The following is a 72089-nucleotide window of genomic DNA, read 5'->3' on the forward strand; positions in this document are numbered from 1 at the left end:
CTGTTTTTGAAAATCTATTACAGTATTCCGAGAAAATGATAGTTGCCAGTCCTGAAACTGCAGTGAAGTAATCTGAGTCTACTCTGCAAAATCAATTAAAATCGAGAGAAATCTCCATTAAGTTAATAGAGTTGTGCTAATATAAAACTGGGATAAGTGGAATAAGAATAAGGCACTCGTATTTTACACCAATGTAACAGAAACAGTACTCGTGTCACAGGGTCAGATAATTCGGATGTATTAGAACTAAAATTGTAAATAAGAATCTCAACATTCATTAAACATTTAAAAAATAGATTTCTAGACCTTCTCCTTGCGAAGGGAGTTTTGAAAGGGTAGATTGATATACTCTCATGCAAAATAGTTTACAGAGTTCTGCACATCTATGGAATGCTAAATCAGTGTTAGCTATACAGGTTTCATGTAGGCCCATTTCCTGACCAGTTTACACCAGTCACTTAATTTGTCACCAGCATGATTCCAAGGAATCTTATACACATTGAACAGATGTGTAAACTAAGAGTTCTGAATTCAGCTAAAAGGAGTCTGTAATAAGGGAATGCAACTGTTTGCAATTCATTGTCATCGAGTTGGTGACAAATTAAGTGCTTGGTTAGAGTGCCAAAAAAGGTAGAAAAAGCAGAAAAAGCAACTGAAAGGAAGGTGCTGTCCTTCTTGTCATTTACAAGTATTGCATCATACCCAAAGTACCAGGGCAAATTGTATGCTGGTGTATTTCATGCCTACTTGGTATGGCAGTCTGTCCCCCCTCTAGTGCTAGCTAGACCAGCTAGCAATTGCTGATGAGTCTGCTACAGCCTTAGATAAGAGAAGTTTATCTTTTAACTCAGGCAGTAAAGAGTCATGCTTTATGCTCAAAAGCTCACACAGGTTGTGTCAGGGTCTCATAAGCACCCACAACTGTAGACTTCAGTGCATATTGCAACTGTTTACATCAGGACTGAATATTGACCCCCCCCCCCAACACAGTATTTTGTACACCTAATAAATACCATCTTCCTCCATTCTATGTAAAACATAGTCAGGTGTGCTGGGAACTACAACAATAATTTGTCCGTGCAGTGTGAAAGGATGGCTTGATGAGAGTTCTGCTATATGGACAAAACAGGCCTGAACAATTACACCAAAATTGTTTTTGCTACTGACCACATATTATCTGCTAATGCAACCCATTTTTCTCTATCCTTATCAACGCACTTTGCATAAGATCATTCTAAATCATTTATGGAGGGTTAGTAAGACCATTTTGTGGGAAGGACCCCAAACTCATTTAACTAATTTTCATGTGTTCCCTAGATCTACCCCGAGCTTGTTGCAAAAATGGGACCTTTACTATCTGTGGGTATGTCTACACTACCCCCCTAGTTCGAACTAGGGGGGTAATGTATGCATACCGAACTTGCTAATGAAGCCCGGGATTTGAATTTCCCGGGCTTCATTAGCATAAAGCCGGCTCCGCCATTTTTAAAAGCCGGCTTGTTCGAACCCCATGCCGCGCGGCTACACGCGGCACGGGCTAGATAGTTCGAACTATGTAGCCATTCTGATCTATTTGTACACCTCGTTCCACGAGGCGTACAGATAGTTCGGAATAATTACTCTGGGTTCGCGCCGCCTTTCCCCTGCTGCGTTCCACCCCCTCTCCCTTGGTGCCTCCGTGCCCTTTATACTGGCTTCCCTGCGGTGGTTCTCCTCACCCCCGCACTTCCGGGTTCTCGCCCCGGTGCTCTCCGTGGCGCCCGTGACGTCATCAGTGCGCCCAGGCGCTTGGTGATGATGTGCTCCATCCCCATCTCTGGGAGTTCCCGGGGCCGTGAGGGAAGCGAGTGGAGGGGAAGCACGGAAGGCGAAGGGACGACAGGAGCGGAGGGTAACTACGCCGGGCGGTAACCGGCGGCGGAGTAGACCAGACCCAGGGGGGCCGTGAACTCTGAGAGCAGGCGTGTTTGGGGTCTATGCCTCCCTGCTACCACTGAGAGTCGCACTCTTGGTGTTAGGGCCCTGGGTCGGGGTTCGGAGAGAGGGTGGGCCCGGATCCCCCATTCCGTCCAGGAGGCCCAGAATTTAGTGGCACCCCGCATTGCCCAGAGGGGCCTGCGAAAGTGGGGCGCACGGACCAGACGCCTCGTGACAGTAACCCAAAAAATCTATATTTATAACTTATTCACTTTCACATTAAAGGGACTGCAATTTATGAGGTAAATTGAAAAATATTTCTGTGAATATGTTTGTAATAAATCATAATATAAAGTAAGCACTGTACATTTTGTATTCTGTGTTGCAATTGTAATCAATATTAAAAATATAAAAAAATAAAAATAAATCACATGGTATTCTATTGGTATAAATGCAATTAACCATGATTCATTTTGAGTTAACTCTGTAAGTTAACTGTGATTAATTGACAGCTGTAGTTTCAACGCAACACTGAAAACTAAGACATTTGCAGTTCAGTCATAGCTTTAATCCAAATTTGAAAAAGAAAAGGTCTTCAAATCCTTTTCTTAGTGAAGGAAAATAGTTCAAATCATTTTGGTTCCTGTCACTCTTCTGTTTGATCAGAACTCAGAGTTAGTTAAGTTTTTCCCAGTATATTGTATCTTTAAAAATATCTCCTGTAATTTCTGAAGTTCAGTGAAACAATATTTCTGCAGCTGAGTAAATACTTCTCCCTCAGGAAGCTTGACTGTTTTCCTCCAGACATATATCACACTTATGCAAATTAACAGAACAGCTTAGATATGCATTCTCCATCCTTTCCAGACAACAATCAGATCCTCTAAACCAACTCATCCACTTTTACTGTACACAGGGGGATCTGATTCTCCACTCTCTTACGCTGGTAATACACCTGTGTAATTCCATTGAAGTGAATAGAGCATAAAAACAATGAATCAGAATGCAGAAATGAGACCATGGCTGGTTGAAGCAAATACGACACCTGCTGCAAAGCCAGATGCAAATTCCAAAATTCAGTATTCAACTTTCCTCATTCCCATTCTATATAGTCTGTTGTATGTCTGTCACCTGTGGGGTTCAGTCACCTCTGGGGAATGGGTATGGCTCATCTGTTTTGAATGTGTAAAAGAGTTAGGGGAAGTAAGAGGATTTCCTATTGAAATGAAGCATCTGGGGAGCCTCTGATTTATCTCATACAGGACTGTGATAAAAAGGGAACATTGTTATTTCCTCATAATTTGTTCTAGTACTCACATTATCACTAGTGAGTTCTTGGGACAACTCATAGCTCCCCCTCATGTGACATTAGGAGCTCTCTGCAGTTGAGAGCTTGGCAGCATTTGCTTTGATCCTACCTGTGTCACCACTTGTAGTTATTTAAAAGTGGCCCCCAAAGAGCTCCTAAGGGCAATAGTTACCATCTTGTTTTTCATGCAACAAAGGGGAACTGAAGAAAATGAAACGCTACATTCTACCTTTGTTGAGAGTCCTTCATTACAAAGTATAAATTATTTCCATAGCCCCACTAATATTTCCTTTGATATTGTTATATAAATATTGTTTGATATTCATTCATGCCTTATGACGGCTTTATGCTTGCAGAATGTTTGCTATTTTTCTGTTTAATTTTGAATAGATGTTAATTTTATTTACTGTTTGCTCCATATTGTGTGTTACATGGACATCTGAAGAAGTGGGTTGTGCCCACGAAAGCTCATGATACCATCTAACATGTTTTGTTAGTCTTTAAGGTGCTACTAGACTATTCGTTTTTTTTAGTTTTTCCTGTTACAGACTAACTTGGCTACCCCTCTGAAGCTTATAGATATTGAAGTTAAACCCTAAAAGACAGCACTTCTCTTTTCTTGCATCTGGACCTCTCATGTTCTTCTCTTGTTAGTGGAACTCCTCTAATGGTTAACATATGAAATAATTCTAAATCCTGCTGTCCAATGAATACTAGTATGGGAATCTTTGTATGATTGTTAAACCTGCACCAGTCCTCCCAGCCTATATTAGGAACATGGATTTCAAGCATGCCTTGCCAAGTTATACAGGCTATTGTAATTCTGTGGTCCATACGTTCAACGTAAAAATTGACAAAGACGATCTTTGATTTATATCTAGAATGTAGGATCTGACTAATTTTGAGAGGGTGAATGGGGGATGGGATGCTTCTCAAGGGGCACTCTGGGTTGTGAGGCATCTCATTGCCAGCTGTCTTTAGTATGAGGAAACCTTATCTGGGACTGCTTGAGGTCAGCTTTCTCACTAGCAACACAAGCAGTCTTCGTTTAGCCTATACACTGTCCATCTGTAGATCAGTGACCAGACCAGCCACCTGGAGTGTCCAGCTCCTGTTCCACTGGATATTCACAAATATTACAGATCTGCTTTCCTTATATGTAGCAATTTGCTATTTTTTGTTCCAGTTCAACTCATTGTGCTTAGATTTGATGATAGTAAAAATAAGTAAAAGTTTATGTATCAGAGAACAGAAATTCAAGAAGAAAAATGTAGAATTGAGGGAAACAAGTGGTTAAATACAAAATGAAAATTCATGACATACTGTCTAGAGTCCAAAGCGAGGGGCAATAATCTTCATAGGGGGGCCGTGTCATGAATTTTGGTACATGGTCAGAGGCCACGTTCGGGCTCCTCAGAATGGGCAGGGCCTCGGGCCAAACGGGTAAGGCTGGAGGCTAAGAGAGAGAGAAAGAGAATGTATAAGTATGTAAGAGAGACACTCTGTGTGTGTGACAGACTCTGTGACATGGAGTGTGTGTGGCACAGAGACTAGAAGAATATGTGGGGCAGCGTATGTGTGAGATAGTGAGTGTGTGTATGTGGGTGTGTGGCAATGCTGGGTAAGTTTCTGAGAGAAACCAAGTACTGTTTCTTTAAGAAGGGGAAAGCAGTCCTGCTATATTGTTGCCTTTCTCCCCCCACTCAGCAGATATAGGTTATGGGGTGAAGTGTGTGTGTATGTGTGTGTGTGTGAGAGAGAGAGCTGGAGATAGACAGCGAGAGCATGAGAACTGAAATCTTACAAACAATGCACTGTCTTTTAAAACAGGCACTTCTCTGAGTCGCTTAGCATCCAGATTGGAACAGTTCTGCTGTGTGTCTCGCTCTCCCAGCCCCCTACACTGCAGAGATGGGGGAAAAGGGCAGGGAGACACCCTGACTTAAGCACTTATCTCTCCCCTCCCCTCTGCAAAGTTAGCAGGAGAATCCTGGGAGCAGCTCAGCTTTAGGACAGAGCAAGGTAGAGGGAGGGGTAGCTGAACATATGCTACTGTCTTTAAGTATGCACACTCTGCTAATCTGCTGGGCGGGCTTGAGAGAAATGCTTGGTGGGCCTGATCTGGCCCCCCCAGGCCTGGGTTTATCCCCCCTGTCTAAAATTAAGTACAGAGCATCCCTGCTATGAGTCACCCTGGTGTACATCTGTTCCATACTAAAATCATTGAATCTTCTAGGACCTGATGTGTAATAAGTCCTCCAATTCCGCGCTCTTAAGTCATGCAGAAAAACACCAATTTGTGAAAATGAAAGTCATCTGCGGGGAAAAATGTCCCTACTTTAAGTTGTTTCTCTATAAGTCCAAGTTTTTTGGAATGTATCTTGGACTTACAGTGAGGACAGCCTGTAACAGGACATATTCCTGTCTCATAAAAGATTGCTCACCCAAAGTGTCACTATCAGGATTGAACAGCCAAACTTGCTGTGATCCTCAGTTCATAGGAGAAGCCACAGATCTGTTTCTGCAGTTAGCACACATATTACAGCAACTGTTGGCCGTACGACTGCTAAGCAACAGTGATAGTAATGTAAACAGGGATCATGTATTTTTATCATCCTCAGGAAGTCTAGTCAAAATCCTGATTCTTATCTCTAATAGTGGCTTAGAACAGTCACATATAAGCTTTTGTTGGCTGCTACTGTAATATGGGTGTTAATTTTTCTAGTGTAGCTGCACAATTAAGCCTAGAGACTGAACGGAAGCATGAACAGCAGGCCTCCTCACTCTGTAGCAGACATGGGGATGAGCAGAAGCCATCCAGCAGTACTCTTTAGCTGGAATGCACTGCTGATGCTTGAACGAAAACTTTTTTTGCTGCTCAGAGCTCATGAAGTGCATAAACCTCTTTAGCCAGAAGCTTCTAGTCTGGCTTCTACTGAAATTTTAAGCTACTTTCTAGCCAACTAATTTCCTAGACCAGTTGATGTTTGCAAACTTAGAGTCTGTTGCAAACTCCATCAGGGCATAGTAGAGCTCAATGATCTTTTGACGTTTTTATCTTCATTGACCTAGGCGAATTTGCTGGAGGATATTAAATGCTCAAATATGCCTTTGGTGAAATTTAAAACCTCTGCGGGACCTTTAGAGTTTAATCAGTCAAATGGGATGTTTTAATTTTACTATTCAGATATTTTTGGTGATTTTATTCATTTTCTAATTTAATTCAATGAAATTCTCAATTTTTTTCAAAACTAGGATGAGGAAGGAAACCAAGAAGTTATATCCAATTTGACATAGTGTTCAATAATGTCCAAATACATGTGCACATAAATAATCGCAATGAATCCCTTTGCAGGTTGAGCACAGGGCTACTCATGTGCATAACCATTACTTGTGCATGGAAGTATTTGAAGGATTGATGCCTAAATATGTGTCTCTCTCTTTAACTGTATATGATATTCTAGATGATTTACCTGGCATTGCTCGGGTCCTTACGTCAAATAAGTTTTGTTTTTCTTCATTTAAATCATTGTTCTGGGGTGATCACGGCTGGGGATGAGGGGCTCAGTATGCAGGCAGCCCTAGGGAGAGAGGACAACTCCAACCCTCCCTCAGTGCAGTAGCTTGAGGTCAGGTGAGAACCACCTGTCCCTGGATGCTCCAGTTGCAGGGGCACAGCTGGGAGAGAGGAGCATGTCCCTCGGCTCAAGGACAGACAGACAGGCAAGCAAGCTGACATACAAACTCTCTGAAATATATACTATATAGCTGTCCTTTTTTCCACCCCTGCCCCCTCCTGACCCAGTGAGGTTATAGCTATCCCAGTTTCCCATCTCTGGCCCCTCACTGCTGCCCTGTGGTCATTTTATAGTATGACTCCCTCCTACTGGACTCTTCACTTTCACAAAATGGAGGAGGGGATTTGGACTTGTTAATTTACCGGACATTCCAGTGAAAAGAGAGAAGAAAGTCACAGATGATAGCAAAGTTTGACTGAAAACTGGGGTGGAATTAAGAGTAAGATTATGTTGCACAGAGAAGTCCAGAGTCACTATTCATTCAGATTTCACCACTGGCTTCCAAATGGACACAAAACTGGGCATTTTTCATAGTATGTTTTGAAAATTTAAAAGTGCTGGCCAAAAGGCATTTTGGCCACAGTTCTATCTGGTGTACATTGTTGATAGTATAAAGGTGGAGTGAGGCATGAAAAAAATCACAAAAACAGCAAATTTAATGTAGTAAAGGGAAGTCCAAAATATCTTGGCAGTAACCAGTTTGTCATTTATTACCACAGATTTCTTTGCCAGCTTTTCAGATAAACTGGACAAGAATCAAATCAGTTTTAGGAAAACCCTGCTGTACCCTTTGGTTGGGCTGAACGTTTGCAGTTTGTTGAAATGTTTAATCCATATCAAGTCTACATCATGCTGTTACTCTTTGGCAGGTTTGGGTGGCTGGTGAATAGAACTTTCATGGCATCTTTCCCTAGCGCAGTTACCGAATATTAATTCCATGGATTCTTTATGAGCCACATGAAGCTGTCATCTATCTAGTGTAAAGATGCAAAATTTCTTTCTCTCCTGTAAAACATGATTGATTAAATTATTACACAGCTAGAATGCCATCTACATAGTATTAAATGTGCACCATTCAAGAAAAACAGAAGGAAATCTCTTTTTCCGCTAGAGGCAATCTTCTCTGATTCTAATATCTCCGTAGCCACATTTAACTTAATTCTAAAACCTGCTTGCCAGAAATAGTTCAAGAAATGTCTTATGCTACTTCCCTTGCTCAACACTGTCACAATGACATACTGGTCAATACATGACAGCTTTACTATTTTATAGGGTGAAGAGCAAGGGGCCATAAAACATGGTTTTTGTAATATTTTTGCAAAGCTTCTCTTTTTTTTTTGTAGCTTACTTATTTTCAGATATGTCATTAGGATATGCAAATATGAATTAAATGGCCTTAATGTAGTTTTATATTTTCATCACAGTGGGTAGAATGGTTACTAATTCTTTATGCATTGAAATGAGACCATACGTACCTAGGATTCCCTACAGTGAGAAATATAATAGGTTTCTTTTTAATGTTAGAGAAACTTGTACATCAGTTTTCACTCTCAAAAGTAACAATGATTTATCAAGCAAATAGCACAGTAAACTGTATTATTGATTCAGTGTCACATACCGTGAATATGCAGCAAAACTTTAAATAAACAACCTTTCCCTGTTCTATTATTTCCTGCTTCTGAAGTACAGTCATGAACCAATGTATTCAGATTTGCTTTAAAAACAGATGCTTTACTTCTGAGGAGATAATGTAAATCATTGTTTTTTTTAATTGATGCATTATGATAGAGGCAGTTTGTCCTGATGGAATTTGAGTCAGGACTCTTTCTTTCTATACTTGACCCAGGGTGTGTCTATACTACAGGGTTTTGTCAACACAAGTGGACTTTTGTCGACAAAACTATACCTGCGTCTACGCTACCGCTGAGTTCTGTCAACATAACATTGACAGAACTCAGCAGTTTTGTTGACATGGGTAAACCTCATTTTACGAGGCATAACGCCTTTGTCAACAGAGTTCTGTCGACAAAAAGGGCAGTCTGGACACGGGGCTTTCTTTTGTCAACAGAAAAATACTTCCAAGGAAACCTCCTGCTGGACAGTCCTTCTTCAGGAAAAACCTCTTCTTGTTTCTGTCTGTAGCCATGTTTTAAAGGCACAGACATCCCTGGCAGGCATTGTGATAGGAAGCTGGCCACAGAGGAAGCCTGTCAGCACAGAGCTCTCCCAGCTTCACCTGCACATGGCCGTGTGTGCAGCTCCAGCGCCACGAGGCCCCCCAAGGGCCTTCGAGGGAGCCAGCCCTGGTGCCCACAGCTGAGAAAAAGAGAGCCCCAGCCCGGTCAGGGCTAGAGGTCATGACACTGCTCGAACTGTGGGGGGAGGAGGAAGCGGTCCAGGCCCTGCACATCTGGTGCAGGAACGCCAACATCTACGGCCGCATGGCTCGGGCTGGCCGATAAAGGGCACCACCCAAGGGCACTGTAACAAGTCCAGGCGAAAGTGAAAGAGCTTCGGCAGGGATATGTGAAGGCCCGAGAGCAGAGCTCAGCATCAGGTGCAGCCCCGGCACACTGAGCCTATTATAATGAACTGGACTGCATCCTGGGAGGCCAGGAACCTATGTCTGCACCGGTGCTCGTTCAGACAGGGTTGCACACACTGGTGCAGCAGAGCTGGCAGGAGGTCCCCAGGGAAGATGTGGAGGAGAAGGAGGAGGAGCAGATGGGGGACACCCTGACCCTGACTTTGCAGCCTGTCCCGGAGACCCAGGAAGCCTCGCAGGCATCCTCCGACGCTGGTGAAGGAACATCAGGTGAGTGCAGTCAGGGTCACAGACACAGAACAGGGGAGGTGGGAGCAGAGAGGATGCAGAGTAATGTTCACATCTTGGTCCTCTTGGTCCTCCATGTGCAAGCAGGCGGGCAGGTGGTAGGTATGTGGGTGGGGGCCATGGGAGACCCAAGGTGCTGCAGGCCCCTGTCCTACTGTGGCTGCACACTGATCTGGCCTGGACAGCCGCGGTGGAGGGGTGGAGGATGTAGGGGGTGGAGGTGGACATTGTCCTAGCCACAACGGGGCCCCTGTGCAGCCGAGGTGGCTGGCAGGGCCAGACGTGGCCTACCAATAACAACATTCCCATCCCTTGTTGTAAGGACTTGTGTGTGAATTGTTAACACTGATCGGTTCTCCCTCTTCTCCTCCACAGCCGGACCTGCTGCTGCTGACTGCCAAGCGACACCTGTGCCACCACCCAGCCGGTCCCACAGCACCCGCAGGCTTTGGAGGGCCTATAATGGCCTCTTGCAGAGGCATGTGGAGGTGATGGAGAACATTGAGGGGACCATGGCCAAAATGCAGGAGACCACGGCTGAAAGAGCCAGGGAGGAGGCTCGCTGGTATACTCGCCTGCTTGAGGACTTCCTTCCGCAGTGGAGCGCAGTGTGCGCCACTGTCCGGGAGGCCCTGGGTGTGCCCTCTCTCCTGCCCATCCAGCTCCAGTCCCCTCTGATCCCCCTTCCTCTCCTTCAGCCCCTGCCACCCCTCCAGCCCTGCCTCCACCCTGCTAGAGCAGAGTCATCTTCAGCCCCAACTCGAGCCCGAGGATGGCAGGGTCCACAGACAAGAGGTGGCAAAGCCTTGTGGCCCAGGCGATACCGCCATTACCCTTAAGTTGTCTGCCCTCCCTCCCTCTAGGTTGAAATCCCCCCTCCTACCACAGTTATAAACACAGGTTAATACTTCCAAAAAAAGTTTATTTCTTAACTGTTGTTGAACAATACTATGTTTTATAACAGTTCCTAATTCTAACTTTACTTGTTAATAAACATTATATTTTTCATATTTAACAAGATGGCTGTGTCTACACTGGGCCACTTATTCCGGAAAATCAGCCGCTTTTCCAGAATAAGTTGCGAGCTGTCTACACTGGCCGCTTGAATTTCCGGAAAAGCAACGACGCTCTACTGTACAAAATCAGCCGCTTTTCCGGAAAAGCTACACTGCTCCCGCTTGGGCAAAGGTCCTTTTTCCAGAAAAGCTTTTCCGGAAAAGGGCCAGTGTAGACAGCTTTTCCGGAAAAGCAGAAGAAACGGGAAAAAGCGGTTTGGACGCCGCAAGACCCCGTAGGAGCCCTGGACTTCCTGGTAACCCCAGCTGTTAAAGAGCTCGGAGGCAGCTGGGCGCATGTGGCAGGAGCGTGCCTCAGACCTGTGGCCTGAGCTTTGCCACGTGCCTCTGTGCTGCCCAGCAGCCACCTCGCAGCCCAGCATGGCAGCTCCGGGTGGTGAGCCACCTGCACCCCCAGCTCAGGAGGCCCCCAAGGGCTGCAAACGCCGGGCCCCATCCTGGACCCCCAGGGAGCTGGAGACCCTCCTGGACCTCTGGCAGGAGGAGGAGGGTCTCCATGACCTGCATTCACGCTGACGCAATGTTGACATTTACACCCGGATGGCCAACAACCTTGTGCAGCAGGGACACCACAGCCGCAATTGTGAGCAGGTCTGCTCCAAGGTGAAGGAGCTGCGGCTGGGGTATGTGCGGGCCAGCGAGGGGAGGGGGGTAGGACCAGATGCCTGCCCCTACTACGACAGGATGAATGCGTTTCTGGGCCAGCCAGCCCCACAAGGTCCGCCAGTCCCAGTGGACACCTGCCAGCGCCCCCCCATCATCCGACCTACCGAGCCGGAGGAGGGAGAGGACAGTGGCAGCACGGCGGCTGGAGAGGAGGCCAGCATTGCCACCCAGCAGGCCCCCTCCAGCAGCTCCTCCGAGGCCGAGGCCAGGGAGGAACCCACTGGTGAGTGTTTGCAGTTTGCACCCCCAAAGGACGGGGGGTGGAGGGCGGGGAGGGGGAGAGCCAGGCGCCTGGAGGGGAGAGGGGAAGAGCATGTCACTCAGGCCACGTGAGCTACATGCTGCGTAGCATGAGGCAGCAAGCAGCACGTGCAACCACGTACAGCCTGGTGACCGAGTGGCACCTGGCCGTGGCAGGCAGCTGCAGGGCATGCCTGGGACTGTGCTGCTCACACACATTTGGCGGGACCAGGGGGAAGGGTGGATGCTGGCTGGAACCAGCCACGGCCCCAGGGACTCAGCCCAGAGCCCGCACCTCCGCCAAGGGTGCAGCACGGAGAACGGCACGCTGTCCCATGCCTGGCTTGTTCCTCGAGGTGTACAGTTAGTTCGGATTAGGAAGCCTAATCCTAACTAGCTAGTCCGTGCCGCATGTAGCCATGCAGCACGGGGTCCGAACTAGCCGGCATTTAAAAATGGCGCCGGCCAGCTTTATGCAAATGAAGCCCCAGAAATTCAAATCCTGGGCTTCATTTGCAACTCCGTATGACTACATTACCCCCCCTAGTTCGAACTAGGGGGGTAGTGTAGACATACCCTTAGAGTTCTCTTAAGGGGTTAACAAACATGCGGACAAGGGGGATCCAGTAGATATAGTATACTTAGATTTCCAGAAAGCCTTTGACAAGGTCCCTCACTAAAGGCTGTTGTGTAAATTAGGTTGCCATGGGATAAGAGGGAAGAACCGTTCATGGATTGAGAACTGGTTAAAAGACAGGAAACAAAGGGTAGGAATAAATGATAAATTTTCAGAATGGAGAGGGGTAACTAGTGGTGTTTTCCAAGGGTCTGTCCTAGGACCAATCCTATTCAACTTATTCATAAATGATCTAGAGAAAGGGGTAAGCAGTGAGGTGGCAAAGATTGAGGACAATACTAAACTGTTCAAGATAGTCAAGACCAAAGCAGTGAAGAACTTCAAAAAGATCTCACCAAACTAAGTGATTGGGCAACAAAATGGCAAATGAAATGTAATGTGGATAAGTGTAAAGTAATGCACATTGGAAAAAATAACCTCAGCTATACATACAGTATGATGGGGTTAACAAACATGTGGACAAGGGGGATTTAGCTACAACTAATCAGGAAAGAGATCTTGGAGTTATCATGGATAGTTCTCTGAAAACGTTCACACTTTGTTCTGCAGAAGTCAAAAAAGCAAATTGGATGCTAGGAATTATTTAAAAAGGGATAGAAAATAAGATGACTATCTTTGTCTTTTGACTTTTTTAACATTGAAATACTGCTTAGAAATATTTCATTTTTAATTAATATGCCTTTTCAGATGGAAAAATATTCTGTTGAAAAACTGTGGGCCAGCTCTAGTGATTAAGCCTGGGGCTGGAAGACGAGTGTAATAATATCGAATGAGCTGAGCATTGTTGCCCAAGAGGGAAATGCAGTTCAATTGCCTTCTATATCAAATGTGATTAATTGGTCTCAATCCCTTAAACTATTGTCACCATTTGTAATGATGAGAGTTGAGAGCATAACTCTTCTTAATGAATTTAGAATGAATATCCACTAGTTTTTAGAGGTGCAAATGGTCAATTTTATGTAAAGAAGTTTCAAGTACATTTGGGGCTAAATTTTCAAAACTTATATGCGCCAGATATATGTATAAAACCCTATGCACAAACAATGCCACATAGAATGGAATTTGGATTTGAACTAGGTAAGTACAAATAATGAGCAGAGCTACAATTACAGTAAAGCCTCAATGTTATAGCACTAGAATTACAAACTGACTTGTTGACCAACACACCTCATTTTGGAACCAGAAACATGCAATCAGGCAGCTGCAGAGACATTAAAAAGGGGGGAAATACAAAACTGTGTTAAATTTAAACCACAAGAAAAAATACAGGAAATTTATAACAAAGATTTGACAATGTCATGAAATGGTTTCTATGCTTGTTTCATTTAAATTTTGATGGTTAAAATCAGTGTTTTATCTTTGCATTGTGAAGTTTCAAAGCTGTATTAAATCAGTGTTTAGTTGTAAACCTTTGAAAGGAAAACCATAAAGTTTTACAATGTTACAACAATTCCCATTTCAGAGTTACAAACAGTCTCCATTCCCAAGGTGTTCATATCTCTGAGGTTCTACTGTCCTGTCACCATTTTTAATTTTCTAATGAAAATTGTGTGGGATAGTAAGTAGCCTTTATGCTAGAGTAAACTGTAAATGAGTGAAAGTATGAGCTAGTACATTCTGATGCCACTGATCTGTTGGAACAATAGCAGGAAAGCCTTTTCTCTCTCACTAAACAAGGTATATTGGGGGTGCAAGATGAAGTACTGAAAAAAAGTGGCAATGTACAGAAAATCTGCTGAGCAGGAGCATTGGGAGAAAATTTCTCTAGCTGTCAGTGCTTCTGGTTTTCCCTTCCCATGTACTGGATTTCCCTTGTCATCATTTTCTTTCTCGATCCTTCTTTCTGAGTCTTATTCTTTCTCTGTCTCTTCATCTTCTCCATAGATTTCTCCATTCCATTTCTTCCTTAAAGGTATAACTCCTCCTGCATTTCACACATATAAATCTATTCCTCCCTGTTTGGCTCCCACCCATCAACTATGTTTGTGTTGTGCACTGCACAGGGTCAAATGCTATCTGATCATCTCTGTTGGAACACTGGGTCATGAACAGGAAGGCTACGTCTACACTGGCAGGATTTTCCAGAAATGCTTTTAACGCAAAAGGTTTTTTCGGAAAAGTATTTTCGGAAAAGAGCGTCTAGATTGGCACGGATGCTTTTCCGCAAAAGCACTTTTTGCGGAAAAGCGTCCATGCGAATCTAGACGCGCTTTTGCGCAAAAAAGCCCCGATCGCCATTTTAGCCATCGGGGCTTTTTTGCGCAAAACAGTACTATGCTGTCTACACTGGCCCTCTTGCGCAAATGAATTGCGCAAGAGGGCTTTTGCCCAAACGGGAGCAGCATAGTATTTCCGCAAGAACACTGGCAATCTTACATGAGATCGTCAGTGTTCTTGCGGAAATTCAAGCAGCCAGTGTAGACAGCTGGCAAGTTTTTCTGCAAAAGCAGATGATTTTGCGGAAAAACTTGCCAGTCTAGACACAGCCGAAGTGTAGTGCTGTGGTGGATGTGAGGGGTACTGACCTTTTCTAGACATCCCAGCCATTCAGTTAATTAAATTGCCTGTAAAGGGTTAAATCCAGAAACACTGAGTATCCCGGAAATGTTGGCAGGGATCCAGGAAGAATGTGAGAGATTGTTTTTAATTGAAAAACAGGATCTCTTTGCTTCAGTTCTTTGAGTGAGTTCAGAGCAAGAGCTGGGAGAGAAATTGACTGAGCCAGAAATAAGGCATGAAATCCAGAAATATCCATGTCTAAGAGGAGGGAAAAATTGGAATAACTGATATGTAAGTAGAGCAGGAAGTGTTTAATTAGATATGATCATGTTGGTTTATTTATTTTCTAGTTTGTGAACTCTGTGCTGAACCCAGGTACTGTAATTGTAACTTTTCAACTGAATTATAGGGAAGCAATCTTCTGTGCTTTTAATCTGTCTTTTTTTCAGTTACTCTGTAACACCTAGCAACCAAATATGCTTTACCATGTATGTCTTCTTTGTTTTGTTAATAAAATCACCCTTTTAAGACTATGATCTGATTCCTGTGTCCTAGAATTCAGGAGGTTCTGTGTGCATATGCCAGAGACAAAAGGTCACCTATTAAGGAATTACAATTTGTTTTCAAGTTGTCTCCTAAGGAGTGTTAAAGGTCTTGGGGTTACCGCACAGGAAATTTCAGGAAGAGTGCATCTTCCTGGACTCTCAAGGTGTTTTTTGCTTTTGGGTGGTGGCAGCATACCATGCAAGGTCAGAGAATGTGTGACCATGGGGAGTTTTTTAAGCAGAAGCCTTTTAAGCTCTCTTGCAGGCCCCCACCTTCGACACTAAAAGTGAAAGAGTGGTGAACAGCCCTGAAAAATGCTAATCAGAGATGGCTGTCCCAGAGCCTGGGAATGCTCATGCATACATTGGGCTGAGGGAATAGCTCAGAAGTGCTGTGGTGAGGAACAAGAGCTCTATCTTCAGATCTTCTGCAGAATAGGTACCCAAAGCATTCACTTAATGCTTTATGTTTTCCATATTAAGGAAACAAACAAGCTGTGGTGATTTCTAAATTGCAGATTCTTTTCTTTTTGTTTTATTTCAACAAAACAGATATTTTGCAAAGAAAGGGACTGAATTAATTGTGAACATGAAACAATATTGTGCAACTTCAACCATGCTGGCTAATGAAACTCTAAGGAAATAAGTTGGAGACTAGTAAAAGTGATGTTTTGTTGTTTGGAGGCATTCATTGTCCTCGACTGTTAGCCAAGAACAGATGGCAGGGCCTGACAGCGAGGTTAATAGGGCCCTGAAAGCAAAGAGTGGGTGATGATAAATGGTTGGTAATTTCCCATAGTGGAAGGACTATCTAGAAAGGCTGTGCTGAAATGAACAGACACTGAGCTAAAACATCATGTGATGAATCTAAGTTTCTTTCTGTCTTTCTGTCTTACACTTTTTTTTTTTTGGAAGGAAAGAAAGAAAGAATCTTGATTTTGCCTCTGTGACATCTCACTTTGTGAGATAATGGCACTTTACTGTCTCACACAAGAAAAAAATATCTCCTTCATTGAAGATATGAGATGAAGTAACAGATGCATTTTAGTTAAAAGTTAGGGTTGCATTCTGTCTTTTCTTCCAGCAATGACTTGATTGAAGAAAAAAATCTTCCATCTCACTTAATCTGAGTTGGCCTTTGCTTGGGTGCTTTGCCAGTGTTAGTTAAAGAGTTAGCCATGTACTTTTTAGTTTGTTCCCGATTTTTAATTTGAGAAGAAAAGAAAGGCTGAAATGTTAATTATAAAACAGGTAGGAAACCACGGAATTATCCTTAATATATTCCAATTCATGGGTAAGAAAGGGTTAAATATTCAACTTTTGGGGTAACATGCCCCTTTGTTAATATCTAAAGATCAACTTATATTGTGGAGATACAGTCTGATGTTTATTCATTTGATCAGAATGCCTTGTTTTTTTGCACTGAAGTGCTGAAAGGCAGTTGTGAATTGATTAGCTTAACCAGATGGATAATGTTCATTAATCATTAAGAGCTTAGAGAACCAGAACTTCCCTGTGACCTTCCAGGTCAGGCAAGCCCTAGGAAACTAGTCTGCATTACATCTTCAGATGATTAATCTAACCTGTGTGAAGCCAAAATAAAGCTGAGCAGAGATGCATGGAAAGAAAGCTCAGCATTAGCTCCCTGTACCCACTTCAACACTGAAGGATCAAGGCTGCAATCCGAATGTGTTTCTTCTTCCAGCATGCAATGTCAGAAAGTCCAGAAAAGTGCGGCCACAAAGAACATACATGTCAGTCTTGAACCTTGCCAGTTACTCCTGGTTCCATGGCTGAGAGTAGCATTTGTCCCTACTTCATTTGAAATAACATATGGGCCTCACAAAAAAATCACCAAAAATAAGCAAACAAAATTAAATTAAACTAAACTCTCTCTCTCTCTCTCCTCTCTGTCACCAGTATATAAAACAGATGAGGGTAGTTTTTAATTGTGAATGGAAAAGCTTTTCACAATCTATATTTAAGAAATTATGTATTATTGTCAGTGAGTGATATTATTTATTTTTTGCAGAGGGGAAGAAAACATAACGTTAAGCTTATCTTTTGTCAGATAAATAATAATTAATAATCAATAATAATATTTCTGCTCTTTTAAGGAGCAGCTGGTGAATTCAGGTAAGCTTAGTTACCCTCTTTTATATTTTGTTAATATTCTGATTTTCTATTATGTTGTTTTATTTTGGTTTTGTACCAATATGGCTTTTTGAATCAGTACCTTATTTGTAAGGCCAGTTACTTAGTAGCAGATAATTTTTTTCTGTGTATGTGTTTGCTTGGGCATGTTTGCTTAATAATGGTGAGGTGATAATTTAAAAAAGAGTATAAACACAGCATGTGTTTTCTAGCTTGATTTAACGAGTTACTATGACATCCTTAGATTGGTGAAATCTGTTATTGCACGACTTCATAATGTATCCTATGGATTGGATACTTTTTAGCAATGTGAATAGATGTTTGCTTAAAGACAGATTGCCATCTTTTTTTCCCCTGCCGTGCAGGGGAAGATAAATACTACTGTATATATCACATTTAAGCAATAAGGCCAACATAAGCCTTTTATCAGTTAGATAAGGGCAGTCTGAGGTAGTTAAGGTCCTTTGGTACCTTAAACTGTTTGATCCTTATATAATAGATAAAGCACTGCTATTGAGCTCGTTGGTACAGTTTCAAACTTGTTTTTTTAAATGAGAAAAGTTATAAGCTTTTTAATTTCATTTTTTTAATTCAGCTTGTATTTTTAAAAACAACCCACAGGTCATCATATAATTTGCAAAATGTAGGAGATAATCGGTAAAGCAATTGTCTATTCTTATTAAATGGATTGACAGCCATTGACTGTACTGTCTTGATAATTCAACCTCCAGGAGTGATGATCAGAAGTAGTGACCAGCCTAATTGATTTTTATTTGTATTAGTTTATCTGTCGCAAGAAGGTGTGCATTTAAATAACATGAACTTCTTGCTACTTGTGCTCTATCATTTAATCATGTTTATTAACCCATACTTACTCTGAAATGAATGTGTTTCTACATATACTAAGTAGCTCACATGTTGATTATGCAACAGTTTTTGAAAAACAATAGCTATTTACATACTACCTATTACATAACAGTCCAGGCTGACTGTACCAGAAACTAAGATCTAGACGGGGCTTTATTAGACAATTTGTGATTATTATGGCTACAATTTAGTCATGGGTATTTTTAGTAAAAGTTATAGCATGGGCAGTAAACAAAACTTCATAGCTTGTGACCTGTCCACGGATTTTACTATAAATACTATTAACTAAACACTGCTGTGCTTATGGGCACTGCCAGGGACTCCACTGCTTGGAGGGGGGACTACGAGGCACCGCTGCTCTGGTGAGCCCTCAATGCCACCCTCACCAACCATTGCTTGGGCTCTCCGTTGGGCCAGCAACATCAGCCGCTTATTGGATGGTCTCTGCCAAGCAGCAGTTGGTGCAGTTGGGTGAGGGAAACTGTTCCAGCAGCCACATATAAATGGGAGGGAGAGCTGCAGCCTCCCACCTCTTTAAAGGATGTCTGGGGAAGCAGGGTAGGAGGCTCAGGGCCAGGGCAGTCTGGATGGGGGAGAGGGCATGCTCCCAGCCAGCCCCTTTCACCTGCCTTCTTATTCTGTCTCTTCTGTATGATTTATGTGTCCCTGAATGCATGGGGGAGAGCTTCAGTCCCCCCATCCCTCCACACAACCAAGCCCTTACCTTGCTTTAAGTTGTGATAAGAAGGTGTATACCAAATTTGGTGGTCCTAGTTCTTATTATGTAGGAGTTCTTGAACAAACGGTTGGACAGACATACAGACTTGCTCACTCACAAACTCTCAAATATATAATAGATTACTCAATTATAAAAATTATCTTCAGTTTTGTACGCTACATTTCTTAAATTATGCATGATAATAATCTTTAATTCTTTAAAGTGTTATTGTAGCCATGTTTGTCCCAGAAAATATGAGAGAGAAAGTGTGCGAAGTAATATCCTTTATTGCACCAGCTCTGTGATGCTCAAAAGCTTTCCTCCTTTCACCAACGGAAGTTGGTCTAATAAAATATTACCTCACCTCTCCTTGTCTCTCTACCAATAATAATACTTATCAGTCTCCCCAGACTCTAGGTGCTGTGCAGATATGCACAGATATTCACTAATATGCAAAACACATTTCTTACAATTCTTCAGTCAGGTCACTATCAGTTATGATTTTGGATTTCAAGCACAAACAACATTATGCTTTAGATAATATTGCTCCTATGTAGGGTGATATCCTGTGTAAAAGGGTGAATTGTGTGTTTAAGACACTGGTAGTGTTTCCAGGTGCACAGAGTCATGTTATCTGTGTATGTCCTTTACTATCTTGACCTTTTGGGTTTTTCTAATACAGGTCTTGATACTTAAATCTCCCAGGGTATGTCTACACTACCCCGCTAGTTCGAACTAGCGGGGTAATGTATGCATACCGAACTTGCTAATGAAGCCCAGGATTTGAATTTCCCAGGCTTCATTAGCATAAAGCCGGCGCCGCCATTTTTAAAAGCCGGCTAGTGCGAACCCCATGCCGCGCGGCTACACGCGGCACGGGCTAGATAGTTCGAACTAGGTAGCCGTTCCACGAGGCGTACAGATAGTTCGGAATGGCTACATAGTTCGAACTATCTAGCCCGTGCCGTGTGTAGCCACGCGGCACGGGGTTCGCACTAGCCGGCTTTTAAAAATGGCGGCACCGGCTTTATGCTAATGAAGCCCGGGAAATTCAAATCCCGGGCTTCATTAGCAAGTTCGGTATGCATACATTACCCCGCTAGTTCGAACTAGCGGGGTAGTGTAGACATACCCCCAGTTGCTCTACAATGGGAATGGAAAGACTAGTGCTGTGCCTGCCCTTAAAAATGGTGCAAGTGGGGGAAGGCTTTCTTAAACTTTGCATGAAGGCTCAGCAATAATTTGGCCTCTATAAGGGACTGTTATATATTTGGCAATGAGTATAAGGATCTTTGCTAGCAAATCCTAGGATTTGCGTAGATATGAAAGAGACTCTCATGGAGTACTGGGATTTACTTGCACACATACATTTTTGCATGTACAGGTGATACTGGATGATATCCATACAGGCATTGGATGATAGTGGTAAACATCATCTACAATTTCCTGCTGTTATCTGCCATCACTTCAGTTCCATTGATAGGAACATTTGTGTCGACAATGCATTGGGATGCTTTGAGCAAGGTTAGACCGCACAGTGGTTAGAAAACTGACAAATGCCAGTAGTTCTGCCTGCTCAAACACTCCCACAATTGCCACTCTAGTGAGTCAGATCCAGTGGTGACAATAAGGCATTTTTGACCAAAAAAACAAAAACCAAAAGGAAAAAAGTGAGTCACACCATGGTGAGAAATGATCTTCTGGTGAATTCTATTCACCAAATTCCATTAAACTCAATAAAACACTGTGCCCACTTATTCATAAGACTCACTTGGTCCTATGTTTTAGTAGTTCTTTCTTTATACTCTTATTTTCTCATACATTTTCAGAACTTATTGTTCCCAGTGTTATAAATGGGAAGGGTTTATGAAATTTTAACTACAGAGAAGTTATATCCAATAATGAACTGATACTGCAACTCATACTTTCAAGAATACCATTGGGAATCAAATAAATTGTAAATTAAGCTTATTTCAAGCAAATTTTCATTTCTAGAATTTTTAAAGTTGTACAGCTGTTATGAAAATTACTATTTTAATTTTGTGCATGACAAGTAATAGACAAGAGATGTTTTAAAATTGAAAATATGTCTCCCTTATTGATCATAAATCCCAAATTGAATGACCAAATTTTATATGAAAAATGTGATAGCAGGGATTAAAGAAAAGCAATGCAATTTATCTATTTTTTTAAAAAAAATACTGATATGTATTAATCAGTCTAATAAGGTTTAGTACCTTAATTCATCCCACACTTTAAAGTGGTTCATATAGGATTTTAAGAGTCTGATCCAGATTAGTAGACACCTGGTTATTTCTAAAACTGTAAAATAATGAATGGAAACAAACAAACAACTCTCCTTTCCCTCCTCCCCTTCCCCCGAAAAAAACAAACAATTTCCTTCCTTTTTAATACTTCTTTTGAGATTGGTGAGATGATGGAGTTATAATCTAAATAATTTTTGGCATTGATTTGCTGTCCACCCTTATATGGTTTTCCACTACTTTATTTTCCTACTTACTTTTGCTGTGTTTTTTTTTCTCTACATTTTTGCTACAGCTTCAGTTTTTAATTCCTCAGTTCCTCTTTACCTGATTTGTTATCTCTGTTTATAATCTCCATTGTCTATATTATAGAACCTTTAGTTTCTTTTTCAGTAATTATTTTCTTCATATTTTGCTCTTATTTTCTTCCCAGTTATTTTCCTTGTGATCTCTGATATCCATTTCTCTCACAGCAGTTTCATTTTTCATGTTTATATTTAGTTTGTTTCTCTCTCTCACTGTAAAGTGTATCCCCTTTTACTTTTCCCTTATTTGTATCTCTGTTTTACCTTGTCTCTTTTCTCTGCTATTTACTTCTCAATCCTCCTGTTTTCCCCTTATCCTCTTACTGTCCCCCTGCTTGTTCTTTCTCTCATCTCTGATCCTTTCTGCCTTCTCATTAATTGGTTAATGGGCCATAAACAACCATTGATCTTCCTGCAGAGCATCTCATTGATTTCTAGGGAGGTTCCAAATGTAGATCAATAGCAGCATATGGGCCAATGTTTGTAGAGTGTTTTGATGTGAAAAAATACTAGAGTATTATCATTTATTATGTGTATTGCAGTAGCACATGGGAGCCCAGTGATGGACCAGTACCCTATATTGCTAGGTGTTATTCACAACAAAAATATGCCCCCCTGCTCCTAAGAGCTAAATATGTATATGTATATTTAGCTCTTAGGAGCAGGGGACCACATTTTTGTTGTGTATATATATCTTAAGAGCATGGGCCACTCTATATGTATATAGAGGGTAGCTCTTACTACATAGTAATAAAAAACAAATGTATAGGTGAGAAGACAAAATGTATTCAGATGCAATCACACACAAAACTGAGATTCATGTTTTCATTGTTGTCTCTCACCATGGCACTTAATATGCTCTATACATCTAAATCAAGATGAAACATCGCAGTCAATGGCAGAGATAAGAGCTTTTCTTGAATCTTAATTTTGTGTGTGATTGTGTGATTGAATCTAAGCTCTCATTTTCTTTTTTAGCTCATATAAAACACAGCTGGCTCAATGGGGAGAGATTGGGCGTGGGCTTATGCCGAAGACAAATGAAAGGAGTTGAAGGCCAGGGGAGATGAGAGCATCTGGGTTCCAGACATGGGTTCTGCAGCATCAGTCACCCTTGCAAGCCCAGATGTAGAGTGACCAGGCTGTTTTTACCACGGTGGAACAAAGCTCCTGGGAGCAAATTAATAAACAAGACCAAAGGAACGTTTGTGGCAAGGTTCCAGAGTATTGAACAAATGGCAGCATCTTTTCTGTATGGTTGGCTGGAGTTTTTTTACTATGCTGCAGAAGTTAATAGAGAACTAAGTCCTTTGAAGGAAGGTTAAAAGAAGTGATATCATTTTCTATTAAATTACATAGCTTTTTAGAGAAAGCCCTACAGAATCCTCTTGATCCAGCATTATTAAATTGCATAGGGTTTTTTTCCCCCCATGAGGGTCATACTGGCTGGCAATAATGAAAAAAGAAGTGACTGTTCAAAGACATCAAGAATAGTAACTAGAGAGACAAGGTGGGAGAGATATTCTCTTTTATTGGGCCAAAATAATGCCTCACCCACCATCTCTTTCTAATTTCCTTGGACCAATGTGGCTACAGCCACACATACAAGCGTATAAGATAGTAACTGTCATGCAATCTAATCTGCTTTCCCGTTTTCAAGGAGATTGGTAAGCAATACCAACAGGCCACCATCTTGTTCATGTGATCACAATCAATGTCAGCATGATGCCATTTTACATCCATTTCTACGGACAGTCATGCTTTGCTACAGATATTTTTAGACTGACCAAATTTCTTGATTTTTTTTCTCCAAAATTTAGTTTTATTAGAACAGCTAATAATTAGTGGCTGGCTGGCAATCACTTCTCTTAGCAGGACAATATGAAGGTTTAATAATAATGTGTTTTTTCTTATAATGTATAAAAGTTTGTTCATTGCTCATCTGAAGAAAATACAGAATTGGCTGTTTGGAATAGTATCAGAGGGGTAGCCGTGTTAGTCTGAATCTGCAAAAGTGACGAGGAGTCCTGTGGCACCTTATAGACTAACTGAAGTGTAGGAGCATAAGCTTTCGTGGGCAAAGACCCACTTCGTCAGATGCATGTAGTGGAATAGCGATACTTTATTACAGCAATTCTATAACAAGGTATCAAATATTAGTAAAAGCATTTCATTCATTTAATTTTAAAGAGATTATCTGTATGAAATATTTAGTAGGGATTAATTTATGCTTTTATTTAGGCTAGATAAAATAAATGGAATTAAAATTATATGGGTAAATGCTATTTCAAACCCTCTAGCAGCAGGAAATAACTTTATAACAAAATTATGTAACAGCTGTTATTGCCAGTGACCAGCATGATAACATTTCTCTCTGCTTCTTGTGCAGCAGTAAGAGTTATTTAACTGAGCTTTCCTCAAGGACTTGTACAGTGACAAGAAAGCAAAGTTAGGGGACATCAGGGTTATGCAACTGCTGCCTATTAGTAAGTAAAGTAATTGGTAACACAGTAAGGAAGTGTCCTTTCAGTCTGACCTGGAAATGTCACCCGAGTAGGAGTGTCACTGTGAAAGCCCAGGTAATTTTTGTTTTGAGTCATTAGTATAATTGATTATAGTGATAGCAGCTGATCACTGTTGTAGGGTATACCTGCCCTATAGCACCGCCTGCTGAATCTGGGTGGCACAGCACATGCTCCCCTCAGTTCCTCTTCTCAGGTAGCCAGTAATTCCACTTCACTTTTCATTCAATAGTTCCCTTTTTAGTATTTGTTTATTACAAAACTTCCTACAAAAGGAGACCCCCGCCCCCAAAAAAGGTGCTTCTGGCTTGCAGTTTCTTCTGAAGCCTGCCTGTTAAGCCCAGTCCTCTGAGGGTCCACTCTCAATCTTTAAGTCTTGGCTCATGCCAGGAAAATGGAAAAAAGGAGAGGAATAATAATCAGAACTCTTCTTGGTCCTTGGTAACTCAAGAAATTATTATCCCTCCAGCTCTTGCTCTGGAACTGAGTTGCAGCTCCTCTCCTTCAGCTGGCCCTGCTAAACCCTCAGGCTCAGAGGATTTGGCAGCTTTCTACTGCCGATATCTGCTCACTGTTTATAGGAGGCATTGCTTATACCACTCGCTTCTCCAAGGCTATATCTACATTACACTTCTTTTTCAGTAAAAGATACATAAATCGTGCTCCACAGTTTGCTTACTTTTTTCAGATTGGTTTTTTTTTTGGAAGAGTCTTTATCGAAATTTGGCACATCTACAGTGGGCCAAATTTTGGAAAAACCTCCTCTTTCAGAAGAGCCCTTCTTCCTCATGAAATGAGGTTTACAGGGGTTTCTGAAAGAGTGTGTCTGTTCTTCCACAAAAAATGTTGGAAGAGCAGACATGTTCCCTGGACGCGGCGGTATCCTGGAAAAACTCCATAGTGTAGACATAGCCCAAGCTCAGACCTTATTGGCAGGGTGAGAGGGGAGTCCTACTTCACTCTTTCTGCAAGTGTCCAGGTCCCAAGCCATTATGATAAAATACCGCAGTTCCTTCTTTAGCTACTTGTTCCTGATACCCCTTTCCTGTCTCCCTGTATTAACTCAGGTGGTTTGTATCAGACCACTCCAGGCTCTTAAAGGGCCATGTCATCTGTTGGTGAGGACTGGGCACTGCCCTGAAGAGGCAGACTGTAATATCACAATTACTGAAGGCTGAATGTAATAAAATAGATATCCCCAATTAAATAGCATAGATGCTCCGTGGAAGACTATACCAATTCTGTCCACAGCATAAAAGCCAGATATTTTTAAAATAGTACAAGCCATAAATAATTTAATAAATGTTCTGAAATTGGCACGATGACATTGTTTACACAACTGGTGCAAGGCAGTGGTGAATCAGACCCTTAATATTACTGAAGGTATGAACAAAACTAGAAAACAGTGAAGATGAAATTTACAGGTCTGTTTTTCAGAGACGTGAAGGCTCACCAATTCCCATTGATTCAGAAAGGTAGCCATATTAGCCTGTAACTGAAAAAATCCTTAAAAAACAATGAATAGTCCTGTAGTACCTTATAGACTAACAAAAAAACGTAGATGGTATCCTGAGTGGTGTTCCCTCTAAGGTGCATGCCTGCATGAGCAAGCATCATGAATTTGAGGCCTGCCCACCTCCTCAGCAGAGCCATGGAGAGACTGCTCAGCTGCTGTGTCAGGCGGCTACATGACAGGTGGCTACCCCACACAAGGAGCAGTAGAGCTGCCATCACATGGCACTGGCTCTAGCTTTAGCCCTTCCCCAGGACTGGAGCTGCAGGCTATGTGATGGGCAGCAGCTCCTCCGCCGGGCGGGGCCAGGGCCAGAGCTAAAGCTGCATGTCAGATGGTGGCTGCTATGGCAGCCCCAGCTGAAATCAGATCCAGAGCCATGTGGGTGGCCATGGCGGGACGGACCCAACTGTTGCCAGGGGAGCCCCAGAGGGATTGCCAAGGAGCCCCGGCTGCTGACAGAGTTCCCCTGTGGAGATGAGACCTACCTGCCTGCCCCTGTGCGTGTCCCCCCCAAGTCTTGGAGGCAGACAGGAGTACCCTGGTTTCTCATGCTGCAACTGCTCCTGCCTTTCCCAGGGGCACCAGGTAGGCTGGAGGCAGTCTGTCCGGTTCACGTATGGGGTGTGCTGTCTGTGTCCGGTTCACGGGGGTGGAGGCTTGCTGTACGTGTCTCCCTCCAGAGATGAGGATTAGGTGCCCCAGAATTGGTTCCTTTTAAGTTAGTAAGCTCATGGAGGGTTTTGTTCAGTTGTCCAAGAGCTGTCTCATATACCCTGTACTTTGGATTTTCTGTTGTTTGGCAGTTTTTTGTACCACAGGGAAGCAGCTATATTTAACCTTAATCTGCATTTTAACTTTCACATTCACTGATAACCTAAAATTTGGGGGGAGGAAGTGTTTTAGTTGGTTGGTTGGTTGGTTTAGTCTGGGTTTTTTAGTGCATGGTTCACATAGTTGTGGATTGTGCTGTGGTATTTTACACATCTCTGAAATGTTAGGCATTACAGTTCTAAAGTCTCATTATGTAATGTTCTGATCAGACTATTTGTGTGCTAAGGAGAGAAACCCCAGACATAGTACGTCTTAATGCTATTTTAAGGAGGACTTTTTAGTGGAGGGAGGGAAGAGATATTTGTAAATCAATCTTCAGTCTCCTGTTAAAAATCGGTTCTCTGGAAAGAGCGAAGAATTTAGAACATTTTCCCCCCACTCACTGATTTCCCCCCTCTCCAATTATTCCTTAGCCTCTCTTATGCACACATGACTATTTTGAACGCCTTTATATTTAAAAAAATTGTTACCCACATTTACAAAAAAGCCTGCCCACCTCCGACAGAAAATCCTGCATACAGGCCTGTAGTGGCTTCCCGGCTGTTCTATGGGAAAACTGGAGCTGGGCTGTGGTATGACTGTTCCTGGGGCTGCAGCCCCCAGTGTATCTTTCCCCTCTCCCACACATCTCTTTTACCCCTGAGAGCCCCCTACCCACAACAGAAAGGGAACAAAGAAAAGAATTTTTCAGAAGATGTACTTCATTGTCAATTACTTCTGTAAACCTACTTCCTGTAGATTTAACCATTTTGACCTAACATTCTTGGACAACTTGTATTTTAATTTATTTTATGGAAAAGTTGTATTTTTGTCACTAATTTTTGTTGTTTGGTTACTCCATTAGAGTATAGAAAGTCACTCAAAGGATGATGAAAATTTTAACTTTGTCCCAATTTAAATCTAGAAAATTTTCATGGAAAAGGAAACTGTTTACTATCCAGCTCTACAAACAGCATTGACCCAAAATTCAAATATTGTTGGATTTGATGATCTCATGTAACATCAATTCACATTTCATTTTGTTGGCTTTTAAAGTTTTAGCAAAATGATATGCCATTAAATATCTGGTATCTACATTCAGACCTTCTATCTTGCATAAATATCTTCACCAGCTCTGGCAAACAAGGGACTTGTTTTTCACCTAACTTGAAAGCACAATGTGTGTATTGACTGCTCATCTTTCATCCATAATTCTGCTAAGGAAGCTCCACTTTGATATCACCATTCTGCTTTGGTTGGGCCTGCAACAGAAATATCTTGCCTTAAGAGGACATTAGCACAAACACTCACTGCATTGAGTGACTCCAGTACTTTCTAGTCCAACTGGTTGCACAAGGGATAGAAAAAGTTACACAACATTTTGGTTCACTCGGGTTAATTCTCTTCACTCATGCAAAAGAAAACCCACACAAAATTAATTCACATGAATTTAGTGTGAAATTTCACTGAAATTCTCCTGTAGCATCTTTCTCTCTCTTCAACACCACAAAGAGAAAGGGAACAAAGGAAAGCATTCTTTCAGGTTGTGCACTTCATCTTCAATTACTTGTGTAACTATACTTCCTGTAGATTTAACCAACTTCACTAACATTCCTGGGCAACTTATATTTTTCCTCCAAGCTTCTCAAAATTCACTTTGGTAAATTGTAGACATGAAAATAAATAAGGGTATGTCTACACTGCCACCCTAGTTCGAACTAGGGTAGTTAATGTAGGCAACCGGAGTTGCAAATGAAGCCCGGGATTTGAATTTCCTGAGCTTCATTTGCATATTGCAAGGCGCTGCCATTTTTAAATGTCCACGAGTTCGGACTCCGTGCCCGCGGCTACACACGGCACAAACTAGGTAGTTCGGATTAGGCTTCCTATTCCGAACTACCGTTACTCCTCGTGGAATGAGGTGTACCGGTAGTTCGGAATAGGAAGCCTAATCCGAACTACCTAGTTCGTGCCGCGTGTAGCCACGCGGCATGGAGTCCGAACTAGTGGACATTTAAAAATGGCGGCGCCCAGCAATATGCAAATGAAGCCCGGGAAATTCAAATCCCGGGCTTCATTTGCAACTCCGGTTGCCTACATTAACCACCCTAGTTCGAGCTAGGGTGGTAGTGTAGACATACCCTATATTCTTTTACTAACAACATATCATAGTTATTGTGCTTCCTACCAGATTCCCTAGTATTTTCCCCCTTTCTCAATGATCAGATCTGGCAGGTGCCCTGATACAGCTCTGCCAGCTCCATGATCAACAGCTGAAACATTAATATTCATATTGTGTGCCCTCTATCTCAGTTGTGCATTTAACTCTCTGTGGGTATATCTATACTGCATCCCTAGTTCGGACTAGGGATGCAAATGGAGATGACCGAAGTAGTTAATGAAGCGGGGATTTAAATATCCCGCGCTTCATTAACATGATCTCGTTGGCGCGCTAGTTCGAAACACAGCTGATTCGAACCGGGAAGTGCATGCCGGGACGCGTTAGTTCGGACTAAAGCCCTTAGTCCGAACTAATGTTACTCCTCAGTTTTTGAGGAGTAACATTAGTTCAGACTAAGGGCTTTAGTCCGAACTAACGCATCCCAGCACGCACTTCCTGGTTCGAATCAGCTGTGATTCAAACTAGCGCGCCGGCGAGATCATTTTAATGAAGTGCGGGATATTTAAATCCCCGCTTCATTAACTACTTCAGTCGTCTCCATTTGCATCCCTAGTCCGAACTAGGGATGCAGTGTAGACATACCCTGTGATTCACTGATGTGGAGCACATGCAATTTCACACAGTTGTACCAGGCCCCTACAAAAGAGGAGAATACAGTTTGTAAAAGTATTGGTTTACTTTAAACCAGTGGCGGGCAACCTGCAGTCAGCTGTGGACAGATGTAGGCAGCATGTGACCCATTGGGGTTGTATATGTAGCCCACAAGATATTTTGTTTACCATTGCCCACATTCAGGGTTGCTAGATTCTGTTGATATCTGTCTGCATAGATTTTTTTTCTTACTGGTTTTACTAAAATAACACACATGTAAAGCAAGGGCACATGAAATGAGGTGCATGCTGGTTGCACACAACATTGTCTGCACGAGCTATACAATATGCATCCAATCAACATGCTGCTACAGTTCAATTGGCACAACCTGCAAGTTGTACACAAGTGCAGTAAATAAAACTACCCTATTCTGGGAGACCATCTTAGTTATTGTAATCTTACAGTCCACAGAAGTAAAGGAGGGCCACACATGCAGCCCACTCACTAGCCTAGGTTGCCCATCACTGCTGTAAACCACATGGAGAATTTGTTAAACACTGCTGAGATATAAGCAAACATAAACCTAACGGGGAAATGTTCCCTGGTTTACAGTTGCATTTGCACATTGTATTTCTCAGCTTCATGTTGGTGGTTCCTTTTTAAAGAAAACTCCATCTTGCCCATCAGTTCTTCTTTCCCTTTAGTAACAGGGGGAAATTTCCTATGTCAGTACCTGCTAGAGGCATGGCCAATCCTGAGGTATAAATAATTTACTGATTGTAGCACTTCAAACTATGTGGTGCTTTGTTGGATTGTCTGTAGCCTGCCATGATATTGAAGATGTGTAGCAGAGTCTCAGAGACGTCAACAGATGTCTAATGTAAAGGAACTTCAATTCGCTTCTATTTTAGATTGTCCACATTCAATCTAATATTTAGCTTCCTGCAATTGTTTAGGAATTGTCACGGCTTTAACTCATGGTCCTGAATTGCTTCTTTCTTTTTATCTCTTTTTCCTACAATAACAATGATACCAGTTAATGTCTCAATGCCTGAGACTCCCCTAGTGTCTAGCTCAGTTTACACTGTAACACCTTTCGGGCTGCACTAATACCCATAGGCATCGGTACACAACAGTACCTGCCAAAAGGCGTGGCAAACATTTCCGGTTGCTGGATAGTTTATCTGCATCAGGATTTCAGAACCCATTCTTGACATCATGAAAGTGAACTTTTTTGCCATGGACATGTGATGTAATACGTCCTCAATTGATGATAAAGGGACATGTAATATGTCCTCAAAGTAGTAACTTATTTTCATGCATCTATTTAGTGGTTTTGGGCTAATGAAGATCCTCAGTTTACTTGGAGGTTTTCTCATTGCTATTAAGCTGCTGATTCACTCTGCTAGTTTCAACAACTGCAATGGCTTGACCTGGATAATGAAAATCCATATTTCAGCAAGTTCATAGGCTGTATATGGGGGCCATATTTCTAACTTCAGCTTGCCAATCAGTTTGAAATATGCCCTTATATTCTGGCAGAATGTTGGACGTGGTTCATGGAGTCATCCCATCCATAGGATAGCTCAGGGTAGCTGCCCCAGGTCCTGCATTTTGGAGGTTCCTGTGGCAGACATCTCAACTGTCGTAGGATGGGACCTGCAGAGCCCAGGGCAACTTTGGGGATTATTTGGGGACTTGGCAAAGGATAGGAGCAGAGGGGTTGGCTTCCCCCCCCCCCCCACACACACACATACTCACTATGGTGGTAGGAGCTGAAGCAATGCAGCATCCTGCTCCACCCACTGTCCAACTCCATCGCAGTAGTAGGAAGCAAACATTTCATCCCCCATCCCAGCCCACTCTTTGGAGCACAGTGGGCTGGGAGATGGGGGAGAGTAGAACAGTCTGCTGGGTTGTTCTGAGTCCTACCACTGCACTGCTGCTATCCTATACAATCCCCCAGCTTATGTAGCTTGGAGGTAGGGTTGCCAGGTTTTGAACCAGACCGTTCAATATTTGAGCTTTCTGTTCAGGAAGCAAATTGAGAAAATATAACTGAGAAAATATAAATGTCTGGTATTTTCTAAATAAGATGTAATGTAGATTGTGATGTAATATCAAAAGTGTCCGGTATTTTTGTTGAAACCATTTGGCAATCCTACTTGCAGGAAGGGCCTTCAGGGAGGGGTTGCAATGGGATTCAGGGTGCAGAGCAGGTGGGAAGACATAGAGCAGAGGTGGGGCAGGGCTTGGGGAAAGGTGGAATGGAGGTAGGATGGGGGCAGAGCAGGGCAGGGGGAGGAGTGGGGTGGGGCCTAGGTTAGGGGAGGCTACCCCAGACCCTGTGCCCCTTAGTGACAACCCTGGGGGCCCATATGACTTTTCGCTCCTCCTTTTCACATTGAGGATATTCTGGTGTTGCACTGGGATCAATTCCACCATTTGCATTATTCTGCTTCCCTGAAGTGGGCGGCACTTGTGTGTCAACTGCTTTAAACTCCAAGTTATCATGTCTCTTGTTTTGTGTGCTTCTTATTGCCAGTCTACATTTACCTATTGGTCTCACAACATTTTTAGTGTACATCAGCATTCCTTGGGCATATTTCTGGAGATTAATATTGCTGTTCATCAGTGTGCAGAGTTTACATTGTGGGGTGGGGCTTTCCATAATATCTCTCATGTAAACTGGAATTAAGTGTCCTATACATGAACTCGTCTTTAATTATAGAAACTTTAATGTCTCCAAAGTTGCAAGTGGAAGCCAGAGTTCTGAGCTCTGTATTGAATCTTCTTGTTTTTCTTGGTCTCAAGCTTTACAAAATCACAAACACACACCACACTATTATCTCTGTACAGTCTCATTCTATCTGGGATCACAGTGCTCATCTAATATGTTTGTCAGCCAGCCGGTCCAATGTTTTAGACATTATTCCGGGAAACAGTCTCTCATCTACATCTCTTCTTTTTGTTCCAATGAGATGGTAAGAAAGTTTTATCGTCTTTATTCCCTCATGGTTAGTTCTGTATATAGACTCATTTCTTGCTTGCATACTTCATGCATGTGCAAGGTTCATGTGGTCTTGAAATGCAGCATTGTTGATGTTCTGAATCGCTCCATGCTCCTTTGTTTCTCTGTTTCTAGCTACTGCTTTGTGCTGAATAGGTTGACTTAGCACTTAGCAGATAATACATGGCATTCTGGGGCTTTTGCATGCTAGAAAGCCACACATCTTTATAGCTAAATAAAGCCATTATTTATGGTAGGCAAGGTATAAAGTTAATCCTTTTGGGGCTTCATTTCAAGAAGCAGAGTGGCTAAGTAGCTAATGGGAATTAATTTACTTCCTTCAAATGCTACAAAGGGAAGAGATCTGCCTTTTTTTTCTTCACAGATCTGACTTGTAGTCACACAACCAAAGCTGAAACATAAGGAATCTTCAATGTCTGAAATGTTTTGAAATTGCAAGTAGATAGTTTCATATCATGTACAAATGTGTAACTATTTTGCATTAAATATCTGAACATACAAGATCACTAGGACAACCCTTAGAGAGCTGCAGGAACCAGTAGTGTGTAATGTTCAAATACTTGAGTCTTTTACTCTTCCCAAAGAACACATTTCCATCACATGATAGTAGATACGCTTGTATTTGGTCTGAACGATATTTTAAAAAAACACATGAATCGATATTTCATACCTCCATATCCCACATTGTCCTTGAATAGCATATATTTAGGGTATTCAATGGCTACAACACAGACAGGATAATATGTTCAGCGTAGCAATTCTCAGTGGAAGACCATATATGCAGGTATATTCCTAGGCTGTCTCTACACTGGCACCTTTTTCCGGAAATGCTTAAAACGGAACAGTTTTCCGTTATAAGTATTTCCAGAAAAAGAGCGTCTACATTGGCAGGAAGCTTTTCCGGCAAAGCCCCTTTCCCGGAAAAGCGTCCGTGGCCAATGTAGACGCACTTTTCCAGAAAAAAGCCCTGATCGTCATTTTCGCGATCGGGGCTTTTTTGCGGAAAAGACTACTGTGCTGTCTACACTGGCCCTTTTCCGGAACAGTTTTCCGGAAAAAGGACTTTTGCCCGAGTGGGAGAAGCATAGTTTTTCCGGAAAAGCGGCTGATTTCTTATAGTAAATCGTCACTGCTTTTCCGGAAAAGCAAGCGGCCAGTGTAGACAGCTGGCAGCTTATTCCTGAAAAGCAGCTGCTTTTCCGGAATAAGTGGCCCAGTGTAGACACAGCCCTAGAGTTTAAAGCCAGAAAGGTTGGGGGAAGGGGCAAAAGGAACACTAAATCATCTATTCTGAACTCCTGTATAATATAGGCTCTTACACTTACCTCTGTATTGAATCCAATTACTTTTTCTCTAAAGAATATCTTCTAGAAAGGCATCTAGTTTTGATTTGAAGACATCAAGAGATGGATACGCCACCATTTTCCTTGACAGTTTTTCCAGTGGTTAATTACCCTTACTGTTAAAAGTATGTGCCTTAACTTGAATTTGTCTGGCTTCAACTTCCAGCCACTTGTGCTTATTATGACTTTTTTCTAGTAGATTTAAGAGCTCTTTAGTGAATTCCTAGTATTTTCTCCCTACAACATTATTTACATCCCCTAATCAATTCACTTCTCTGTCTTCTTTTTGGTAAACTAGAAAATTGAGCTTTTAAAGTATTTGTCTCTAAGGTATTTTCTTCAGCCCTCAAATAATTTTGGTGGCTCTTTACTGAGCGCTTTCCAATGTTGCAACATGCTTTTTAAAATAGCTACACTAGAGCTGTCCTTAGAATTTTAGTTTAAGTCTTGCCAAAGCCAAGAATCACATTATTTCTTTAGCTACAGCATCTCACTTGGAGGTTATGTTGAGTTGCTTGCATGCAACCGGGGCTCTATCCTTCAAATGCCATAAAAGTTGCTGCAGTGTACTAGGCTAACCTTTGTACTGAATAGATTGACTTAACACTTAGCAGGCTCTTCATGGTCTTCTGAGGCTTATGACTCATAGACACATAGACTTTAAGGTCAGAAAGGACCATTTTGATCATCTAGTCTGATCCCCTGCACAATGCAGGCCACGGAATCTCATCCACCCACTGCTAGAATAATCCTCTCACCTATATCTCAGATACTGAAGTCCTTGAAACAATGGTTCAAAGACCCCAAGATGCAGAGAATTCTCCATCTAGTGACCCGTGCCCCATGCTACAGAGGAAGGCGAAAAACCTCCAGGGCCTCTGCCAATCTACCCTGGAGGAAAATTCCTTCCCGACCCCAAATATGGCGATCAGCTGAATGAACCCTGAGCATGTGGGCAAGACTCATGAGCCAGACACCCAGAAAAAAGTTCTCTATAGCAACTCCTATCTTTCCACGATTGGCCTATTTACCACTGATAGTGAAAGGTCAATTAATTGCAAAGATCATGTTACCTCATCAAACCATCCCCTCATAAACCCATCTAGCTTTATTTTGAAGCAAGATAGGTCTTTTGCCCCCACTAATTCCCTTGGAAGGCTGTTCCAGAACTTCACTCCTCTGATGGTTAGAAACCTTCGCTTAATTTCAAGTCTAAACTTCCTAATAGCCAGCTTATATCCATTTTTTCTTGTGTCCACATTGGTATTGAGCTTAAATAATTCCTCTCCCTCCTTGACATTTATCCCTCTAATATATTTAAAGAGAGCAATCATATCTCCCCTCAGCCTTCTTTTGGTTAAGGTAAAGAAGCCAAGTTCCTTGAGTCTTCTTTCATAAGACAGGTTTTCCATTCCTCGGATCATTCTCGTGGCCCTTCTTTGTACCTGTTCCAATTTGATTTCATCCTTCTTAAACATGGGAGACCAGAACTGCACACAGTATTCCAAATGAGGTCTCACCAGTGCCTTGTATAATGGCACTAACACCTCCTTATCCCTACTGGAAATACCTCGCCTAATGCATCCCAAGACCGTATTAGCCTTTTTCACAGCCATGTCACAATGGCGGCTCATAGTCATCCTGTGATCAAACAGGACTCCGAGGTCTTCTCTCCCGTTACTTCCAACTGATGTGTCCCCAGCTTATAACTAAAATTCTTGTTATTAATCCCTAAATAGGACATACCACACTAATACCAACCCTGGTACCTTCCCTTGCAACAAACCCCATTGCCAGCTTTGTCCACATATTCACTTTGCTGATACCATTATTGGACCTAACCAAGTGAGTTATAAGATCAAGAACACATATTCCTGCGCATCCAGAAATATAATTTATGCTATCATGTGCCGAAATTTTCCGTCTGCTATGTACATTGGACAAACATCTCAGGCACTTCGCCAAAGGATTAATGCCCACAAAACAGATATCAGACAAGATCACAAAGAAAAAACAGTTTCTTGCCATTTTAACCAGAAAGGACACTCTCTCAATGATTTAACCACCTGCATTCTGCTACAAAGACCTTTTACATCTGCACTTGAAAGGGAATCCTCTGAACTGTCATTCATGTTAAAATTCGACACTCTCCAAGAAGGAATGAACAAATACTCAAACTATCTTACCCATTACCAAGATAGCTTCCCCAATTATCACCTCTAATACCATTAGCTCACAGACATCCCACTCTCCCCACCTCTAATATCATCAATTCACAGACACTTACCTTCCTTGCTCCCCCCCCCCCCCCGCATCCCCCTCCTGCTCTGAAATGTGATTTGTCCTTTTCATATGTGTTCAATTTTTTAATTGTATCCTTTGGTATATATGGTTGTGACTATTTTCTTCCACTATTTGATCTGAGGAAGTGGGTCTGGCCCATGAAAGCTCATCATCTAATAAACCATCTTGTTAGTCTTTAAAGTGCTACATTGTCTAATTTACAAGATCATCCAGATCTTCCTGTATGAAGTCCACACATCTTTAGAGCTCAATAAAGTATTGTTTATTTAAGTAACATATAAAATTAATTGTGTCAGGGTTCAGATAGTAAGGGCTTTATAGAACCCTCACTAGGACCAAAGGAGTGATGGAGCAGTACTGGGCTAAGAAATTGCACCTCTCAGAAACTTTAGAACATGCTCCTATTGGAGGACCTGCTTAAAATGGGACATAGAGGTGGAAAATGGAGGATAGTCTGGGGTATCAGCTGAGATGGAAATGCTCCCTTGGGCCCTGGGCCAGGACACAATAGAAAGAAAGAATCCTAAACAGACTGTGACTTGGCTGTGAGGTCCCCAAGTTGTCTTATGCTCCCCCCCACCCAAGATGCTGGAGGCTGTCCTGATGAGTAAGCCTGCTACCCCCTAAGGGAAGCCCGCTCCAACCAATAAATCATTTTCAGGGTCACCGCTTTTCAGTCCCCTCTACGGGTATGTCTACACTAGCCACCCTAGTTCGAAGTAGGGTGGCTAATGTAGTCATTTGAACTTGCAAATGAAGCCCGTGATTAAAATATCCTGAAATGAGGAGTAACGGTAGTCTGAATTAGGGGCTTTAGTTCCAACTACCTAGCCTGTGCCGCGTGTAGCCGTGGGCAGGGAGTTCGAAGTACCGGGCATTTAAAAATGGCGGCTCCCGGGAACATGCAAATAAAGCCCGGGATATTTTAATCACAGGCTTCATTTGCAAGTTCGAATGACTACATTAGCCACACAAGATAAAGCTTGTATTCCCTGTTCCTCGATCAATAACTTCGGAATTGGGTATTTTAAGAGCATTTTATTTGAATGGTCCTAGCTTGCCAAGCTATCCAGATTGCTCTGCCCTGTCCCCAGCATTACTTACCATGCTGCAATCTTTGTGTCACTCACAGATTTTTATAAGCAATAATTTTATATGTACTTTCAGTATATCATTTGATTGGTGACAGTGTTGAATTTTATTGGGCCTAGTAGTGATTCCTGTGGAACACCACCTGAAACTTTATCCCTCCCTCCAATCTTCATTTATGATGATTCCCCACTGACAACTTCTTCCAATTGGCTAATTCATCCACGACAATTCATCTAATGAAGTGGGTTTTGCCCATGAAAGCTCCCGGTTCTATATATTTTAGTAGTCTTTTAGAGTATGTCTACACTGCGAAGCTATTTCCGGATGCCAGAAGTATCCCAAAATAGCGTTTTCCGGGTCTATTGAAGCAGCCCATTATTTCAAAATAGATTTTGAAATAACAGGTGGCTTATTCCGACATCCCGGTAGCCCTCGTTCCACGAGGGTTAATGGACATTTCAGAATAGTGACTTATTTTAAAATTTGGCGCTGGGTAGACACCACCAAATTATAAAATAAGCTCAAATTGCATAACTTATTTCAAGCGAAGGGTGCTGTGTACATGCACTCTGAACTACGACAGGTAAGGTATAAGGACCACTCATTTTTAAAGTTACAGAGTAACATGGCTATCCCTCTGAGATTTTTTTTAATTAGCCAGTCTAATTGACATGTGCTTTATTGATATTGTATAGTGGGAAATTTATTATATACATTACACATGTGCGCATGTAACCCACACACCTAGTGGGTGTGGTTCACTGTCCCATGTAGTGGCACTTAGATTACTTACAGCAAAAGATAAGAATGAGAGAGCCCTACAACCTGATTTGAGAGGTAGCTGGCTTGATTGCTCAAGTTATAGAGGATCCTACACTAATATCCTGAGGTCTCAAGTTCAAATCTACCTGCAGGCAGTTACACACATCAGTATATAGATATTTTGTATTGTATATGCACTGGAACTTTCAAAGAGCAAGAAAGTTTTCCTTTTTAATCACCGTTTAGGTATTTCCTATCCATTCCATACTTTGTTAGGGATTTTTGAGATTCATGTAGCCATTAAATTCTGTAGAAGGATATATTTTTCTAAATAGAGTCAGCCCTCCTTTGTCAAGACTATTTTGCTCTGAATGTATTGATGTTGCCCCTTAACAAAACAAAAATTAACAAATGCATTCATCATAATGAACAAGTACCATCATCTTACTCTAGCTCTGTGCTAGTGCTTAGAAAGTGAGAATCATTAAATAATTATGTAATCAGCTAAACAATTGATTGATTGATTGATTTAGTTACTGCCAAATGAGATAATTATAGCATAGCAACAATCACTCAAAATAAAGTGATTGTTTCTCAGCCCATGTCTAAGCTTTGTGTACCTATATCATTAGGAAATCCCTGTTAATTATATTCTGTTGCTAGGTACTGTCTGCTCAGAACATTTTCTGAGCAACCATGTTTATCTGAACATTTTATAATGCATACTACAATATCTACAGTGTTCCAAGGAAGATACTTGGCATTCTTTCTGTCTTAATACTTTACTTTCCTGTTTAGGTATTCTACACAAAACTCCATCAGTGAATTTAAATTCTGGCTCTTCAACCAGCTTGATTGTGCATTCTGCTAAAGCAAGGACCTTCACTCCACTTCACAAACGGCAATATTTTTCATTATGCCCTAATACTGCATGCAGCCAAACAGAGAGAAATACTCTGTAAAATAGTGGCCAGCAATTATGCCTTTGGAGCAACCATCTAAGACTATGAGATATCAAAAATCCATTTCAAAGACTAAAATTAAATATCAAGCAAATAATGTGTATTGTTAGCAGTGGCAATGTAATTTTTTGTTGATTACCATGAGCCATGAATACATTTTGTATATTGCAATGGAGTACATATAGTAAAGAATAACTTAGCTATCCTAGAGTACTTATGTTTTGCCTAATAAACAACACTTCTATAGAGTTGTCTGTCTGTTTGTAAAATGTATATCATAAACAGCACTAAATAAAATGTGTGTCTGTTGGCCTTGATACTTTACAGACCACCAAAAAATATTGTGAGAAGTCATGAAGCTACAGTCAGAGAACAGGGAAAAATGAACCTACGGTAACATGGAACACAAATACACCTTTGTAGATAGAATTTATATTTACTGTGTAGAATAAAGGCATCTACTTTTTTTTAGAACTATTCAAATCTACAGTGCTACATTGCTAAACACTAGCATTCAGTACCTACTAATGGAGTTTGTCACAATTTTTGTCAGTGTTTGACAAAAGATTATTTTTCATCCTTTTTTTATTTATATCAATATTTTCATTTTTTCAACTGGAAAAATTTGAAACCAAACCCCATTTTAGTAACTCAAAACATGTTCTGAAAATTTAACTTATTTTCTTTGTTTGTTTGTTTGTTTGTTTCAATGTTTTCTTTAATTTTTTTCATGGTAAATTTGAAGTAGGACGTATTTAAAATACACATTTCTATTTCTCATATTTGTATTTTTTAATTGAATTTTCAACCATATAGGCAATTTCTGTTTAATTAATAGTTGTATTCCTCTCCCTTCTTAATAACGGTAAAGACTAAATACTTTAATCTTTAAACTATTTCTGAAACTTCTGTCATTCAGATTGTGTAGAAGAACACAGACATTTGAGCAGAAATTGGCCTGGATTTTGTCAAACCATAGATAAAACAGTTAGGCACTGTTGAATATGTGACAGTAGAAACAAAAGTAGGCATTGTCAAACATTTTTTATTCAACTGGAGTTTTCTTCTGAAAATGTCAGGTTAAGTGAAGCTTTTCTTCCTGTGTTTTAATAGTGCATCTACAAGATTAGCTGCCTGACAAGGAAATTGAAAGGGCAAGAAACTTAGAAATTTGCAGGTAGGGTGATGAGTAAGCTTGTACATACTCCACTTAAAACAAAGCACTTGGGTCTCAGTTAAAATACATATTGCATAATTTTCTGGCTGCATAGTTTAAAAGCCAGATATTTAAAGAATACTTTTCTAGTTCTTTCTCTTCATATACTAATCAGAGACATACAATAGGGGTGAGGAAATGGGTAGAATAAAGTGGTAAATCACCCAACACTAGAGAAAAGTTCTTGGGATGGAGAAATAATGGTTTAAAACTTACCTTCCTCTCCTGAAGCCCCATTTTTTCTGCTGGAAGTTCTGCTGGAATTCCTCGATTGATATTCTGTCTCTTTCTTCATCAAAATAGAACACCTGCAACCCCCCATCTCCTCCATACTGCACTATAAAACACTCAAGGTTGTACCACAAACTTTCTTGACACAAAAGCTAAAAAAAATTAATCCACCCATTTTCATTTCCACAGATACTTCTAAATGATACAGCAGGACCTTAATTCTTCACCCCTTTAATCTGTCTTTTTTCTCTGTAAGGTACCCCTTCCCAACACTAGTAGTTGAGGCTATTGGTATATTAGTATTAGGAGAAGAATAGATTGGTGAAGGGGAAATGGATGACTGTGTTGGTTTATGGTCATGGCTATAGTGGTAATGGAAAGTGTGTACCTATGAGTGAAGAAGAGGCTTTGAACTTGTTTAACTCATCTTTTCCTTTTTTCTGGTAGATTTGGAGCAGATCTGAGGTGTGTCTTGCAACCCATCTGCTTCACCACAGAGCCTGACAAATTTCTTATTTTTTAATGGTTAAGAGGGAGTGGAAGGATGGGCAAAATTGTTGAGAGAGAACTGATGCACATGAACATGTGCTTGCTGCCCATTCCAAGAAAAACCTTCTGCATTGTAATATGAAATGTGACAGAGAAGCGGTAATACTGATGTAGAAAATTGTGTGTGCATGACAGAGCTTATATTTGTGTGACAGAAGATTTTATTCAATGAAATTGCATCCATCAGCAACCCCTGGTGAGCACACTTTTAGCTACAAAGAATAATGGTGAAAATTTAGCTAAAATCCATCTAGCTGATTCTTTGTAGCTAGACGATCGTTTCTAAAAGATATGTATCAGCAATAAAAGGTCAAACTGCCAAGGACAAATTTCAGTCAGCCAAATTTCAGTGACTTGCTATTGAAATTTCATACAGAGAAAACAAACAGAAAGCTTCACAGAAAAGGATATCAATGTTCATAAAAACTGACAGTGAAATTTCACTCAGTGAGATCACTTACTTGTAGTGAGAATCATGAATTCTTCCTCATTGTAAGTCCATTTTAAGACATAACCATTACATATGGTGTTGCCAGGCACTCTGTGTGTGTGTTTATTATAAATAGGGATATGCCAAGGGTTATTTGCCAAGGCACAGCCCCTTTCAGCTCCTAGTGGCTGAAGTTCGCCATCCCCAGCCAATGGGAGCTCTGGGAAGTGGCACTGGCTGCATGGACATTCTGGCTGCTGCTTCCCACAGCTCCCATTGGCCAAGAATGGTGGACCACAGCCACAGTGACCAACAGAGGGTTGTGCCTGCAGATAGTCAACATAAACAAAATGGGCTGTATGCCAAAGGTTGCTGACCACCGGTATATGCTGGCATTTCTGAAAGTAACTACTGAGTCTGGGTGCCTCCATTTTGGGGACCAGTTCTGGGCCAGGCAAGCCCCATCCTTCAGGCACAGCTGAGCACACTCTGGGGAGAAGGCTGATATAATAAAAAGGGAGCTTCAGCAGCCCCAGGCAGGGGGAATGAAAAAGGCTAATTACTGGAGAAGTGATGCTCTGTAGTAACCTGAAAGAAAACCTCTGCTACGGGGATCTGGCTGTGAGCCTTCCTTACCCCCACATCGATGCTTTTCAAAAAGGAGGGTGTACTGTGAGCAAGTGGTCAAGCAAGCTTCAGGCCTTGCCCCCCTAACTACAGGGTTCTGAAGTAAAGACTATATCTATTCTGACCATACAGCAATTCACATTTTATGTACTTATAAACAAAAGAACTGCAATTCTGACTCAGACCAATGGACCATCTAGCCCAGTATCCTGTCTTCTAACAGTGGACAGTACCAGATATCTTACAGGGAATGAACAAAACAGGTAATTATCAAGTGATACATCCTGTGTCATCCACTCCCTGCTTCTGATTAACAGAGACAAGGAGTGTTCAGAGCAAGGTGTTGTATGCTTGACCAGCCAATAATAGCTATTGATAGATCTCTCCTCCATGATCTTATCTATTTTTCTTTTGAACCCTGTTATTATTTTGGCCTGCACATCAGCCCCTGGTGATGAGTTTCGCAGTTTGACAGTTTGTTCTAAGTAAAAGTACTTCCTTTTGTTTTAAACCTGCTGTCTAGTAATTTAATTGGATGGCCCCTAGTTCTTGTATTATATAAAGGTGTAAACATTTCCTCTATGTCTCCCAACTCCTTTGTTCCTATATTATTTGAGCAGAATTTAAATGTGTATAGGGGATATCTTGTCTTCATTTGTTTGTCTATAAAGAAGCAATTACAGCCATAATGCTATAAATATAAATAATAGAAAATCAGTTGGTTTCCCTATACTAATGATATGATTGAAATAACTGTATACAAATCTACTCTATTTTGTATTTTTGTGAATAATGGAATTTGCTGGTGTAAAATCACAAGTCTATTATTTTTCCAAAAAAGATGGGGTGAAGATTATTTAAGTGATCATGAGATTAAATGGTGCATTTAAAAGATATGAGCCATAGCTTCATGTGGGTTCCTGATATTTCTTTAATTCTGGAGTTCTTCAAATTATGAACAAAATAAATCCTGTTATTATGTTTCTTTTTGCACTGTTAAATAATTAGGTTTTTTTTTCTTATTCAAATTGCTGTCTGAATTATAAACTGTATCCTATGTTGAAGAAATATTGATTCTGCTAATTAATTTATTGTTAGAGATAAACAAGATTGAAAAACAAATTATATTTAACAAGATAGGAGGCAAGTATCAGAGGATTAGCCATGTTAGTCTGAATCTGCAAAAGCGTCAAGGAGTCCTGAGGTACCGTATAGGCTAACTGAAGTGTTGGAGCATAAGCTTTCGTGGGCAAAGACCTACTTCATCAGATGCAAGATAGGAGGATAATTTATCTAATGTGAAAACCGTAGGAACAGAAAGACAGCAATGAACACCATACATAAGAAGTTCAAGGTCAGGATTAAAATGAGAAAGATTGTTTGGAAATACTATGAGCAAGAGCCTAGCTTTATAAAAATCATCAAATCCATTATGAATCTTCTCATTCAGGAAGACAGGTAGCTTGGAAACTAACACAGGGAATAAACTCTCTGCATGAATGAGACTTAGCAGCTCTGTACCCTAGCAACTACCAAATGATCTAATATCAAGTATAGTCATCAAAATGGAACAGCTTGCTAACTACTAAGCTCTAATGATTTGTAATGTGTGGGATATGATTATTAATTTGAAAATAAGAGGCATTGTCACGTCTGTTTGTGAAAGTAAAGAACAAATGATAGCATCAGGAAATCTAACTGTTGTACATCACTTCAAAGAGACCCAAAGGGCCTAATCCTGCAATTACTAATAAGAGAAAACTCTCAATTATGTTAAACTGCCAGTCAGTAAATAGTAGTTTGTTATGTGTAGTTATATGATGTGTGCAGAGAGGTTTTATGTGTTATGTGCAGGGAGGTTGCTTTTACTTCTGTTAACTTGTTACTTTTCTGTTAAGTGCATTTTTAAATGGGTAGCTCTCTCTCTCTCTCCTAGGCATCAGCACACTTATTGGGTGACCCCTTGAAAGCCTGAGGGCAGTGAATTCAGGACCTTACATACCCTCCCAAGTGCTCTGTTCTAATGCTGGTGCTATCTCTCTCATTCTACTTTTTCCATTGCTTCTGTTTTCCTCAATTTCCATTAAAATAATAATAGAATGATCATTTTGCTCTTCATTTATGGAAAACAAGAGTTTTGCCACCTTGGAGATGTTACAGTTATGTCCAGAAAAATCTTCTGATTTTGTACTACCAATGTACCAATGTGGTGATAATAGTATAATGCTTGTATAATCAAGTGGCAGGGAAATCTACGTTAATCCACACCACTGTCACCTCGAATTTTTTCCATCCATGTGCAGAATATATTTCATTATGTGCACTGAGGCATGTGTGGATATGCACCACCAATAGCAACAGAAGTTGGCTGTTCACACTAGTACAGAGGTGGGTACTAATTTTTGGTGGGGGGGCCAAAGATTTTGGTAAGCGGTCAAGGGTCACACTTTTCTGTGGAGGGGGTACAGAGTCTAAGGTAGATGTTGGGTGCAGAAGGGCACACAGGATAAGGGACTGGGATGCAGTAAATAGTGTAGAGTCTAAGAGGGTGTTTGGGTGAAAGAGTGCGGGTCGTGAGCTGGGACAGGGCATCTGGGTGCAGGGTCCGGAAGGGTGCTTGGTGCAGGAGATGATTCTGGCCTGGAAGAGGGGAATAGGAGGGAGTACAGAGTATGGGAGGGAGTTGTGACCTGGGGAAGGGGGTGCAGAGGGCTTGGATGTGACCTGGGGAGGTATTTGGGGTATGTGAGGGACAGAGATGCCAGAGGAAGCCTCTGTCTGGGAGACACTTACTTAAGAGTCTCCCAGCCAGCAGCCCTTTAGCACCTCCAAGACATGCTGATCTTCCTGCCTGCTGCAGCCCCAGACTGCTTTAATTTTTGTTACTTAATATTTTAAATACAAACATATTACAAATTAATCACCAACAGCAGTTAATATTATTTCTGAAGTATAATTACATGTAAAAAAGTAATTACTCTATTTAGAGTTCTAGTAAATAAGAATTTTGAAAGAATACAGATATTTCAGGGCCAACTTTGAACTACTGTGTATTCAGAGAAATTTAGGTATGGGTAGTTTATCCCTTTGTTTCACATTGCTGGTTTCTTGCACCTTTTGTGATGCATCATCTACTGGTCACAGTTAGAGACAAGATGCTAGATAGAGAGCCATCCTACTGGTCACAATAAAACTCCATCTAGATCAGTATTCTGTCTTCAAACAATGGAAATTCCAAGCGTCCCAGAGGGGATGAACAGATCAGATAACCATCAAGTGATCCATCCCCTATCACTCATGCCCAGCTTCTGACAAACAGAGGCTAGGGACACCTCCCCTGCCATCTTGGCTAAATAGACATTGATGGACCTATCTTGCATGAATTTATCTAGTTCTTTTTGGAATCCTTTATAGTGTGGGTCTTCACAAAATTCTTTGGCAAGGGTTCCACAGTTTCACTGTGCATTGTGTGAAGAAATACAGGTTGAATTTCTCTAGTCCAGAATTTTCTGGTCCGGAAACATCCATCATTTGGAATGATTTCATTTAGCTGATGTCCACTTTTCATGGCTGTGGCCAAGTTTCCCCTGGTCCCATAAAGTTTGCTTCCAGCCAACAGTCCTAGCTCTCAGTGTTCAGTGCTGTTAGGTGCTGATAGAAGAGGTATCTGAGCCTATAGCTATCATCTTTGAAAAATCATGGAAAACAGGAGAGATTCCAGAAGACTGAAAAGGGGTGAATATAGGGCCCATCTATTAAAAGGGAAATAAGAACAACCCAGTAAACTACTGACCAGTCATTTTAACTTCTGTGCCAGGAACGTTAATCTAGCAAGTAATTAAGAAATTCATCTGCAAATACCTGGAAGAAAATAAGGTGATAGATAACAGCCAGCACAGATTTGTAGAAAACAAATCATGTCAAACCTGTCTGATAGCTTTATTTGATAGGATAACAAGTCTTGTGGATAAGACAAAAGTGGTGGATGTGGTATACCAAGACTTTAGTACAGATTGGGAAGTGACTGTCTAGGAAGGAGTACTGCAGAAAGGAATTTAGGGGTCATAGTGGACACATGCTAACTAGGAGTCAATAGTGTAACACTGTTGCAAAAAAAGCAAACACGATTTTGGGAATGTTGTGAGCAAGACATGAGAAGTCATTATTCCGCGCTACTCTGCACTGATTAGGCCTCAGTTGGAGTATTGTGTCCTATTCTGGGCACAGCATTTCAAGAAGGATGTGGAGAAATTGGAGAAGGTCCAGAGAAGAGCAACAAGAATGATTAAAGGTCTGGAGAGCATGAGCTATGAGGGAAGACTGAAAGAATTGGGCTTGTTTAGTTTGGAAAGAAGAAGATTGAGAAAGGACAAGATAGTGGTTTTGAAAAATCTAATTGACTATTCCTGATCACTTTCCCCTCTTCCAAGTGCTTCAAAATAGATTCTTTGAGGATCCCCTCCATGATTTTTCCGGGGATTGAGGTAATTCTCATTGGTCTATAGTTCCCTGGATTGTCCTTCTTCCCTTTTTAAAAGATGGGCACTACATTTGCCTTTTTCCAGTCATCCAGGATCTCTCCCAATCTCCGTGAGTTTTCAAAGATAATGGCCAAAGGCTCCACAATGACATTTGCCAACTCCCTCAGTACTCTCAGATGCATTAAATCCGAACCCATGGATTTGTGTATGTTTAGCTTTTCTAAATAGTTCTTAACTTGTTCTTTCCCCACCAAAGGCTCTCCACCTCCTTCCCATACTGCGTTATCTAGTGCATTTGTCTGGGAGCTGACCTTGTCCGTGAAGACAGAGGCAAAGAAAGCATTGAGTACTTCAGTTTTTTCCACATCATCTGTCACTAGGTTACCTCCCTCATCCCCACACCCTCTCTGATCACCCTCTTATTTCTAACATGCCCGTAGAAACCTTTCTTGTTGACCTTCACATCCCTTGCCAATTGCAATGGCGCTTTCGCCTTCTTAATAACGCCCCTGCGTTCTCGAGCAATTTATTTATATTCCTCCCTAGTTATCTGTCCAAGTTTCCACTTCTTGTAAGCTTCCTTTTTGTGTTTAAACTCACCATTGATGTCCCTGGTAAGCCAATCTGGTCGCCTACCATATTTGCTTTTCTTTCTGCGCATTGGGATGATTTTTTTCCTGTGCCTTTAATAAGGCTTCTTTAAAATGCTGCCAGCTCTCCTGGACTTCTTTCCCCTTCATGTAAGCATCCCACGGAATCCTGACCATCAGTTCTCTGAGGGAGTCAAAGTCTGCTCTTCTGAAGTCCAGGCTGTGTATTTTGCTACTATCCTTTCTTCTTATGGTCAGGATCCTGAAATGTACCATCTCATGGTCACTGCTTCCCAGGTTGTTACCCACCTCTACTTCCCCCACTAGTTCTTCCCTGTTTGTGAGCAGCAGGTCAAGCTGCGCATGTCCTCTGGTCGGTTCTTTCAGCACTTCTACCAAGAAGTTATCCCCAACATTCTCAAAAAACTTCCTGGATTGTCTGTGTACTGCTTTATTGGTCTCCCAACAGATGTCAGAGTGATTAAAGTCGCCCATGAGAACCAAGGCTTGCAATCTGGAAGCTTCTCTTGGTTGTCCAAAGAAAGCTTCGTCTACCTCATCCACCTGATCTGGCGGTCTATAGCAAACACAAACCATAACATCAATCCAGTTGCTTCCACCTCTAAATTTAACCCAGTTTTTTCTTTCTCTAAGTACTAGAGCTCTGAGCAATCATACTGCTCTCTTACATACAATGCAACTCCCCCTCTTTTTCTCCCCCACCTGTTCTTCCTGAACAGTTTATACCCTTCCATGACAGTGCTCCAGTCATGCGAGTCTTCCCTGCAAGTCTGTTATTCCAATCAAATCATAGTTCTTTAACTAGGCCAGAGCTTATAATTCTTCCTGTTTGTTTTCCAGGATTCTTGCATTGGTGTATAAACAGCTTAGATAACTAATTGATCGCCCTGCCTTCTCCATCCGAATTAGGGGTCCTCCTTTATTGCTCATTGCTTCTTGGGATTCTTCCCGGTGTCCGACTTCCTCACTTACTTCAGGGCTTTGGTCACCATCCCCCAACAAACCTAGTTTAAAGCCCTCCTCACTAGACTTGCAAGCCTGCTTGCGGAGATGCTCTTTCCTCTCTTGGTTAGGTGGATCCCATCTCTTCTTAACAATCCTTGTTCCCGGAACAGAGTCCCATGGTTGAAGAAACCAAAGCCCTCTCTGCGACACCACCTGCACAACCACACATTTACTTCCTCAATTCGATGATCCCTACCTGGACCTTTTCCTTCAACTAGAAAGATGGACGAGAATACCATTTGTGCTTCAAATTCCTTGATCCTTCTTCCCAGCACTGCATAATCTGCTGTGACCTGCTCAAGGTCATTCTTGACCGTATTATTAGTTCCTACATAAAGAAGCAGGAAGGAGTAGTGATCCAAAGGTTTAATTACTTTCAGAAGATTCTCGGTCATATCCTGAATGCGAGCTCCTGGTAAGCAGCACACTTCTCGAGATTGCAGGTCTGGATGGCAGATGGGGGTGGTGGTCGTGAAATTCCCATCCATAGGACTACTCATCCCATGCCTTCCAGTAGATGGTATTCCCTTCTGATTTCTTCCCTGAGAGGTCCCTGCCAAAGCATTCTCAACCACAGTGCCTATGGAGAAAGCCTGAAAGCAGTTACTTACCTCTAGAGGAATGGGTGATACCTGAGTTGGCCACCTTCTCCTTCTAGAGGTTACATGCTGCCAGTTTACTTCCTTGTCCTGTACTGCCTTGACTGGCACTTCAGCCTGTTGTGCTTGCAGGATTAAATGCTGCCTTCTATCGAGGAAATCTTCATCCTCTCTGATAGAACATAGGGTCGATACTTGGGGGTCTTCAGTTCTCTCATTTTTTTCTTCCAAAATGGTGACCAGCTTGCACTTAGTGCAGATGAAATTCCTTCTTTCTTCTGGGAGGAAGACAAACATGGCACATGATGTGCAGGTAACAACAGCAGTCCTATCACTATTCTTACCTGGTTTCCTCCTGAGAGATTCCTCAGTTTTTATTAAATGTCTCCTTGGAGGGAAGGAGTGTAGTGAAAAAATGTTAAGGAATGGTGAGTGTATCTTACCCCCTTCCCAACTCCCTCTCCAAACTGCCTGTTAACAGCCCCAGTTCACAGGCTAACTGGTCACTGACTCACTTCTTTATAAAGCCCTAGACTGCCTGATAGCCCCTCCCCCTGATTAAGGCTCAACCAATGAGCAGAGTCTTCTAGATTTCAAAGCCTGATTAGAAGCTCACAGTTTTCTCCTGCCAGCCACAGCACACACTTTGTGAAGAGGGAGGGGGAGAAAAAGGGGCAAGAGAAAAAAACAAAAAGAAAACAAATAAAACAGCTAAACACAAGTTCACCACACAGCAAGAAAACCCCAAACACAAACACACACTACAGAAGACCACTTCCCTCAAGGATCCTGTATTAGCTTCCTTCTTTATCTGGAGAACTCCCTCTCCAAACTCCCTGTTAACAGCACCTGTTTGCAAGCCATTTTATACAGAGGAAATGTGATATTTTCTGTCTTCTTATCTATATATTTCTTAATGATTACCAAGATTTTGTTCTCTTTTTTGACTGCCGCTGAAGTTTGAGTGTGTGTTTTCAGAAAACTATCCAAAATGTCACCAAGATTTCTTTCTTGAGTGTTAACAGCTAATGTACAGTTGGGGTTATTTTTTCTGATGTGCATTATTTTGTATTTATTAACATTATCAACATTAAATTACATTTTCCATTTTCTTGCCCAGCTATCCTTTTGTAGCTCTTCACAGTTTGCTTGGGACTTAAATATCTTAAGTTATTTTCTTTCATCTTCAAATTTTCCCACGTTGTTGTTTAACCCTTTTTTCCCTGATCATTTATGAATACATTCAGTAGGATTGGTCCTAGTACAGGCCTCTCTGAGACACCACTAATTACCTCTCTTCATTCTGAAAACTAACCATTTATTCCTACTCTGTTTCCTATCTTTTGACCAATTAGCAATCCATGAGAGGACATTCCCTCTTATCCAATGCCAGCTTACTTTACTTAAGAGCCTTTGGTGAGGGACTTTGAAAGGCTTTCCTAGAATCTAAGTATCTATATCTGCATGGTTGTTGACTCCCTTAAATAATTCTTGCAGATTGATGAGACATGACTTCCCTTTACCAAAAGCCATGTTGACTCTTCCACAACATATTATGTTCATCTATATGACTGATAATATTGTTCTTTACCATCATTTCAATCAGTTTGCCAGGTAGTTAATTTAGGCTTACTAGCCTGTAATTGGATCACCTAAAATGTGTCACCACATTAGCTATCTTCCAATTATTTGGTACTGAAGCTGATTTAAATGATTGGTTACAAACTATAGTTAGTGGTTCTGCAATTTCACATCTGAATTCCTTCAGAACACTTAAGTGAATACAGTCTGGTCCTGATGACTTATTACTGTTTATTTTGACAATTTGTCACTTTTCGGGTGCTCTTTTTTAAAATGTGTGGTATACATTTAAGTTGTCTATTATGTTGTCTCTAAAATGTTTCTGTGCATCTTGCAGGAATTTCACTTTTAGCACTGTACCTTTTAAGTTCTGTTTAACTAAATTCCTCATTTTTGTGTAGTCCTCTTTCTGAAATTGAACACCATGGTGTTAGTCTGCTGTATTTTTTCCCTGCCCCATGGATGTTAAATTTAGTTATATAATGATCGCTATTATCAAGTGGTCAAGCTGTATTCACCTCTTGGACCAGATCCTGTGCTTTAGGACTAAATCAGAAATTGCCTCTCTTCTTGTGGGTTCCAGAGACTGGGTGCTCCAAGAGGCAACTATAGCAATTCCTGTATTCTAATGTTTTGCTTTTCATTAGTGAGTTTCTATCTTACAGAAAACCTGTTAGTAAAAGAATACCACTTCTCTGTCTAGGCAGAATTTACTTCAGTGGGGCATATTTTTCATTTATTTTTTGTTTGTTTTAAATCAGACCTTCCCAAGTTAAAACATGTCTCAGACAGCTTTTGGGATAAATGTGTACTGAATAGATGGGTAAAGGATCATTATAAAAGCAAAGGAGAAAGTTTTGGCATTTCTAAAAAAAAAAGCTTTTTGAAGACTCAGTGAATGATGTTCTTTGCACGGTAAATGAACTATTACTATTATTTTATTTATTATTTGTTTTATCATAGCACCTAAAAGCCTTAGACAAGGACAAGATCCCATTGTGCTAGGCACTGTTGTTTTCTGGTTTATCACAAATTCATTATGGTATCCAAAAATCATTTGTATAATTTTAATAACTATATAAAAGTGGGAATCAAAATATTTCTCATTTACTAAAAGCCTTTGTGATCTGCAACAATAGAAAATAAGATCTATTTTTTTCAAGTATGTAATCATAGGTTGAGTTTTCAGATAATTTATTTTATTTTATTTGAAATATGCCTCAGAATGGTGGTAAGTTCTAATTGATTTTTCATACTTCAGTGCATACAGTTTTTACAAATATTTTTGGTCACCAAATGCAGATTTAATTTCAGTATAGTAAGACAGTTCCTGTGCATAGAATTCTAATATAACATTTAAAACCATTTAAGATTAATATCAAATAAGACATACACTGCAGTTATTTCATGGTTATTAAATGCCAACATATACATTCCTGGTGATCACCTGGGATTTAAATTGTCTACCAAAACTGAATTGTAGGCTGGATTCTGCTCTTCTGTGCAATAACTTCTTTTTTTCAAGTAGCCTCACTAAAATCAGTGAGACTACTTGAGGAATAAGACTTTGATCCTGCAACCATTTACAGTTAAATTTTAGTTTAAGAATGGTGTTGTCACTGGTATAAATTGGAGTACTCCCATCCTTTAAATTAAGCACGGGTGTAAGTGTTTGCTGGACTGGGTTTGAGGTACCAATCTGAGTCTGAGTGGCAAGATCTGGCCCATAGCCCATACTTAGAATATGATTTAAAATGTTAAAATGTTTTTAAAACCCCTGTAGATGTGCTATGCCTAGGCAGTAGTTTCCTATTTTTAGTCTTATGATGTAACTTACTAGCTTTTGCAATGGAATCCATATTAACTATCATGCATAAGCAGATTTCTTTGTAACCTAGGGTATGTCTACACTACAGCGCTAATTCGAACTAACTTAGTTCGAATTAGTTAATTCGAACTAAGCTAATTCGAACTAGCACATCTAGAACTAAAAACTAGTTCGAATTAGCATTTTGCTAATTCGAACTAGCATGTCCACATTAAGTGGACCCTGAACCGGGGTTAAGGATGACCGGAAGCAGTGCCGGCAGGGCATCAGATGAGGACTTAGAGCGTGGAGCTGCTGCCTCAGGCTAGCCGAGGGCTATGCTTAAAGGGACCCGACCCCCACCCCGGACAGACAGTTCTCAGGGGTGCCCCGCTTGCAAAGCAGTCCTGTCTTGGAGTGCCCTAAGTGCCCACACTGCGCACATCACAGCACTCGGCCATCAGACCGGCTGCACTTGCCGCAGGCTGCCATCTGGGGAGAGGGGGCAATTAGGGGGCTGCAGGAGAGCTTCCGCCCCAGAAGCCTGCAGAGCCAGCCCAGTCCGCCCCATCAGGGGCTCGTACCCTATTCCTCCCTCACCTCCTCCCACTTACCCTTCCCTAGCCCCCCTTCCTGATGTACAAAATAAAGAAAACGTGTGGTCAAAAATAGAATCTCTCTTTATTGAACAAAACTCAGGGAGACTGGGAAAAGGAGGTGGGAGAAGAGAAGAGAGAGGGTGGGAGAGGGGAGGGCAACTAAAATGATGTCCTTTATTTATAACTCATTTAGGGTATGTCTACACTACCCCGCTAGTTCGAACTAGCGGGGGTAATGTAGTCATCCGCACTTGCAAATGAAGTCTGGGATTTGAATTTCCCGGGCTTCATTTGCATGAAGCCGGCCGACGCCATTTTTAAATGCCGGTTAGTTCGGACTCCGTGCCACGTGGCTACACGCGGCACGGACTAGCTAGTTTGGATTAGGCTTCTAATCCAAACTAGCTGTACGCCTCATGGAAATTCAAATCCCGGGCTTCATTTGTTCGAACTAGCGGGGTAGTGTAGACATACCCTTACTTGAGTAGAGATGCGTGTTTAAGAAATGAGATCCCAAAATACATCCTAGCATGTGCTGAAAGGCACATGTTGATATGGCCCAGGAGGTAGTATAACCACATGAACATAAGAATAGCCATACTAGGTGATAAAAAGAGGTCCATCTAGCCCCATATCCTGTCCTCTGACAATGGAAATGCCAGGTGCCACAGAGAGAATGAACAGAACAGAAAATCAAGTGATCCATTCCCTATCACTCATTCCCAGCTTCTTGCAAACAGAGACTAGAGATACTATCCTTACACACTCTGGCTACTTGCCGTTAATGGACATTTTTATTATATGATGGTCACTATACCAAGTGGTCAATCTGTAGTCACCTTTGAGGACTTGATCCTGTGCTCCAATTAGGACTAAATCAAGAATTTCCTCTCGCCTTTTGGGTTCCAGGATCAGCTGCCTGAAGAAGTGGTCATTTAAGGTGATATATATCCAACTAATATGCTGCAGCTGTGGTGCTTCTATTTCCTCAGGCTAGCAGCATCACTGAGGAGCTTTCAGTCTTTAAGGAGAAGCTAAAGCATACATCATTCCTGCACCTCTGCCCATTCCATCCTCCTCCAGTGACAAATTCAAGTAGCAGCACTAATCTCAGTTGAGTATCTTGCATTTAGGGCTCTCAGACTAGGACTGTAAATGTGACTTCAAAACTTAGAAAAAAATGTAAAGAATGGAAAAGAGAGTGTGGGGCAGGGAGAGGATGTCCAGAATAATGGTGTGACCATGATGCCTTTGCATATCCATTTAGTTGACACATGGGATTCGGTAGTTGTATCGGATGTACAACTGGGAACCCGAATCTTAGGGTATGGAAACTCCCTGCTGCAGAAGAAGTTTGATTAAGAAGGTAGCCCGAGCTGTGCTTTATCTTGTGAAAGTCCAGCCAGTATGTGAATTGATATCTTGGTCCCAAAAGACCATTGCCAAAACCTCTGCAAAGTGTCATTAATCTGACAGCAGCCTAAGGAAGTGTGGGGTTACACTGTCAGTACTTTCTTCCAGTCTGGGAAACAAGAAATTATCACAATCATCAGGAGCTGCAAGAGGAAGGGAGCAAAGAGGAGTTAAAACTTCAGGGAATACAATATGTGTAATGAAGAGTGATTAATAATAGTATACTCTGGGACTGTTTTCAAAATACATTTACAATTAATATGTCACTGCCTGATGCTTTTAAAGCTCTGTTGAGTCAATGATTTTCTATTCTGGAAAATATAATCTTTTTATTTACATCTATAACATAGTCAACACATGACTAATCTTCAAGTTGCACTCTTAGCAAGGTGCGCATGGTTACCTTAGCTCGTCTACATGGCACATAAAGGGTCAGATCTGTGAGTTAATGTAAAATGAAGCTGTGTTTTATATATCTTCAAAATCTGGACCTGTATAGTTACCTGAGCTGCATCTGGACAGTTGTCACTGAGGTTATTTGGAGTGGGGAGAGCATATTTAAAAAGAAAGCGATCTAAGGGAAATTGCAGCTATTTGAGGAATATCCAGACTCAAACCTTATTATTTTGTATTATTTGTTTTATCCTAGCCCCCTACAATCCTAATGATGGTTAAGGATCACATTATGTATCAAATAATTAATTGGCAATCAGTTAATAAACTCAAAGTATACCCATGGTGAGACGGGTAGGGCAAGGGAAGCAGAGAAAGTATGAAGTGCAACCATTAAATCTATGAATCCAAGCTATCTCTGGTGAAAGTAACCTCCAAACTCATAAAAAAGCTATCACTCTGCATTTTGGAGGGGTCGCCCGTCTTCCCTGGTGACAGCCTGGCTCTGTAAGGAGTGCCATACTGGGCCATTTCCTCTCGCTGTACTCCCCACTCATCAGGGAAAAGATGGAAGAGATGGAAGAGAACAAGGCCTGATCTACTCTACATGGGAAGAGCAAAGTAAGATATGCAACTCCAGGAACGTAAATTACATAGCTGGAATCAAAGTATCTTGCATCACATTTCTGCACATCCACACAGCGGGAGACCGACGGAAGCAAATACTCCTATTGGCTTCCCTTACTCCTCATGAAGAGCAGAATGGCTGGCACTGATGGGGCCACCCTTTGAGTTCAATTTAGCTGATCTATTCTACACCTGCTAAATTGAACACCGGAAGATCGACCGCGGCAGCATTGATCTTCTGTGTAGTATAGGCAAGCCCAACAGTATTGTAGCTCTAATCGTTAACATTCATGCTACAATTTCAGCAAAACTTATTATTCAGTAGATTCTTGCTCTTTTCTTGTAGTTTTGAAACTTTAGGTGACTGGATTTGACATGAAATTGTTATCTGAAGAAAGTCAGCTTATAAAGTAGAGTAAATATTGGTTTATGCATACATGTAGACTGAAGGGCAGAATGCCAAAAGAGCTCAACACACAGCTTTGACTCAGTCCCCTAAATAAGGTTATGTCTAGACTACGCTGAAGTTCTGAAAGAGGATATGCAAATTCCATGGGATTCGCATATCTTCTTCCAATCTCACTTTCGAAAGCAGAGCTTTCAAAAATGAAAGTAGTCGGGACTTTCTACTTGTGTTTTTTTGGCAACCCCCTCTTCTCGAAAAGCCGCTCTTCCTCAAAAAATGAGGTTTGAAAGCAGAGCTTTCAAAAGTGAGATTGGAAGAAGATACGTAAATTCTGTGGAATTTCCATGTCCTTTTTTCGCTCATTGGTGTAGTCTAGATGAGCCCTAAGAGTCCAGATTTCCAAAATTAGCAGTTTGTTTGAGCACCCATGATAACCTTACCACAGAAAGCTGTTTTGAAACATTAGATCTTTACAACTTTTTTTTCAGCAAAAAAGTATATTTTTCCATCCTCAGCTCACACCAGTAATATCAAAAAATTGTTCTACATTTAATTTAAAAATGCCTTTGAGAAGAAAACTAGGGTAAGAAAACTTTAACATGAAAAAGGAGAATCATTTCAGAAAGTAATGAGCAAATAAAAAAGAGTCAGGAGAAAATATCTTTTTAAACATAAGAAAACAAATCAAAAGTTTCTAGAGGAAGCTGGCTTTGTAAAATGATTCTTCAAAAAATTGGAAAACTTTTCAAAATATAAAATTCAAAATATATAAATCTGTCAAACTCCTTCAACAGGAATGTATTACCAAAATAAGCTATTTTTTCCCCAAATATTCTACTCTGCCTAAATATCAAACATCAGCAGAGAAAGGGGTGGTTTTATTTTTGAGAGTGTCATTCTAAGCCTAATCAGTTCCTTTCCATCTATCTAGAGAAAACAGAATATAAGTACGAGCCTGTTTGCACAGCTCAGTGACACATAAATATATGCTTCTTAGTTTGTTTAAATTATTTATGTCAATATTGCTTACATGACTTCTTTATTACAGCCAATATATTACAATAGCTGCAAGATCCTACATTCTTTTCCAAGTCTTCTTCCTGGGGTGAAGTCCCACTTCTGAAGGGGAAGCTACCGGATAGCTATCTGGTATTTGCACTAGGGGAGACTAGCCAAAACAACACAAAAAAGAAAAATAATTTTGACTGCAAAGTGAGATTTGACTAATGAATACAGTAGTAATGAAAGGCTCCTTAAACTTGCAGCTAAAGCAGTCTTGACCCTCTTGGCTTGCATATGGAAAGTACACATGAGAATGTAAAATAGAGATAAGTGGGCTTTTATGGATTTTGACTGGGATTAAAAACAAATCAAAATATTTGTCTGAGCCACTTCCTTGTTACTTATTGTTTTAAACCTCAGTTATGCAGGTGCCCTCTATTCAAAAAAAAAAAAACCTTGAGCATGTTTTTTAAGTTTCATCGACTTCTGTGGAGCATGAATATCTGCATAAAGTTACACTTAATTGCTTTGCTGATCAATCATGGGCTTGAGCATGTATTTAAATGCTTGCCTGAAATGAGGCTAAAAGATGTGAGAAGGAGCCTTTCAGTAAATACATGCCTATGGAAAGCCACAAAACATTTTCTTATATCCTTCAGTTGTCCTCTTGATTTGAGTAGAACTTTTTGTAAGATTCTGCCTTTGGAACATGCTCATCTTAGAAGTTGAAGGCTGTGTCTACACTGGCCACATAACCCGTAATAGCTATGGAAATGAGAGAAGTCAGAATAGGGAAATGCACGGGGGATTTAAATATCCCCCGTGGGATTTAAATAAACATGGCTGCCGCTTTTTTCCGGCTTGGGGAAAAGCCGGAAAAGAGTGTCCAGACTGGTGTGATCCTCCGGAATAAAGCCCTATTCCTGAGGATCTCTTATTCCTACTTGCAAGAGATCCTCTTATTCCTACTTGCAAGTAGGAATAAGAGATCCTCAGGAATAGGGCTTTATTGCGTAGGATCGCGCCAGTCTGGATGCTCTTTTCCGGCTTTTCCCCAAACCGGAAAAAAGCGGCGGCCATGTTTATTTAAATCCCGCAGGGGATATTTAAATCCCTCGTGCATTTCCCTATTCTGACTTCTCTCATTTCCATAGCTATTACGGGTTATATGGCCAGTGTAGACACAGCTGAACTGTTTATCCCTTGGAATATGACATTTGAGTACTTTTATATTAAACTTTCACTTGAAAACATGCTGGTTCTTATAGTCAGAAATGTTGCTGATAACGTGAGGCGTAGGTCTCTGCCCGGTTCCCACACCAGCCAGGAGTAAAAGGAAAGCATGGAAGCCGAATATTTTTCTCTCAATCCCTGAGACTGAGGGGAAGGTGAACTAGAGAAAGCAGCATGTCGGCATGTGTCACCATAGCCCTCCTACATCACACCCTTCCAAAATGATGTGATATGCCAGTGAAACTTCAGCTTTCCATGTCTCCCTGCATAGCAAAAGGCAAATGTCTGTGGATGGTATGTTGTGGTTCTCCTTCACAGGTGACATTCAGCAAGGCTGAAAAGAATGTTGATGAGATGGTAAAAAGTACAGTTTCTAATATCTTGTATAAGGCATTTGGGATCTTTTTCTATCAACAGCTAGACAAACATCGTGAGGGTCTTAAAAAAAATCTATCTGCTAGAGAGTTAAGGGCCCAAATGCATGCTATTCCACTGCATAGGAAGGATAGAAAATATGGCAAAAGGCTACCTTGGTTTAATCAGGAGATCTTGCATGATCTAAAAATAAGAAAGGAGTCATATAAAAAATGGAAACTAGGACAAAGGATGAATATAGGCAAACAATGTAGGAATGTAAAGGCAAAGGCACAAAATGAGCTCAAACTAGCTACAGGTATAAAAGGAAACAAGAAGATTCTATAAATATATTAGAAGCAAGAGGAAGACCAAGGACAGGGTGGGTACGTCTACACTACATGGCTCCGTTGACGGAGCCATGTAGATTTGTTTATTGGGCAAAGGGAAATGAAGCGGCGATTTAAATGATCACCGCTTCATTTAAATTTACATGGCTGCCGCGCTGAGCCAACAAACAGCTATCAGCTGTTTGTCGGCTCAGCGCGCTAGTCTGGACGCGCCCCTGCCGACATCAAAGCCCTTTGTCGGCAGCCCTGGTAAACCTCATAGAATCATACAATCATAGAATAATAGGACTGGAAGGGACCACGAGAGGTCATCGAGTCTAGCCCCCCACCCTCAAGGCAGGACCAAGCTCCGTCTACACCATCCCTGACAGATGTCTATCTAACCTGTTCTTAAATATCTCCAGAGAGGGAGATTCCACCACCTCCCTTGGCAATTTATTCCAATATTTGACCACCCTGACAGTTAGGAATTTTTTCCTAATGTCCAATCTAAACCTCCCCTGCTGCACTTTAAGCCCATTACTCCTTGTCCTGTCCTCAGAAACCAAGAGGAACAAATTTTCTCCTTCCTCCTTGTGACACCCTTTTAGATATTTGAAAACCGCTATCATGTCCCCCCTTAATCTTCCCACGAGGAATAACGGGGCTGCTGACAAAGGGCTTTGATGTTGGCAGGGGAGCGTCCAGACTAGCACGCTGAACCGACAAACAGCTGATCAGCTGTTTGTCGGCTCAGTGCGGCAGCTATGTAATGGCCCTTAAATGAAGCGGTGATTATTTAAATCGCCGCTTCATTTCCCTTTGCCTACAACCCTAATCTACATGGCTCCGTCAATGGAGCCATGTAGTCTAGACACAGCCGGTAGGCCCATTGCTCGAGGAGGGAGAAACAGTAACAGGAAACTTGGAAATGGCAGAGATGCTTAATGACTTCTTTGTTTCAGTCTTTACCAAGAAGTCTGATGAAGAAATGCCTAATATAGTGAATACTGGTGGGAAGGGGGTAGGTTTCGAAGATAAAATTAAAAAAGAACAAGTTAAAAATCACTTTAAAAAGTTATATGTCTGCAAGTCACCAGGATCTGATGAAATGCATCCTAGAATACTCAAGGAGCTGATAGAGGAGGCATCTGGGCCATTAGCTATTATCTTTGGAAAATCATGGAAAATAGGAGAGATTCCAGAAGACTGGAAAAGGGCAAATATAGTGCCCATCTATAAAAAGGGAAATAAGAACAACCCAGGAAACTACAGACCAGTCAGTTTAACTTCTGTGCCAGGAAGGATAATGGAGCAAGTAATTAAGGAAATCATCTGCAAACACTTGGGCGATAATAAGGTGATAGGGAACAGCCATCATGGATTTGTAAAGAACAAATCATGTCAAACCACTCTGATAGCTTTCTTTCATAGGATAACGAATCTTGTGGATAGGGGAGAGGCGGTGGCCGTGGTATACCTAGACTTTAGTAAGGCATTTGATATGGTCTCTCATGATATTCTTATCAATAAACTAGGCAAATACAACTTAGATGGGGCTACTATAACGGGGTTCATAACTGGATAGATTACTGTACTCAGAGAGTAGTTATTAACAGTTCACAATCCCGCTGGAAAGGTATAACAAGTGGGGTTCCGCAGGGGTCTGTTTTGGGACCGGTTCTGTTCAATATCTTCATCAACAATTTAGATATCAGCATAGAGTACACTTATTAAGTTTGCAGATGATAGCAAGATGGGAGGGGTTGTGACTGCTCTGGAGGATAGGGTCATAATTCAAAATGATCTAGACAGATTGGAGAAATAGTCTGAGGTAAACAGAATGAAGTTAATAAGGACAAATGTAGAGTGCTCCACTTAGGAAGGAACAATCAGTTTCACACATACAGAGTGGGAAGCGACTGTCTAGGAAGGAGTACGGCAGAAAGGGATCTAGGAGTGTGTCTACACTACCCCGCTAGTTCGAACTAGCGGGGTAATGTAGGCATACCGCACTTGCAAATGAAGCCCGGGATTTGAATTTCCCGGGCTTCATTTGCATAAGCGGGGAGCCGCCATTTTAAAACCCCGCTGGTTTGAACCCCGTGCAGCGCGGCTACACGGGGCTCAAACTAGGTAGTTCGGACTAGGCTTCCTATTCCGAACTACCAGTACACCTCGTTCCACGTTTGCGCTAATTAGGCCTCAATTGGAGCATTGTGTCCAGTTCTGGGCACTGCATTTCAAGAATGATGTGGAGAAATTGGAGAAGGTCCAGAGAAGAGCAACAAGAATGATTAAACGTCTAGGGAACATGACTTATGAAAGAAGACTGAAAAAATTGGGCTTGTTTAGCTTGGAAAAGAGAAGATTTAGAGGGGACATGATAGCAGTTTTCAGGTATCTAAAAGGGTGTCACAAAGAGGAGGGAGAAAAATTGTTCTTCCTGGCCTCTGAGGATAGAACAAGAAGCAATGGGCTTAATCTGCAGCAAGGGAGGTTTAGGTTGGAATTTAGGAAAAAGTTAAACACGAATAAATTGCTTAGGGCAGGGGTTCCCAAACTTTTTGACACTGGGGACCAGTAAATCCAGTCACACGGTTTTGGAGGACCGGTAACATTTATTTGCATATTCATTAAGCAAATGATGAATATGCAAATACATTGTTTCTGGTCCTCCCAAAGCCCCCAGTGCCAAATTTAGCCCCCAAAAAAGTCAGTTGTGGCCACACAAGTGAGATACAAAAACACAACCTCTCCAAACCTCTCAAACTTCACTAATGTGGCCCCAACAATACTTGTGTGTGCTAGACAGAGTAATAGGGAAGGGTGCCAATGAGTGTTGGGGCAGGGGACAGGGTGCTTGTGGGTGCTGGGGCAGGGTACTTGTGGAGGTCTGTGGGGAGGGGAAGGGGACAGGGACCGATACCTGCTCGCCCGTCCCCCAAACAGCGGTGTGGTACCTGACATGCTGGTCCGTTGCACACCTGATGTCTTCCTGAGTGGGGGGAGGGGAAGTTCTGGACCGCGCCAGCCTCAACCGCTTGGGCAGCGTGCGGCTTGCTCCTCCACTCCCCACGGCATCATGCGCCGCCCAAGCAGCCAGAGCCGGCGCAGTCCCGGATCCCCACCCACTCCCCCAAACGCAGGAAGGCAGCAAGGGAACAAAGTCCCCAGTGTGCGATGGACTGGCATTTTAGGTACCGCACCTGCTGTTGGGGTAAGGAGGAGAGCAGCCTGAGCACTTCCGGGTCCCAGCGCGCAGCTGCAGAACTGCCCTCCGACCCCGCAGGAAGCCTGCGCTACCTCCATGGTCAGACCAGCAGACCAGGGAGATGCGGAGCAAAGCCACGGAGCACGCGGACAGTGGGACATCCCAGACGCGCTGCAGCTGTCCCGCTGCCGGCGTCCTCAGCAGTCTCCAGCAGACCAGGGAGATGCGGAGCAAAGCCGTGGAGGACCCGGCGGTCGGTGCATCTCGGTCCGCCGCCCGCGTCTCCCTGGTCTGCTGGGGGGGGCACAGCTAGTGCGCCCCCCCCAGCAGACCAGGCTTTTCTCCGGACGCCTGTGGTAGAGCAGCTGGGGCACTGCCGGTTGGTCCTACAGCGCCGTTCTGGGCGCTACTGGACCAACCTGGCAGCACCCCAGCTGCTCTGCCCCAGGCGTCCTGATTCAGCTGCTGCTGGTCAGTTTCAGCAGCAGCTAACTTGGGGACGCCTGGGGCAGAGCAGCTGGGGTGCTGCTGGGTTGGTCCAGTAGCGCCGAGGAGCGGCGCTACTGGAGCAACCCAGCAGCACCCCAGCTGCTCTGCGCCAGGCGTCCCCAAGTTAGCTGCTGCTGAAACTGACCAGCACTGACTACAGGAAGCCCGAGGCAGAGTTGGTCTGCCCCGGGCTTCCTGGAATCAGCCGCTGATCAGTTTCAGCAGCAGCTGACTTGGGGACGCCTGGGGTTCTTAAGTTGAATCTGTATGTAAGTCAGAACTGGCGTCCAGATTCAGCCTGTTGAAAGTGATCAGCGGCTGATTCCAGGAAGCCCGGGGCAGAGCAACTCTGTCTTGGGCTTCCTGTAGTCAGCCGCTGGTCAGTTTCAGCAGCGGCTGAATCTGGACGCCAGTTCCGACTTACATACAGATTCAACTTAAGAACAAACCTACAGTCCCTATCTTGTACATAACTCGGGGACTGCCTGTATATTGTCATTGTGTTACTGTGCAATTACTTCTGTCAATATTGATTATAACACTATATACTTTCAACAATTATCAAAACACATTGAACAAAAATGACACATAAAAATTAGAGAATCATGTGTGTTACATTTCTCTTCACTTCATATCCCTATACCTTTGTCTCACAAAAAGGGGGTAGGGAAACTTGAAAGAAAACCACTTATTCCAGCAAAATTATGCTCGATAGTCCTGATTTGAACTTGTCTACTTGAAATGGTTCTAAGGTATAGCATGAATGTAACTGCTAAATGCCATAACAATGATTTTTTTCATATAAAAGTGTCTTAATTATCCACTACATTATGCTCTAAAATTAGATGGATGACTTTAGTTGTGATGTCATGCCATTTTTTCAAAACATTTTTTCTTGCATAAATCTTCATGTCAAAATGATCATGACTGTCCTTTGCAAAGAATTATAAGATCTAGAGCCATCACAGTCAAAACATATTCACTCATGATGGTATCTGAGATATCAGTTTTCTCTTCATTTACAATCAGAAATACTTGGGCTGCCTAAGGCACCATAGCGGGAGCTGTGAATAAATGTTGACTATTAAAGACTGTGTACAGGAAAGACTGCAATCACCAGCATACAGAGCTTTTCCATTAGCACAGTTGTGATTGAGATGAAACAGGTGCAAGTGCTACCAGTGTTTTAGTATTATGCCTGCTGCTTTATTGACTGGCATGTTGTGTGCCTATGTATTTTATCAGACGTGTGTATTTCTGCAGCCCTTTCTACCAAGGGCTTGTTCTGGACACTACACAAAAGTGTTTTGAGTCCAGGAAGATTTTTTTTATAGATGATAGGGAAAAAACCCATTTTAGTGCCATTTACAAGGTTCCAAATAAATCTTATAAATGCCTCACTAGAATTTGTTCTATTCTCTCCTGTTTCCTTCATTGGCATAATATCCATTTAGATATTGATGCTGCAATTGATTAAACACATGCGTAACTTTACTAGTGAGAGTAGTCCAATAGAAGTAAATAAACTCATTGCTGGGAATAAAATGTAGTTTTTTCCCCCCAAGATTGATGATTTAAATAGTAAGTTCTTTAGGGCAAAGGCCTCATCTTCTTGTTTCTCTTATTTATAAAGAAACACATTTGGAGTGATATCAATAATGATAATGGGGCTACTCTTCTGCCTGAACATCAGCAATCTATTCCCATCTGAATTTTTCCTGTGAATTCATGTATTAATTCCTGTGTATATTTGTGTTTATTTTATGAGGTGTGTGGAGCCCTCTGCTGGTGCCTTGCTGCATTCAGAATATACATTGGTTTTATTTTGTATCAAACATTGCCTTGCTAGATTGAGGTTGTCACATGAGTATTTGTTTAGCACATTGTTTTCTAGCTATGTAAATGTTTTCCATTAAATAGTGGAGCAAAGAACTTAAAAACAGTTGCTATAATGGCTTTCAGTAGAGTCCAGAGCGAGGAGGTTGTAGCTTTACAATTGACAATACCAGGAAAGTGGTTTATTTGATTTCCATACCCACCAGGGATTCCTGGGCAGCCTCACTGTTCTGGAGTCTTTGATTTGATCGGAGCTATTTTGCTTTCCTCCCTATGTTCTTAAATGAAAAGAATATTTGATTAGTATTCAGGAATTCCTCCAGAAAAGAGAAAGGAGGGGAGAAGGAAGGGAAGATGAAGGTGATAACTTTGATAAGATGCTGAAAATAATAAGTAAATGAGCATTGTTAATTGAGGGTAGAAGGAGAAATATGATTATGCAGCATCAGAACTGCAGTCACCTCTGCAGAATAGAGAATAGAAGCAGCACAAGCAGACAGCATTTCCTCTTTGAAGTCACTGAAGGGAGTCTCCCTTATGCAGGCATAAAGATTTGCTCCAGTTTACTTTTTAACAGGTGAATAGTTAATTACAGTGCATTTGCTTAGATATTGGGGGAATACATTTCCTTTATTGTTTATTAAAAAGAGATGTCAGATCTCTGTGTGATTCATTTAATTGTCTTAATAATGATGTCTATTTAAGAAATCCATTAGAAGCTTAGAAAGCTAATTTAACAGGGGGGTCGCCTAATGGCATGCCATGAGAATTGTTTTGCAAAAGTGAATGCTACAGACTTGTAGGATTTCCTGCTGGACATTTCTATTCTATACAATAGTTCATGTATTCAAATCATGCTGAAGTTCTTAGGCTTGTTATTCTTGATTGACTTATGTGAAATGTTGAGTGCAAAAGTAGATGGTGCATCTTTGTATTAGTATTACCTGCAAAATCACATCAGTGGTCTGAATGTTGTAAAATGCTTATTTTATTCGATCAAAACAGTAATTCTTGTGAGGAGCTTGCTTTAGGTGTTTTTCTCATCAATGCTGAGTATCATAGAAAATACAGAGAAACATTTTTAAAATAAGTCAGAGCATTAAGACTGAAGATATATTGTGGGATGTGGTGACAGGTAGAACTTCTTGCAGGGTTTCCCCCATTCATTTATAATATAAGCCTAGTTAGCTAGTTTTCTTACCATCTGTTGCAAGCTATAAAAATTATTACATTTTGCTTTGATTTAAAAGAGTCTACAATACAACCTCATAAGAGACACCAAAAGAAAACCCTGTACAGCCAACAATGGGAGGGCTATAATTTGTTCTGTTTGCTTTTGTCTAAAAGACAGCAGCCATAATCACAGGGTTTTTTTTCTTTGAAATAAGTATCTTAACAATAAATCTAAATTCCTTGCTGATGGATAACATGTAGCAACTTGGAACTAGAATAAAATAATAATAATAATAATAATATTGTTGTTAGGCAAAGCTCAGTGTAAGCAGTGGTACAGAGTTGGTACAGTGTTGCAGAGAACCCTAGGAGACATTTTCCATCATGGAGATGGAATTCCTCTCCAGGGAAAATGCATGTGTTGCCCTTCCTTTATTTGTTGTGACATATTACACTCGCAAATTGATCCTGCCTTATGGGCTTGCCTACAGGAGGTTGGCGTGACCAAGGCTCCTCCACAACAATTTCCCATCCACTTTGGGATCTATGAAGTCCTGAGGAAAAAACAATTTTATGTTGTTTACCTAAAGGAAGTGGAATATACTCCAGCTTCTTTTTCACACACTCCCACTCCTTATTAAGGGGGAAGAGAAAAGGAGCTGCTGAGGACCATCTACACCTTTCAGTCCCCCACACAGTGGAGAAGTGAATTGAAATAACTAGGAATTTCTCAACACTCTATGCTTTCTTTGCCTGGTTCCTTACTACATTGCCTATTGCAATAGCACACAATAGATAGCTGACATAGCTTTTGCATGAATAGTTTACTGGGTATAGAGGCACATACTAGGAGATATTAAATAATTAAAGCATGTGCAAACATAGAACTTTAATCACAGTTCCGGATAAAATACTCACCCATGGTTTTTATTTGAACAAGCAAACAATCACAAATGTCAAGAGTTCCTTTCCTCATGAAGGACTATAAGGGTATGTCTCGACTACATGGCTCCATCGACGGAGCCATGTAGATGAGTTTACTAGACATAGGAAAATGAAGCAGCGATTTAAATAATCGCCACTTCATTTACATCAAAATGGCCACGACGCTGTGCCGATGATCAGCTGATCTGGCACAGTGGGCAGTTTAGACACTCCACGGTTGACAAGGGAAGCCTTTGTTGACTGCTCCGGGAAACCTCGTTTCACAAGGCATACTGGAGCGGTTGACAAAGGCTTCCCTTGTCGACCACAGAGCGTTTAGACTGCCCGCTGTGCCAGATCAGCTGATCGTTGGCACAGCACAGTGGCCATTTTGATCTAAATGAAGCAGTGATTATTTAAATCGCCGCTTCATTTTGCTATGTCTAGTAAACTCATCTACATGGCTCCGTCGATGGAGCCATGTAGTCTAGACACACCCTAAGAGTGCATCTACCCTGAAGGGCTTACCTCGAAGTAATCTGTGCAAATTGAGCTACGTGAATTGTGTATCTTATTTTGAAATAGCTTATTTCAAAATAGGGAGTATCTACACAGCACTGACTTCCCTTATTCATCGTACTATGAGGGTTACAGGAGTTGGAGTAAGAAGTCCTCCAGTTTGACATTATTTTGACACTATTTCAAAATAACTGTCTCCTGTGTAGAAGAGGAGTACATTATTTCAGAATAGCGCTAGTTATTTTGAAATAGTTTTGCAGTGTAGACGTACCCTAACTGTATAATATTTATAGACTCAACCAGTACTGATCTATCAAAAATAGGTCACAATATCTTTTTTTTCAAAAGTTGTTTGTTTCTTTCCCCATGCTTACATAAGCGAAAAATGACTTAGTCAATTTTGCCGAAACGTTTTAAACAAAGAACCTTTTGATTAGTGACCAATGTTCCCTCTAAGTTGTGAGTTGTGTGGCCACTCTGGAGAGATTCCAGTGGTGTCCTTCTGCTAGATTTTTAGTTTCTATTGGTGGTGCACATTCACACATACCTCAGTGCACGTAAAAATTTATTTCATGCATGGATGGAAAATATCTGCTTATGGATGGCAAAGATTAGAGGGACTATTGTTGATGATCAATGCCCTTCCTCAATTCTGTTTCCACATTTAAGATGAGGAGAGAGAATTATGGGCGAGTGAACAAAAGGTTTGTTTTTTCAGTCTTCCATTTGTGAATGCTTTGAGCTAAGTGGTGCCTCAAGGGCTAGAGTGATTAAAGAACCATCCCTACTGTTACAGGCTGGGGACTGGCTGCCTAAGCAGCAGTTTGGCAGAAAAGGGCCTGGGGATTAAAGTGGATGAAAAGCTGGATATGAGTCAACAGTGTGGCCAAGAGGGCTAATAGCATATTTGTGTGCATTAGAGGGAGCACTGCTAGCAGATGTAGAGAACTGATCATTTCCCTTAATTCTGCACTGGTGAGGGCACATCTGGAATATGGCATTCAGTTCTGGGCCCTTCATTACAGATGTGGACACACTGGAGAAAGTCCATCAGAGGTCAACAAAAATGATTAGGGGGCTGAAGCATAGAATTTACACAGAGAGGCAGAGGGATTTGGGCTTATTTAGTCTACAGAAAAGAAGAGTGAGGGAGGATAGCAGCCTTTAACTACCTGAAGGGAGGTTCCAAAGAGGATGGAGAGAGGCTGTTCTCAGTGACAGATGGCAGAACAAGGAACAATGGTCTCAAGTTGCAGTGGGCGTGGTTCAGGTTGGATATTAGGAAAAATTATTTCACTGGAGGGTTGGATATTAGGAAAAAATATTGCACTGGAATGGGTTACCTAGGTTGGTGGTGGAATCTCCATCCCTGGAGATTTTTTAAGTTCTGGCTGGGATGATTTAGTTGGGGTTGTTTCTGCTTTGGGCAGGGGGTTGAACTTGGTGACATCCTGAGGTCTCTTCCAATTGTATGATTCTATGATTCCATAAGCAGAAGTGAAGGGAATTCCACCATCCCCTTACACCGTTCCCAGGTGACCTGGTATGAGGTGAGCACATGCTGCAATCATTAAAAGGTAATGCAGAACTCTCACTTAGGCTTATGTTCTCCCTTTTTCCTCAGAGGAATTCTGTTTGTCCCCAGGGGAATCTTCATCCCTTTCCAATATGGTCCATGTTTTAAAGTCACATTCTGTTCTTCTAGTAATTATCTAGAAAGGGTAGAGTGAAATACAAATAATTTTTAGTTCATATCCTTTTATACTGAAACTATTAGCAGAATATATGAGCAATGAATCTACATTAGGCAAGAGTGCAAGGAGATCATCTGAAGAGACCTATACAGATTTTTGTCTCCACAGATTTTATGCTATTCCTTATTACCATAATGAAAACCTCTGTGCTCTCACATAATTCTGGGCTGACAAAATATTTAGTGGTTAATTGGAACCCTGTGTTGTATTTTGGACTCAATTTTTTTTAAAAATGTAAGTAACTTTTTTAGATGGGTCTGTATTCAGATTGTCTATGGTTTTAATAAAAATGAAACTTCTTTTAAACTATAGCCCTGCAAGATAAGAGCTATCTATTTCAATAGCAGCTCTACTGTGCTCACACATTTTGGATTTGGATCCCCTGCTTTCATGCTGTGTCTTCCACTGAATTCCATACTTTCTCTTATAACTGAAACACAAAACTTCCCCTTGATTTCACCAAAGCATTACTTTCATCAATTTTAAATGAGAACTTTTAGCAGTAGTCCAGTGGCCAAAAAGTATCTAGAAAAAATACCATGTCTGGTTTCTAGGGAGAAAATAAGGTTTTGCAAACCTTCCCAAAGGTTTTGAAGTAATAAAATGGGTTTCAATGTACAACTTCCTTAATTTAGAACCATGCGTTTTTCATAGAATAATTAATAAAAATAACTAGAATGTGCAAATGTTCTATTTTTCAGTTTAGTGGTCAAAACAAAATATAACAATTAAAAGTTTTTCTCTCCAAAATGAAAATATTACACACACACACAAAAAATGGGGGACAAGTGAAACATTTATTTTCATTTTCAAGGGTTTAATCTTTCTACAAAATAAAATAAAATTGAAGCATAATGTCAAAACAAAACCTTTTAACTCCTTCATCTTTTATCCAGCCAACACAATGATCAATTTTGAAAGAAATTTACAAAACCTGGTTAATCTGAGTAATTTTTCCACAAAAAACGTTTTGTCCAAAACATTGCCCAGCTCTAAATAAAATCATGTTTTTTTCTACTTAAAGGGAAAACTATTCATTGTGTTAATGACAGCTGAGCCTTACCTCCAGCACAACACACACTAAGATGAATCATAGTCTACTCATTTTCCTGCTCTGACATATTCAATCTTCTCTCTGTTTTTTTCTCCCCTTCCCTCCTCTGATTCTGTTTTTTCCCCCTCAGTCACTACTCTTTGTTCCCCAGCTCCCCTTTCCCAGTTTCCCTTAAAGAAGGTGTAAACTTAACTGTTAGTCAAAGTTTTGAATCCATCATATTCAAACTGGTTCAATATTAGGCAAAATCATGTTTTGGTCTAATTGCTCTTCAATGATGCAGTGAACATAAAACATGAGGCCACTGTGTGCTTGAAGTGTGTGCTATTTCAGAGAATATGCCAAATCATATCTTACATCATGAAAAACCCACAGTAGTGCCGGTATTTCTCGCCTGTCATATCGGGGTTTGTTATGCTCTCCCCCTACATGTATGTAGACAACCCTGTATATCAGATGAAGATTGGCAAAAGGTAGGGGAGTAAATAAGGATAATTGAAGGATTGCTTCCTTGATGGAAGCTTACTTGAGAACAACTGCATACTAGTGTACACAAGGATTAAATGTTTCAATGGTCAGGGACAATTTTGGTTTCATATCCTTTGAATTTCAGTATTTCCCCTCATTTTGAAATAAAATTGGTAGAGCTGGTTGGGACTTTTTTGATGGTATTTTTACTCAGAAAATGTTAATTAATCTGAACCAAAATGTTCAGTTGGAATAAGCTGGTTTTTACAAGTTTCTTGACTTAAAAAAAATGGTTAAAAATTTGAAATTCTGGAAATGTTTCTAAAGAAGTACAGAGCAAAAAATGCTAGTTCTCAGATTTTAAATGTCTTTTTTAATTTAAAATTTTTTAATTATATTTTTTTTAAAGAAAACATCTTGCAGAACACTTTGATTTCATTATCAAAACAAAACTGTGTTGATTGACCAAAACCAATTTTTTACCACTTGCACATTTTGAAGATTTCAGCTTTCTGTTCACCATTTGGTGAATAGCGTGGGCTACTGAAATGGAAACCTTGAAAACTTGTATTGGATTCACCTTTTTGTGCATGTGAGGTATGCTACATATTGACTTTAACCATTTGAAAATAATTAATGCAGAAATGCATCTTCAGATATTCTCTCATCCTTAATTTATCCATGTTCTCAGTGCAACTGTATCTTTTTTTCAGCAGAAATGTAGAAGGCAAATTGTATTAGTCCTACATTCTGTTCAGATGAAAAATAAGTACGAGGTCCTAATTACTTGAGATCATTGAATAGTGATGGTAGTCCTGATGTTCCGGCCAAATTTCAGTTTATGTAATGATGTCCTTTTGACCTTTCTACTAGTCTCCTTTATGTATTGCATTGGTTCCTCCTAAACAATTGCTTTGTACTGTTAAACAGATGCCACATTTTCCTCCAATAATTCCTGAATTTCTGTCATGACTAAACAAAACCCCTCTGCCATGAGAGTATATTCCTATACCCAGTCCAAACCTGCTGCAGCCATACAAAACAGTGGATACAGAGCCCAACGCTGCCTTTCTTACACTCATTGGGAAATACCCCATTTCTTTCAATGGGAGTAGCAGCAAAGTAAGCAGCTATCCAATTTGTGATTAAAGAATTGTCCAGGAGATTAGCACTGTGGGGACTGATCTCCTAGGGGTTGATTTAATGTATCTAATAAAGACCTGTTGACTCCGGTACTCCACTGGACTGAGAAGAGTATGGAGAGTTGATGGGAGAGTTTCTCCTGTTGACCTCACTGCAATGAAGATGCCATGGTAACACAATCGAAGATACATTGACCAAATATGCTGTTTACATAAGTACGCAGGAGTTGCGTACCTTAGTTCAACATTGCCCCAAAGTGTAAAACTAACCTATGGATGGATGATTCTAGCCCTATTCTTGCCACCCTTACTCACTCTTAATATCTTACTTTGGAGTAGCTCCATGTAAGTAAATGAAGTTACCCCCAGAGTAAGCTATTATTCAACTTGAATAAGAATGGGAAAATGTGACATATTTCAACTAGAAGAATTGCAAAATGTTTCACATGACATCATATTCTTTATCTTTATCTCTCTTCTCTCTCTCTCTTTCTCTCTCTCTCTCTCTTTCTCTCTCCCCCCACCCTGCTGCCCTCTGTTATAAAGATATATTATCACTATAAAACTTTTGAGGGATTATTTAATAGACCAAAAGTATCGGTTGCTTAAATTAACTTTTTTTTACTAAACTATGAATAAATCTCTACTACAGACCTTGCAGATGAAACAACTTGCATTGTGTGTGGATACGACACACATGTTCAAGAAAAAGAGAATGCATGATGGTGTGGTGTGGTCTAAAGATATGAGCACTATGCTTTTGTGATGATTATATCAGTCGCAGATCACATAGCCATAAGTGATGCAGCCATTCGAATTCATGTTTATAACTTCTTAGTTACACTATGCCAATCATGTTTTGTCTTAAGAATTCTACAGATTGAACCTCTCAAGTCCGAAACTCTCTGGTCCAGAAACATCTGTCGTTCATAATGAATTTAGGTAGCCAGATGTCCACTTTTCATGTTGTGGACAAGTTTCCTGTGGCCTATGGTGGTTTTTTATTACACCAGTCCAGGCTCTCAGTGTTCTGTGTTGTAATTTAGCTCTAATTTGCCTCTTAGGTTGGGTCTACACAACAAAGTTACTTTGGAATAACTATGTGAGTGTCTATACAGCAATTCCGTTATTTTGAAATTATGAAATATGTGTAGATATATGTCTCTGAGTAGGACTTTTGCCTGTTTGTTATCCTTGCCAGATTTTCCATAGCTATAGCAAACACTCAGGTCAAAGACCAATGTCTACAAAGGAAAAAGATAATTTTTTTTAGATGTCCTGAAAAAGGATTGAAAGAGCT

The 72089-nt window shown here is 41.2% G+C and overlaps 1 non-coding gene across 1 annotated transcript; it reads left to right on the forward strand.

The window, feature by feature from the left end:
* Window positions 1-14897: 14897 nt before the first annotated feature.
* Window positions 14898-38928, forward strand: NALF1 (NALCN channel auxiliary factor 1). The gene is made up of 2 exons (XR_012900560.2): window positions 14898-15046; window positions 38560-38928. It is a non-coding gene; the product is annotated as an NALCN channel auxiliary factor 1 (transcript).
* The last annotated feature ends 33161 nt before the right edge of the window (window positions 38929-72089 follow it).

Source organism: Pelodiscus sinensis, chromosome 1 (assembly GCF_052426305.1).
Source record: "Pelodiscus sinensis isolate ZL-2025 chromosome 1, ASM5242630v1, whole genome shotgun sequence".
Classification (NCBI taxonomy): Eukaryota; Metazoa; Chordata; order Testudines; family Trionychidae; genus Pelodiscus; species Pelodiscus sinensis.